Source organism: Cherax quadricarinatus, chromosome 87 (assembly GCF_038502225.1).
Source record: "Cherax quadricarinatus isolate ZL_2023a chromosome 87, ASM3850222v1, whole genome shotgun sequence".
In the NCBI taxonomy this organism is placed as follows: domain Eukaryota; kingdom Metazoa; phylum Arthropoda; class Malacostraca; order Decapoda; family Parastacidae; genus Cherax; species Cherax quadricarinatus.
This window is the reverse complement of record NC_091378.1, coordinates 17,681,383-17,753,471: the sequence shown is the minus strand read 5'-3', so window position 1 is coordinate 17,753,471 and position 72,089 is coordinate 17,681,383. Positions and strand designations below refer to the sequence as shown.

At 40.6% G+C, this 72,089-nt stretch overlaps 1 protein-coding gene across 1 annotated transcript; it reads left to right on the top strand.

Annotated features, from left to right (window-relative positions):
- Window positions 1-13,458: 13,458 nt before the first annotated feature.
- Window positions 13,459-40,525, top strand: LOC128705737 (uncharacterized protein ZK688.7-like). The gene is made up of 2 exons (XM_070103769.1): window positions 13,459-13,594; window positions 36,638-40,525. Exons 1-2 carry the CDS (start codon window positions 13,559-13,561, stop codon window positions 37,076-37,078), a joined length of 477 nt encoding a protein of 158 aa, XP_069959870.1. The 5' UTR covers window positions 13,459-13,558; the 3' UTR covers window positions 37,079-40,525.
- Window positions 40,526-72,089: the final 31,564 nt, after the last annotated feature.

Sequence of the window (72,089 nt, the reverse complement as noted above, 5' to 3'; positions counted from 1 at the left end):
TCCATTCACTCTTATCAAATACGCTCACGCATGCTCCTTTACCCTCTCCCTCCAACCTTTCCTAGGCCAACCCCTACCCCACCTTCCCTCCACTACAGATTTATACACTCTTGAAGTCATTCTATTTTGTTTCTCCCTCTCTACATGTCCAAACCACCCCAACAACCCCTCCTCAGCCCTCTGGATAATAGTTTTGGTAATCCCACACCACCTCCTAATTTCCAAATTACAGATTCTCTGCATTATATTCACACCACACATTGCCCTCAGACATGACATCTCCACTGCCTCCAGCCTTCTCCTTGTTGCAACATTCACCACCCATGCTTCACACCCATATAAGAGTGTTTGTATAGCTACTCTCATTCATTCCCCTCTTTGCTTCCATGGACAAAGTTCTTTGTCTCCACAGACTCCTCAGTGCACCACTCACCCTTTTCCCCTCATCAATTCCATGATTCACTTCATCCTTCATAGACCCATCTGCTGATGTCCACTCCTAAATATCTGAATATATTCACCTCCTCCATACTCTCTCCCTCCAATCTGATATCCAATGTTTCATCACCTAATTTTCTTTTGTTATCCTCATCACCTTACCCTTTCCCATATTAACTTTAAATTTTCTTCTTTTACATACCCTACCAAACTCATCCGCCAACCTCTGCAACTTCTCTTCAGAATCTCCCAAAAGCACAGTGTCATCAGCAAAGAACAACTGTGACAACTCCCACTTTGTGTTTGATTCTTTATCTTTTAACCCCACACCTCTTGCCAACACCCGCGCATTCACTTCTCTTGCAACCCCATCTATAAATATATTCAACAACTACGGTGGCATCACACATCCTTGTCTAAGGCCTACTTTTACTGGGAAATATTCTCCCTCTCTCCTACATACTCTAACCTGAGCCTCACTATCCTTGTAAAAACTCTTCACTGCTTTCAGTAACCTACCTCCTATACCATACAACTGCAACATTTGCCACATTGCTCCCCTCCCCCATCCACCCTTTCATTTGCCTTTTCCAAATCCATAAATGCCACAAAAACTTCTCTATCCTTATCTAAATACTGTTTACCCATATGTTTCACTATAAACACTTGGTCTACACACTCCCTACATTTCCTAAAGCCTCCTTGTTCATCTGCTATCCTATTCTCCATCTTACTTTTAATTCTTTATTCATATTCATTTATTTCTTTGCAAGTAGTACACTGAGGTTATATTTTTACAATGATGGGTTGCAGTGCAACGAGAGCCTCTATTATGCCTTGGCATCGTGGGCTGACTTAATTTAATGGATTACTGACTACTCATTACTAAAGAAATTATCACAGTTGTACAGCAGTTATATTAATTGGTGAATCTTATTGATACAAACCAAAGGATATATTCATGTATTCAAAAATGCTTTTTATTAAACATGATTCAGAAGTAGTTTATAGTTTACAGTATGAGACTGCTATAATTTGGTGAAGGGCAATACTGATTTTGGTAAGTATGTATACTTCTATGTGGTAGTTTGTCAATATATGAGCTTGGTTGTCTAGTTATGAAGTTTTAAGATTTAGGTAATTGGTAGATTTATTGGTAGTGTTAAATATTGAGTATTTAGTCTAGGGTGATTAAGTGGCTTTTGAGACGAGTCTTAAATTGATTTTCAGACCGGGTTACTTTGGTATTTTCTGGTAATGAATTCCAAATCTTGGGGCCCTTTATGTGCATAGTTTTTACACAGTGTGATATGGACACAAGGTACATCAAAAAGATATGTGTCTTGTGTTATGATCGTTTGTCCTGTTAAGGTTGATGAGGAAAAGTTTGAGTGGAGGGTTTATGTTTGCGTGTATTGTTCTATGTATGTAGTAGACACATGAATAAGTGTGGATGTTCTTAATAGTGAGCAGATTTAGACTTGAATATTGGTGGAGTATGCTGTCAGGAGTGGGAATTTGTTATCGTTCTGACTGCTGCCTTTTGCTGGGTTATTGGTGGTCTTAGGTGATTTAATGTTGTTGATCCCCATGAACAAATCCCATTTGTGAGATAAGGGTAGATGAGTGAATGATACAGTGCAAGGAGAGCCAACTGTGGAACATAGTATCATATCTTTGATAGTATGCCTACACTCTTGAAGATTTTCTTGGTTATTTGCTGTATGTGTGTCTGGAACTTGAGGCAGCTGTCAAGGTAGATTCCTAGGAATTTTCCCTCCATGAGTCTTGTGACAGGTGATCCATTTAGTGTTATGTTAAATGGAACATTTGCAGCTTTGTTTCCTAACTGAATGAAGTAGGTTCCGTCAGTATTCAGTGTAAGTTTATAGTAATCATCCAGGTAGATATTTTCTGCAATTCGGCATTGACTGTTGGCGAGTATGACTGGGTTTGGGTGAGAGAAGACGTATGTAGTGTCATCTGCAAATAATATGGGTTTTAGAAGCTGTGATGCATTTGGTAGGTCATTGATGTAGGTGAGAAAGAGGAATGGTCCAAGGACACTTCCCTGTGGGACTCCGACTGTGATTGGTTGTGTGGATGAGTTTGCACCATTTGTGTACACATATTGGCTTCTGTTGCTAAGGTATGACTTTAGGTAGTTGAGGGAGTGGCCTCTTATACCACAGTGTGTTAATTTAGTGTACAGCAGTTCATGGTCAACTGTATCAAAAGCTTTACATAAATCAATGAAAATTCCCAGCGGGACTCCTTTCTTTTCAAGAGCGGTATATATTAGTTCTATCATGTGTATGATAGCATCATTTGTGCTTTTATTATTCCTGAACCCAAACTGACGAGGGTTTAGTATGTTATGTGAGACGAGGTAGGAACAGATCTGTCTATGAATTAATTTTTCAAAGATTTTAGAGAGGAGTGGTTAAGTTAGATACTAGTCTACAGCTATTCAAGTCTACTTGGTCACCTCCTTTGTGTATCAGAGTGACGCTCGCTATTTTGAGAATTGTTGGGAAGGTGGAGGATTCACTGGATTTGTTAGTGTTGCAGTAATTGGTGACAATACTTGAGAAGCTTTTTTGTACATAAAAGTTGGCAAGTTGTTTGTCTCCTGCCTTGTTTTTAAGGGTGATGATGAGCGAGACTACTGTTGGGTTGGTTGGAGCGAGGAATAGTGTGTTCGGGTAGGTGCTCGTGAAGTAGTGAGATGGACGAGTGTTTGAGTTTGGGATTTTGCTTGCTAGGTTCTTTCTTATGGTGGAGAAGAAAACATTGAGCCTGTTGTTTCAGTTGGTGGGGGTAGGGGTTCGTCTGATTTTGTTAATTTAATTGTTTTGTTTTTGGATATCTTTTTAGTTCCAAGAATTTTGGATAGAGTTTTCCAGGTCTTTTTCATATCACCTTTGATGGTTTGTAGTCTGTTTTCATAATACAGTTTTTTAGACCTTCTTATGAGGCTGAAAAGAGTTGAAGAGTAGTGTTTTGACTGGTCTCTAGTTATTTGGCCCATTCTCTACTGTTTTTCATACTGGTGCTTTGTATTAATGGATTTAAGGATACTGGGTGTTAGCCAGGGACTATTCACTTTTTACCAGGTATACTCAAATTCAAATGTTTATTTCTCTGTATAGATTACAGTATGTGGTTTACATATTATAAAATTATAAAATAAAATATTTATTACAAAGATGGCCACTAGTATTCCTAGGCATTTCCGGCAGACTAATACTATTTCTTACTCTATATTGACACAGATCATGAATCATACTGATATTAAAGTGAGGTAGCTGTAGTGATTAACTAGATTTACAAAAGTTAGGTAGTTCAAAACATTTAAAAAATTAACAATTAGTTTATCAATTAATCGGAATGGTCTCATCTTGGCATGATACAGTTTCTATTAAAGCTCCTATAATGGTGTGTCTTAGACAAACTCAACAGACTTATTCCCCTATAATTTTTGCACTCTTTTATCCCCTTTGCCTTTATACAAAGGAACTATGCATGCTCTCTGCCAATCCTTAGGTACCTTGCCCTCTTCCGTACATTTATTAAATAATAGCACCAACCACTCCAAAACTATATCCCCACCTGCTTTTAACATTTCTATCTTTATTCCATCAATCCCTCTTTCATTCTACCCATTGCCTCACGAACTTCCCCCACACTCACAACTGGCTCTTCCTCACTCCTACAAGATGTTATTACTCCTTGTCCTATACACGAAATCACAGCTTCCCTATCTTCATCAACATTTAACAGTTCCTCAAAATATTCCCTCCATCTTCCAGATACCTCAAAGTCAACATTTAATAACTCTCCTCTCCTATTTTTAACTGTCAAATCCATTCATTCCCTAGGCTTTCTCAACTTATTAATCTCATTCCAAAACTTTTTGTTATTCTCAGCAAAATTTGTTGATAACATCTTAACCAACTCTATCATTTGCTTTTTTTTTACATTGCTTCACCACTCTCTTAACCTCTTCTTTTTCTCTCTCCAGATACTATTTCTTGTATTACTTCTACTTTGTGAAAACCTCTCATATGCTAATTTTTTTTCTCCCTTACTACTCTCTTTACATCATCATTCCACCAATTGCTCTTTGTCCCTCCCACACCCACTTTCTTGTAACCACAAACTTCTGCTGAACACTCAAACACAACATTCTTAAACCTACCCCATACATCTTTGACCCCATTGCCTATACTGTCACTAGCCCATCTATCCTCCAATAGTTTATATCTTACCCTAACTGCCTCTTTTAGTTTATAAACCTTCACCTCTCTTACTTGCTGCATCTGTTTTCTTCATATTCCATCTACCTTTTACTCTGTAGCTACAGCTAATATATCTGTGGCCCCTCTATAAACATGTACATCCTGAAGTCTACTCAGTCTTTTATCTACAAATACATACTCCAACAAACTACTGTCATTTCGCCCTACATCATATCTTGTATAATTATTTATCCTCTTTTTCTTAAAATACAATGGACCCTCGGTTATCAGCCATTCTGCTTATCGGCCGGTTTTTCGGCTCCCTGTTATCAGCAGTTATTTCGCTTATCGACTGGTATTCGTCAACCCACCGCCGCCAGCTGTGAGCGTGTCAGTCAGGCTTGATCTCTGGGTGAGTGAGGAAGCTTCTGCTCATGCATCCAAACATTTCGCTATAATTCATTGATTTTCATGGTTATCGATTAAGTGCAACTGGGAAATAAGTAATCATGGCCCCAAAGAAAGTTCCTAGTGAAGTTTCTTTGGTAAAGAAAGTGAGAAACACGATGGAATTTAAGAAAGAAGTTGTTGAAAAGAATGAGAATGGTGCTCGAGTGCTAGAACTTGCCAGGATGTATGGGGAAAACAAATCAACAATCAATTCTATCCTGGCAAAGAAAGAACAAATCACGGAAGCTGATGTGGCAAAAGGAGTAAATGTGCTAACTAAACAAAGGTCACCGATAATGGAAGATATGGAGAAGTTGCTGGTTTTGTGGATCACCGAAAAACAATTAGCGGGAGATAGTGGTGCAGAGTTGACGATTTGTGAGAAGGCAAGGCAGTTGCATAAGGATCTTGTAAAGAAAATGCCTGGAACAAGTGCTGCTGTTAGTGAACTTAGGGCCAGCAAAGGCTAGTTTGAGAGATTTAAGAAGTATAGTGGCATACACAGTGTGGTAAGGCATGGAAAGGCTGCGAGTTCTGACAAATGTACAGGCTTAATCTTTTGTTCTGTGCTAACGCTAGTGGGGATTTCAGAGTGAAGCCTTTACTGGTGTATCACTCTGAAAATCCCAGAGTTCAAGAAAAACAATGTCATCAAGAATAGATTGTGTAATGTGGAAAGCTAATAATGCATGGGTCACAAGGCACATTTTCAAAGAGCGGGTCAATGATGGGTTTGGCCCCAGTGTGAAAAAATACCCCCTGGAAAAGAAATTGCCACTTAAGTGCCTCCTAGTACTGAACAATGCTCCTGCTCATCCTCCAGACTTGAAAGACCAATTGTTAAGGGGATTCCATTTTTAACCCTTTGAGGGTTTTGGTCGTACTAGTATGTCTTACGCGTAGGGGTTTTTGACGTACTAGTACGCATAAATTCTAGCGGCCTCAAATCTCGCAGGAAAAGGCTGATAAGCCTAGATGTGAGAGAATGGGTCTGTGTGGTGGGGTGTGCGCAGTAGGAAAAAAAATCTGGGACCCAGTGGTGCATTGTGGGAATGCCATCATAGTACACAATGTCCACCGTGCCCTGTGGTAAGAAGTTCCTCACTCCTCGGCGAATTGGGACACTTTTGTTCCCCAGTGACAGTTCTAATACAGATGGAAGTGACAGTGAAGATGAGTTTCAAGGTTCTGGTGAGGTTTTGACCGAAACTAATGGACCATAATATGGGTAATAGTGAGGAAAACCCAGACAACCCACAGCCTTCCACCTCTGGTGCTGGGCCGTCTTGTTCACGTTCAGTTGTACCAAAATCAAAGAGGAAACTCCTATTTTCCAAAATCCCAGACTCAGATGTGAGCATTGGTGATAGTGATAGTGATTATGAACTACAAGCTCTTCAAACTTGTTCCAAGAATGGAGGAGGAGGAGGAGGAGGCAAGAGGAGGAGGAGGAGGAGGAGGAGGCGGCAAGAGGAGGAGGAGGAGGAGGAGGAGGAGGGAGGAGGAGGCAGGAGGAAGCAAGAGGAGGCAGGAGGAAGCAAGAGGAGGCAGGAGGAAGCAAGAGGCAGGAGGAAGCAAGATGAGGCAGGAGGAAGCAAGAGGCAGGAGGAAGCAAGAGGAGGCAGGAGGCAAGAGGAGGAGGCGGCAAGAGGAGGAGGCGGCAAGAGGAGGAGGCGGCAAGAGGAGGAGGAGGCAAGAGGAGGAGGAGGCAAGAGGAGGAGGAGGCAAGAGGAGGAGGAGGCAAGAGGAGGAGGAGGCAAGAGGAGGAGGAGGCAAGAGGAGGAGGAGGCAAGAGGAGGAGGAGGCAAGAGGAGGAGGAGGCAAGAGGAGGAGGAGGCAAGAGGAGGAGGAGGCAAGAGGAGGAGGAGGCAAGAGGAGGAGGAGGCAAGAGGAGGAGGAGGCAAGAGGAGGAGGAGGCAAGAGGAGGAGGAGGCAAAGAGGAGGAGGAGGCAAGATGAGGAGGAGGCAAGATGAGTAGGAGGCAATATGAGGAGGAGGCAAGAGGAGGAGGAGGCAAGAGGAGGAGGAGGCAAGAGGAGGAGGAGGCAAGAGGAGGAGGAGGCAAGAGGAGGAGGAGGCAAGAGGAGGAGGAGGCAAGAGGAGGAGGAGGCAAGAGGAGGAGGAGGCAAGAGGAGGAGGAGGCAAGAGGAGGAGGAGGCAAGAGGAGGAATACGTAATGATAACAATAATATATAATAATAATAATACATAATAATAATACATAATAATAATAATAGGTAATAATAATAATATGTAATAATAAATGTTCACCCATGACAGTAACAAGATAAGGGGAGATAACATCTGATAAGTGCTGACGTTTGATGAGGGTAAATGAGGGTGCAGCTGAGACCAAAAGATGAGATGAACATCGCCCTCCCTTTGTTTTTGCTGGTATACTAACATTTCTGTCTGTCTATTTGCCTGTCTGTCAAGCTCCCTGTCTATCCGGCTAGCTCTCTGTCTCAGAGAGCCACAAGACTGCGTCATCACTTTTACTCACATCTTCAAGCAGAGTATAGCACTTTGTCTGGATTTCTTGGGTTATCCTAGGTAATTTATACTATGTATACTTGTATTTATGTGTACCTGTGAGACAGAGATAAACAGACAGATAGAAAGAGATAGAATGAGGGAGAAAGATAATTAGATAGAATGGAGGAAGGGAAGCAGCATCCGACCCCATTGTTTTGACAGGCGGGAGGGGGAGTGAGTAATGAGACAATGTCATTTTGACAGCTGCCGACTCCTGGTAATTTACACTATGGAGGAGGAGGAGGAGAAGGAGAAGGAGGAAGAATAGGGGGAAGAGGAAGAAGAGGAGGAAGAGGAGGAGGAGGAAGAGGAATAAGAGGAAGAGGAGGAGGAAGAGGAATAGGAGGAAGATTAGAGGGAAGAGGAAGAGGAGGAGGAGGAGGAAGAGGAGGAGGAGGAGGAAGAGGAAGAGTAGGGGGAAGAGGAGGAAGAGGAGGAGGAGGAGGGTGGAACTGATTAGAAAAGATTAGATGAACATCGCCCTCCCATTGTTTCTGCTGGTACACTAACATTTCTGTCTGTCTATTTGTCTGTCTGTCAAGCTCCCTGTCTATCTGTCTATCCATCTAGCTCTCTGTCTCAGAGAGCCACAAGACTGTGTCATCACTTTTACTCACATCTTCAAGCAGAGTATAGCACTTTGTCTGGATTTCTTGGGTTATCCTAGGTAATTTATACTATGTATACTTGTATTTATGTGTACCTGTGAGACAGAGATAGACAGACAGATAGAAAGAGAAAGACAGATTGAGAGATAGAATGAGGGAGAAAGATAAAACACCATTGTGTATAACACCATGTTTCAGAGTTCCACAAGCTGCAGAACTAATAGGAATATGTTCAGTGACTGTATATTGGTATATATATTATAGAACAATAATAATAAACAATGTTTTGTATTGTTTGTTTTTGTAAACAAGTTTTGTAAACAATATATTGATAATTATGTTTGTGTGCTTATTGTGTTGTATACAACGAGTGTATATATGTACATTGCACCTTACTTTGGTCTCATAGGCCACATAAGTTATGTGAAAAAATAAAAGTGAAAAAAACAACAAACCTTCAAATACAAGTAAACTAAAGTTTACCGGGTGAGCGGCAGTCGCCGCTGTTGCCATACGCGGCTCATTTTCTGCAAACTTCATGCATCCATATCTCCGTAAGTATTGATGGTAATTTTTTTTTGTTTATCCTATAATGTTTAGAAAAAAAAACTATTTTTTCATAAGAAAAATAATTTTTTTTTTTTTTTGAAATTTGGCCGACCCTGAGAACGAGTTTCGGAGAGGGCCTGTCGACCCTCAAAGGGTTAACAGTGAAGTTCTTGCCTCCTAACACCACTCCTCTCATCCAGCCCATGGACTAGCAGGTCATTTCTAACTTCAAAAAACTCTACACAAAAGCAGTGTTTCAAAGGTGTTTTGAAATGACCTCAGACACTCATTTGACTCTTAAGATAATTCTGGAGGAATCACTTCAGTATCCTCCATTGCATAAGCCTTATAGGTAAGGTTTGGTAGGGAGAGACTTCCTGGACTTTGAACTTTGCTTGGAGAAAATTGTGGCCAGAATGTGTCCTCGACAAGGATTTTGAAGGGTTTGGGGCTGACCCTGAGGACCCTACACCTGTTGTGCAATCTATTATGGCACTGAGAAAGTCCATGGGGTTGGATAAGAGCTGGTGGAGGACCACAGGGAAGAGTTAACCCCTGAAGAGCTGCAAGACCTTCAACTGGAACAGCAACAGACTGCAGCTGAGGAAATTGCTTCAGAGGAGGAGGAAGAGGGAGGGGAGAAGGTACCTTCTTCAGCGATTAAGGACGTGTGCAAAGTGGAATGAGTTGCAAAGTTTTGTTGAAAAGTATCACCCTGACCAAGCTGAAACAAGCCATATCTGCAACATGTTCAGTGACAAAACTTTGTCCCACTTCAGGGGAATCGTAGAGATGCCAGAAACAGAGCACTCTGGACAGATATTTTGTGCAGCAGGGGTCCAGTGACTCAAGCTGGTCCTAGTGGCATTAAAAGACAAAGAAGGGAAGTAACCCCAGAGAGGGACTTGTCACCTGAAGTCCTTATGGAGGGGGATTCCCCTTCCAAACAATAACCCCCAACTCCCTCTCTCCTCCCTATCTTCCCTAAGCCAACAAGTGTCTTCAATAAAGGTATGTATTAGTGATTAATTGTTCATGTATTTATTTTATTTCTCATTGTTTTGTGTATGTAAAACTCAAACCTTCAAAAATTTATTTTTTGTTAATATTTTTGGGTGTCTGGAATGGATTAATTGTATTTACATTAATTTTTATGGGAAATATTTTGGTTTTTGGCCATTTTGGTTTTAGGCTGGCCTTCTGGAATGGATTACGGCCAATAACCGAGGGTCCATTGTATGTATTACCAATAACTAAACCCCTTTCTATACAAAGCTCAATCAAAGGGCTCCCATTATCATTTACACCTGGCACCCCAAACTTACCTACCACACCCTCTCTAAATGTTTCTCCTACTTTAGCATTTAGGTCCCCTACCACAATTACTCTTTCATTTAGTTCAAAAGTTCCTATACATTCGCTTAACATCTCCCAAAATCTCTCTCCTCTACATTCCTCTCTTCTCCACATGCATACACGCTTATTATGACCCACTTTTTGCATCCGACCCTTATTTTAATCCACGTAATCCTTGAATTTATACATTTACATTATCTCTTCTCCTTCTATAACTGATCCTTCAACATTATTGCTACCCCTTTCTTAGCTCTAACTCTCTGATACTCTTGACTTAATTCCATTTATTTCTCCCCACTGAAACTCGCCTACCCCCTTCACCTTTGTTTCGCTTAGGGCCAGGGCGTCTAACTTCTTTTCATTTATAACAGCAATAAATTCAGAAATATCTTCTATGTTTTTTAGTGAATGTTTTAATAAAGTTTTCTGTCGAAGAGAATGTATAAGATTTTTCCTTATTTTTCTTTTTTGTCTTCCAATGCATTTAATATTTGTTTAACTAAACATTTTTAGTTTTATTCCCAAGCAATGTAAATCTTATCAGTACAAAGCAAGTATTTTGGCTGTCATTTTTGTTATGAACTCATCATTAACAATGTTGATGTGGACAACTTGACCTGACAGTCAGGTGAAAATTGTATCCTTAGCCAATGGTACTTGTTAATGTTCCAGGGTGGCATTAGAAAGGCCATTGATGAAGAAAGCGATGCTTTCCTTCAGAACCCGTGTTAAGAGTCAGTCTAAGAAGTAATGTCAATAATGGTCATAAGTTGGTGCTTGTCATTAAGATAAGGTTGTATGTACAAGAAAGCATGTCTGCTGATTATGTATTTTCTTAACGAAGGATCAAGATATTGTAATCAACAGCATCAAATACTTTTCTTAGTTCCATAGAGTGTCCCACTGACTACTGATTATTCACAAAAGAGCAACAGACTGTCTTGCTTTTTTATAGCACCATTCTTACCTATAATCAAGTTATGAGTTAAATGCATATATGTATTAGCTTAGGATTAAGAATTGATTAGGAATTGATGAATGATCATATGTTAGAATATTGTAGACACATGGTAGTAATAATCTTTTGCCATCTCGAGTAGCTGTGTGACCTTATGGGTCAGCATGACCTCTGCCAAGTGGAGGAATATAGGGGATGATAGACTTCTTACCATCTACAGATGCAGACTATTTACTGCTCCCTAGACAAGTGGCATTTGTAATATTAGAAAGATGAGACCTATTTATCAATAAGGTCTCAAAACATTGAAGAGTTTATAAATGATACATACACAAATAACCCTCACATAGAACAGAGGAACTTAAGACGAGAGGAACTTGGTCCGACTTGGACCATTTACAAAGTCACACTAACGAAAAAGAAAGGAGGGAGTATATATAGGCCAGTAGGTGGTGGCAGTAGTGGTGGAGTCAGTCAAATACTAAGAAAAAGGAGCACTGCAAGGGAGCATGGGGCCCACAGAGGGTAGGAGCAAGAACACAGAGGGGGGGGGGAATAATGAAGGAACAAATACCCAAGGCAGAAGAAAGACAGCCCAAAGGAGAAAGAGGAAAGGGGAAGAGGGAGAAGAAGAAAAAGGGATCAGGTTGTCATGGGTGTTCTGAAGTTTGGAGCATTTAACAATGTAGTGGGAGAGGAAGGCATCTACAGAGACAAAGCCAGGACTAAGATTCATACAAGGCAAGTTCAATTCAATTCAATTCAAAGTTTATTCTCTATAAGGATTACAATGTTGAGTTTACAGAATTTGGTTATTGTGTGGTTTACATGTAGTAAAATAATAATTAGTGTACCACTAGAACACCTAGCATGGCTAGGCATTTCAGGCAGACTTAGATTAAATCTTAAATTTAAAATATTACAAAATTATGAGGTAAGTTGGTATTATGGCTAAGTGACTAAATACTAGTTTGTAAGTATAGCAATGTGAATGCTTTTGTTTTGGAACTATACATAGTTTCAGTATTGGAGTATCACAGGCCAACTTATGACTAGTTAAGATTCATTATTTTGAGATTGAGATTGATATTTCTGTTTATGGTCAAATGGGTGAGTGAGTGTAAGTGTGAACCACCAGGTGGTATTCGTATAATTAGTTGACAGGGTGTATCAGGGAGATAAGGTGTTTTCTGATGGTAGTTTTGAAGGTGATGAATGTGTCTGCAGTTTTAGAATTTTCAGGTAGGGTTTTCCAGATTTTAGGGCCTTTGACATACATTGAATTTTTGTAAAGGTTTAGTCGGACACAGGGAATGTCATAGAGATGTTTGTGTCTGGTGTTGTGCCTGTGGGTTCTGTCACAACTATCAAGAAAGCGTTTTAGGTCAAGGTTAATATTGGAATTTAAGGTCCTGTAGATGTAGACTGCACAGTAGTAAGTGTGGATGTACTGAACAGGGAGTAAGTTTAGATCTATGAAGAGTGGGGGGGGGGGGTGTTGCCAGGGATGGGATTTAGTGATTATTCTTACTGCGGCTTTTTGTTGGGTTATTATTGGCTTTAGGTGTGTTGCTGCAGTTGAACCCCAAGCACAGATAGCATAGGTGAGGTATGGATATATAAGTGAATGGTATAGTGTGAGAAGGGCAGTTTGCGGCACGTAGTATCGTATCTTGGGAGGATTCAACCAGATGGCAATTGTGAAAGTTGGAAGTAGGGTAGACAGTTTAAGCAGAAGACTAGTCAATAGGATGGCTGTGGTATCTTGATGTGTCAGCAAGCCTAACACTACTTTTGTGCTCCCTAAGTCTGTCAGAAAGAGATTGGCCAGTTTCTCCAAAATACTGAAGAGGACAGGAGAAACAAGAAATAGAGCAGACACCAGGAGCATCTATATAAGGATGAGAGGTATGAACAAGATTAGTGCGAAGAGTGTTAGTCTAGCAGAAAGTAAGTTTGATGTCTAAGGAACGGAGAGAGTTGTCGAGATCAGAAAGACCGGAAATGTAGGGAAGGCAAAGGGCAGGAAACTTCCCAGGAGTAGAGAGTTTGGGAGAGAAGAAAGTTGGTGAAGGTTTTGACCAGCCAAGAAGCAAGAGAATGAGAGAACCTCTAGAGGATATGATAGGACACACCAGAATATCAGGTTCATGGTCCAAGTTGGACCGAAACAACATCGTAAGCTCCTCTCTTCTATGTGCGGAATATTTATGTATAGTTCCAGTCACGGTATTGTGCCTTTTTTTGTTATTTATGAATGGTATATTGATTGAAATCTGACATGATGAGGGAGCTTGCTTATCCCTCTTTTTTTTCCCATCAGTTGGCTACATCACTCCAGGGCATCACCAGCATTTTGACCTTGGGTGTGTTCGGGTCTTGAAGCGGACATAAGTAATTGGGTGTCCTGTACTGATTTCACCATGTCACCATCAAACATTGAAGTGCTAACACTCCTGGTGGGTCTAGTAAAAGTTCTCTTCTTTGTTCATTAAGTAGTTTGCAATCCATAATTTTGCAGAAGACAGGATGGTATAGGGTAAGTAATAGTCCCAGATATAGTCAAAGTATCATTCCACCATATCGTGCATCCACCATCATTACCAATACAAACTTCTGTCAGTGACCAAGTTTACCATCAATTAAGCCTCGTCATTAATTAGGAACCACGTATTTATTTATTTATTAATTTGAACATGATAGAGAAGTACAAAAGAATACAGTTAAGTGCAGCATGCCACAGCCCCTTGTATGCAAAGCATTATGGGCAGGCTTAAAATTAACTTAAGATTAACTAAGCAATGATGTATTCAGTGGTAAAACATTATTGTAAACAGATAACAATTATGCACAAATGAGTATTACAAAGACAGGTCATATGGTTGCATGCATTGTTGTACATTCTGTAGATATTCTGTTAGGTAGTGTAAATAAAAAAATAACAAAGTTTGATTGGGTCTTAGGTTTAACATTTATGTGATACAATTATGAGAAACATTTAAAATATACAATTTATAAGATACAATTATTCAGTATTTATTTGGTTGTGGGTGAGTAAGTGATCTTTGAGAAGAGACTTGAATTTATAAACAGATAGTGTTTCTTTTGTATTTACAGGTATTGAATTCCAGATTTTAGAGCCTTTTATGTGCATTGAGTTTTTGCATAGCGCAAGATGGACACGAGGAACATCAAAGAGTGATCTGTGCCTTGTGTTATGGTCATGTGTTCTGTTGAGGTTGGTAAGGAGACATTTGAGGGGAGGGTTTATATCAAAGTTAGGTGTTCTATGTATGTAATAGGTGCAGTAATAAGTATGGATGTTTTGTATGGTAAGTAGGTTTAGAGTTTTGAATATTGGTGGAGTATGCTGCCTGTAGTGGGAATTTGTTATCATTCTGACTGCAGCCTTTTGTTGGGTAATTAGTGGTCTGAGATGGTTTATTGTTGTTAAGCCCCATGCACAAATTCCATAGTTTACATAATTTACATTAATGACCTTGATGAAGGGATTACTAGTGACATGAATAAGTTTGCTGATGATACAAAGATAGGCCGTATAATTCACTCTGAGAAGGATATCAATGAACTCCAGGACGATTTGAACAAATTAATGTTTTGGTCTGAAAAATGGCAGATGAAGTTTAATGTGGATAAGTGTAAGGTACTTGCCCTTGGTAATGAAAATAACCCTCGAAGCTATAATCTAGGGGAAGTAGAGCTTGGTCATACAGAATGTGAAAAAGACTTGGGAGTCATGGTGAGCAGAAATCTAAAGCCAAGACAGCAGTGCCTTAGTGTGCGCAACAAGGCCAACAGATTACTTGGATTTATCTCAAGAAGTATAAGTAACAGAAGTCCAAAAGTTATTTTACAGCTCTATACATCACTAGTGAGGCCTCATTCAGATTATGCTGCTCAGTTTTGGTCCCCTTACTACAGGATGGACATACTCATTAGAGAACATAGAGAAGAATGACTAAAATGATTTACTGTATGAGGAACCTCCCGTATGAAGATAGACTTAAAGCCTTAAATTTCCACTCTCTGGAGAGGCGTAGAATGAGGGGAGATATCATTGAAGTGTATAAATGGATGACGGACATAAACAAGGGAGACATTAATAAAGTACTGAGGGTGTCGAACCAGGTAAGAACCAGGAATAATGGATTTAAGTTGGATAAATTTAGATTTAGAAAGGACATAGGTAAGTACTGGTTTTCTAACAGAGTTGTAGATGCGTGGAACAGTCTTCCTAGTGGGGTGATAGAGGCTAGGACCTTGGGTAGCTTTAAGAAGAGACTGGACAAATATATGAGTGGGAGGGGCTGGGTTTGATTGGTGTCATGGGGTACGGGAGTTATTTCTTGGGTAGCTTTAGGTAGATGTCGTTTTGATAAGGACCTGCCTCGTATGGGCCAGTAGGCCTTCTGCAGTGTTCCTACATTCTTATGTTCTTAAGAGAGTGATATAGGGCCAGGAGGGCTGACTGTGGAACATAGTACCGTATCTTCGATAGTATGCCTACGGTCTTGGAAATTTTCTTGTAAATTTGTTGTATATGTGTATGAAATTTGAGTATTATCAAGGTGGATTCATAAGAATTTTCCCTCTGTGAGATTTGTGATAGGTGAACCGTTTATCATTATGTTAAGAGGGACATCTGTAGCTCTTTTACCAAACTAAATGAAGTAGGTTTTGTCAATGTTTAGTGTAAGTTTGTTAGTCCTCATCCAGGTAGATATTTTCTGTAATTTGCTATTTACAGTATTTGCTAGCAGGACTGGGCTTGGGCGAGAGAAGACGTATGTAGTGTCATCTGCAAATAGTGTGGGTTTGAGTAATTGCGAAGCATTTGGTAGGTCATTTATGTATATGAGAAAGAGAAGAGGGCCAAGGACACTTCCCTGTGGGACACCAACTGTAATTGGCTGTGAGGAAGAGTTTGCCCCATTTGTGTACACATATTGGCTTCTGTTGCTGAGGTATGACTTGAGGTAGTTGAGGGAGTGCCCTCTTATACCATAGTGTGACAATAAGATTTTAGAGAGAGGGTGTAAGTTGGAAATTGGCCTATAGTTGTTCAAGTCTGTTTGGTCTCCTCCTTTATGGATTGGGGTGACCCTTGCTATTTTGAGAACTGTAGGGAAGGTAGAGGATTCAATGGATTTGTTAAAGAGTGTTGCAATGATTGGTGATAGCACTTGATACTTTTTTGTATATAAAGGGTGGTAAGGTATTTAAATCTCCTGTCTTATTTTTTAGTGTGTTGATAATAAGGGAGACTTCGTATGGGTTAGTCGGAGCTAGGAACAGTGTGTTCGGGTAGTTGCCAGTGAGATAGTCATTGGGTGGGGTATCTGAGCTTGGGATTTTATTGGCAAAGTTTTTTCCTATAGTGGAGAAGAAATCATTGAGTCTGTTTGCTGTTTCAGTTGGTGGGAGTTGGGGTTCATCTGATTTTGTTAATTTAATTTCGCCATTTCGTGATATCTTCTTTGTTCCTAGAATTTCTGATAGGGTTTTCCGGGTCTTTTTTATATCACCTCGTAAGTTGGATAATCTGTTCTCGTAATACAATTTTTTTGCCCTTCTTATCAGGCTGGTTAGGATTGACGAGTAACGTTTTGTTTGGTCTCTGGTTATGTGACCCATTCTGTACTGTTTTTCATATAGGTGTTTTGTATTTATGGATTTGAGAATGCTGGGTGTTAGTCAGGGACTGTTCAGTCTCTTAGCTGTCATCTGTTTAGTTTTTTTAGGGCAGTGCTTGTTATAGAGGTATGTGAGGGAAAAGTTCAATAGATAGGAGTAGCAATATAGTAACAATAGTTTCATTACCGGCTACTAGTTAAGGTAGGGTAAGTCATGCTCCCATTTTTGCCGCCTCTTCTCCCCCCCACCCCTAAAGTGATAGTTTGATTGCCGGCTGCTTGTTAACGTAGGGTCAGTCTAGCTCCCGCTATCCCTTCCCCCCCCTCTCCCCCCCCCCCCTCGAAAGGTGACGTATGGGGCTCTGGTCAAACAGTAAATCACTCGACTCGCAGCTCCCAACACTACTGTAAGTACATGCCTGCCTTGTATTCTAGTGGATTTATTGGTTAAAAGCTTCACTTTTGACCAATAATAAACTTAGTCCTTTCAGTCTTGCTCTAGGTTGACTGTTGTAATAATCACCACGTCTTTTGAGTAATGTACACTGCCATGGAGAGTGATTATTTAAGCAGTGGGTAACCTGTCTTATCTTTTCAGCTTGGATGACAGTGAGGGTCACCTGTCAATCAACGAGAAGAACAGGAGAAGGACTAACGTCCAGAGACTTCTCCATTTTGGATCTAATTACCTGTGCACCTGTATGAAATTGCAGGATGTAACCCCACATCATTGCAGCGGTAAAGAACCTGCTTTCCTGTCATCGGGATACTACTCACGGCGTTAATCTGTGAAGAACTAGCCAGTGGTGGTCACCAACACCTGGGACCCCCCCCCCCCCATCATCAGCAACGGCTACAATTTCAACAAGCAGTGTCACCAACACCAGACACCAAAGTGTTAAACTAGTGTTGAATTCAGTTATTTATATTTTTCCTTTTTCATTTTCTTTAATGTAGGATTAATATTTCATATTTAAGTGTTTTATATTTTATATTTTCTACATAATAAAGTGTTTATGTTTGTCTGTTATTATTTCTTTTTCTATTCACTAATTTTCCTGAGGAGGAGCCAGCCTGGGTAATACTGTCTGAAGTTGTTACAGGGCTGAGTAAGCCTTCCCAAGTGGCGACCTTGCCAGGATCAACTCTACTGAATCAAGATTCAACTCCATCTCGAATCTACCATTGGAACCTCAACGCCGCATACCACAGACGGTTACCACCAGCCATGAGTAATCATTCTCTATGGTAGGACTACAGTACCGGTATTTGAAAGATTTGGTGATTGTTATAGTCTCAATTTATTGTAAGTCAAGTCAGGCAGGATATAATATTTAATTCTGCCACCTAATTGTGTGTAAGCTTGAAACACTTTGGAGGATTAGACTCTAGGGACCCGAGATTTTCCAGTGACAACTTGTTTCATTGAGCTCTTCATTATATCAAGGGAACTGTCATAGGACACTCTTGATTTGTTGGTGAGAAGATTGGATGGTCAAGGGACCCCATTCTACGTACTGTTTGCTCGGAGCCGGCATAGAACCCTTCGTTTTCGTTAATACATATTGTTTAATTGAAGCAGGGATCGAGCCCTCTGGTTAATTTACAGTTTGAGCGGAGCAGGAATTGAACCCTCCGTTTTCTTTAATACCCGTTTCATTTTCCCCTGATAGTTTAAGTTATTCTTGCAAGTATGGATGAATACTAGTTTTGGATGAATGCTGGAAGTAAGTTAGGAATAACAGGGAAAAATTTAGAATCATTCATTAGTGCTAAGATCCAGGAAAGACTTGAAAGAGAGAGAATTGAGAGAGAAGAAAGACAGCTAGAAAGGGAAAGAGAAGAGAATAAGGAGAGAGACAGAATCGAAAGAGAAGAGAAAAAGGAGAAAGAGAACCTTGAAAGACAGGAGAAAAAGGAGAGAGAGAGAATTGAGAGAGAAATCCGAGAAAGACAGAAAGAGAGCGAGAAGACCAAAAAGAGCGTGATAGACTTGATCGTGAAGAAAGAGCTAGAGAACGTGAGGAACAAGCTAAGATACGTGAAGAACAAGTCAAATTAAGAGAACTTGAGGAAAGAGAAAAGGATCGCGAGCTCGAAAAATCTCGCCTTGAATTAGAGAATAAAAAGTTAACTTTTACACAACAATTAGAGGAAGGAGTAATGGAACAACGTGCAGTCAGTGCACATATTCCAACACCTAATTTACCTCCCTTCACAGAGGGGGAAGACATAACTTCATACATTATTAGGTTTGAAAATACCGCTACCCTCTGTGAATGGCCTGCTGACACCTGGGCTACCAGGTTAGGAATGTTATTTTCTGGTACTGCTTTGAATATCTATGCAACTTTGTCGCAGGATATCACATGTAATTATAACCTACTAAAGAAGGCAATCCTTAAAGCATATCAAAAAACCACTAATTCTTACAGGAAAGATTTCAGGTATGCCACCTTACAGCCTGGCCAGAACTTTCAACAGTTACAGGTAACACTCTTTCGTTTGTTCGACTTTTGGATAGAGAGTTCAGGAATTGATCACAGTTATGAATCTCTTCGAGGCTTCATGGTTGCTGACCAGTTCCTGACAGCTCTTCCTCACCAGATACGAACATTCATTAGAGAACGTAACCTGATTAAAGCTGAGGAAGTTGCTGAGGCTGCTGACCTATATGCTGAGGCTCACAATTCCTATAAAGACCTAAAGGGATCGAACCCTAAGGGCAAGGGTTCATCAGACCTTAAGAAATCAAAGCCTCTAGTGGAAAGTAAAATGACTTCTTTTATTCCTGTTCGTCATTTGTGTGGTGTTAAGGGACATAAACGTCCAGATTGTCTTAAGAAGGTCCAAAAAGTTGGAAGATGTTTTAAAGACTGTAATGACCAAGCACCCTTCTGTTCAGGAACAGTTAATGGACTTAATGTATCTACCATTTTACGAGACACTGGATGCACATGTATAGTAATTTCTGATAAGCCGTTCCCTAATCTTAAAGAAACTCATTCCTCTGCTATACTTTCAGACTACTTGGGCCGTACAGACACTTTTCCTACCATCCGTTGTTACATTACCTGGAGACCTGGAGTTTACCCCGAGAGAGTTCCGGGGGTCAACGCCCCTGCGGCCCGGTCTGTGACCAGGCCTCCTGGTGGATCAGAGCCTGATCAACCAGGTTGTTGCTGCTGGCTGCACGCAAACCAACGTATGAGCCACAGCCCGGCTGATCAGGAACTGACTTTAGGTGCTTGTCCAGTGCCAGCTTGAAGACTGCCAGGGGTCTGTTGGTAATCCCCCTTATGTGTGCTGGGAGGCAGTTGAACAGTCTCGGGCCCCTGACACTTATTGTATGGTCTCTTAACGTGCTAGTGACACCCCTGCTTTTCATTGGGGGGATGCTGCATCATCTGCCAAGTCTTTTGCTTTCGTAGTGAGTGATTTTCGTGTGCAAGTTCGGTACTAGTCCCTCTAGGATTTTCCAGGTGTATATAATCATGTATCTCTCCCTCTTGCGTTCCAGGGAATACAGGTTTAGGAACCTCAAACGCTCCCAGTAATTGAGGTGTTTTATCTCCGTTATGCGCGCCGTGAAAGTTCTCTGTACATTTTCTAGGTCGGCAATTTCACCTGCCTTGAAAGGTGCTGTAAGTGTGCAGCAATATTCCAGCCTAGATAGAACAAGTGACCTGAAGAGTGTCATCATTAGGTCTAAATGGTTCACAGGTTGGTCTGAAGCCGTACTAGCTCCCATCACTTCTTGCTCCGTACTAATAGGTAATGTAAAAGGTGCCATTCTTCCTTCTGAGGTTGACCTTTCATCACCAAAGATGGATATAAGTGTTTCAGATCCTCTTCCTGTAGAGTCGGAGAAGCCCCTCGAAAGTTCAGATGAGACAATGTCTCGTGAGATTCATGTGGGATTAAAAACCAGTGATGCTACTCTAGAAAGCGAGGTAGTAGGATCACCGGTTCACTTGTTAGATGAAAGTGAAGATATCGCCTCCGATACCATAAATGTCTTGACTAGGGCTCAGACCTAAGCCCATGCTTCCCCTACTGTCCATCCTTTGATTTTCCCTGACTTTAAGCCTTTAGACATATCGAAGGACTCCTTTGTCAATTTACAATGTAATTGCCCTTCTCTTCAGAATTGCCATAATGCCGCTAAACAAAATCAAGTTATCCAAAGGAAAAACTTTTCATATAAATTTGAATATATAAAAGATATCTTGTACAAGTCAGTATTCAAATTAAATTCAGATGAGATAGACTATTCCATCTGGGAACAAAAAAGATATCACGAAATAGCGAAATAAAATTAGCAAAATCAGATGAACCCCAACTCCCACCAACAGAAACAGCAAACAGACTCAATGATTTCTTCTCCACTATAGGACAAAACCTTGCCAATAAAATCCCAAGCTCAGATACCCCACCAAATGACTACCTCACCGGCAACTACCCGAACACACTGTTCCTAGCTCCGACTAACCCATACGAAGTCTCCCTTATTATCAACGCACTAAAAAACAAGGCAGGAGATTTAAATACCTTACCACCCTTTATATACAAAAAAGTGTCACAAGTGCTATCACCAATCATTGCAACACTCTTTAACAAATCCATTGAATCCTCCACCTTCCCTACAGTACTCAAAATAGCAAGGGTCACCCCGATCCACAAAGGAGGAGACCAAACAGAGTTGAATAACTATAGGCCAATATCCAACTTACACCCTCTCTCAAAAATCTTCGAAAAATTAATTCATAAACGAATCTACTCCTACCTTATCTCCCAAAACATACTCAACCCCTGCCAATTTGGATTCAGGCCTAATAAAAATACTAATGATGCTATTATACACATGCTAGAACATATATACACTGCAATAGAGAAAAAAGAAGTCCCACTGGGGATCTTCATTGACTTACGTAAAGCTTTTGATACAGTTGACCATGACTTGCTCCACGTAAAATTATCACACTATGGTATAAGAGGGCACTCCCTCAACTACCTCAAGTCATACCTCAGCAACAGAAGCCAATATGTGTACGCAAATGGGGCAAACTCTTCTGCACAACCAATTACAGTTGGTGTCCCACAGGGAAGTGTCCTTGGCCCTCTTCTCTTTCTCCTATACATAAATGACCTACCAAATGCTTCTCAATTACTCAAACCCACACTATTTGCTGATGACACAACATACGTCTTCTCCCACCCGAGCCCAGTCACGCTAGCCAATACTGTAAATACCGAATTACAGAAAATATCTACCTGGATGAGTACTAACAAACTTACACTAAACATTGACAAAACCTACTTCATTCAGTTTGGTAACAGAGCTACAGATGTCCCTCTTAACATAATGATAAACGGATCACCTATCACAAAGCTAACAGAGGGAAAATTCTTAGGAATCCACCTTGATAATAGACTCAAATTTCATACACATATACAACAAATTTCTAAGAAAATTTCCAAGACTGTAGGCATACTATCGAAGATACGGTACTATGCTCCACAGTCAGCCCTCCTGGCCCTATATCACTCTCTTATTTACCCCTATCTCACCTATGGAATTTGTGCATGGGGCTCAACAACAAGTAACCATCTCAGACCACTAATTACCCAACAAAAGGCTGCAGTTAGAATGATAACAAATTCTCACTACAGGCAGCACACTCCACCAATATTCAATACACTCAACCTACTCACCATACAAAACATCCATACTTATTACTGCACCTATTACATACATAGAACACTCAACTCTGATATTAACCCTCCCCTCAAACATCTCCTTGCCAACCTCAACAGAACACATGACCATAACACAAGGCACAGATCACTCTTTGATATTCCTCGTGTCCATCTCACGCTATGCAAAAACTCAATGCACATAAAAGGCCCTAAAATCTGGAATTCATTACCTGTTAATATAAAAGAAACACTACCTGTTTATAAATTCAAGTCTCTTCTCAAAGATCACTTACTCACCCAAAACCAAATAAATACTGAATAACTGAACCTTATAAATTGTATATCTTAAATGTTTCTCACAATTATATCACATAAATGTTAAACCTAAAACCCAATCTAACTTTATTATTTTTTAAATTCACTACCTAACAGAATACTCCATTCTACTGAATTTACAACAATGCATGCAACCATATGACCTGTCTTTGTAATACTCACTTGTGCTTTATAGTAATCAGTTTACATTAATGTTTTTCACTGATTTCATCATTGCTTAGTTAATCTTAAGTTAATTTTAAGCCAGCCCGTAATGCTATGCATAGTATAAGTGGCTTTGGCATGCTGCTCTTATCTGTATTTTTTTTTGTACCTCTGTAAGTGTGCTCAAATTATAAATAAATAAATAAATAAATAAATAAATAAATGCAGAGAGACTGTTCTTAAAATGGCTCATGACCTTCCAGTGGCCGGACATTTCTCGCATCGTAAAAGCTTAAATAAAATTAGGGAAACCTATTTTTGGCCAAAAATGTCCTCAGATGTCACTACCTATTGTAGATCGTGTAAAGTTTGCCAACTGTCATCCTCCCGAGGTACCAGGCGAGTATCTATGGTCAAAATGCCAATCTTTACAGTACCTTTTGAAAGAGTAGCTATTGACATCGTTGGTCCTTTATCTCCACTTTCATCTGGGGGACATGGATATATATTAACATTAGTTGATTATGTTTCGAGTTTCCCTGAACCCGTTCCCTTAAAGACCATAACTACTACAGAGGTGGCTGAAGCCCTTTTGTCCATCTTCTCCAGAGTGGGCATCCCTAGAGAAATTTTGTCTGACCGTGGGACACAATTCACATCTGACTTAATGCAACATCTATACCAACTTCTGGGAGTGAAGCCTCTCTTCACCACACCCTATCATCCCAGCTGTAATGGGAGGATTGAGCGCCAGCATTCGATTCTCAAGTCCATTTTAAAGAAACTTTGCTCCCTTAAACCTAAGGAGTGGCATCGTTACCTACCATGTGCTTTGTTTGCCATGAGGGAAGTTCCCAGTGACTCTGGGGTTTTCACCTTTTGAACTTCTCTATGGTAGACAGGCCAGAGGCCCATTGTCCATCCTTCATGACTTGTGGACTAATGAGGAGGTAAATGCTGAGGTTCAGTCTTCTTACCAGTTTCTCCTTTACCTTAGATCCAAACTTGAGGAGACCTCTGACATAGTTTCGAAAAACCTAAGCTTGTCAATGGACCAGTACAAAACCTATTTTGATTCCAAAAGTCAGAGGAGAAGTTTCAAAGTAGGTGATGAAGTTCTTGTACTTTTGCCTATCAAGTCAAATAAATTATTAGTAGCATGGAAAAGTCCATATAAAGTATTAAAAATTTGTGGGAAAGTTGACTACTTCATAAAAGTCAAGGGGAAACCTAAGCTTTATCATATCAACATCCTTAAGAAATATTACCGAAGAAATTCGGTTAACTGCCTTAACAACTTTGACTTAGTTTTTCCACACAAACTTGTTAAGACAACTGAAGAATGTAAAGTGTGCGTAATTGACACCTCTAACTTAGACTATGATGAAGAACTACATGACTTGGTGACTCTTAACCACTCGGATGCAACCAACATTAATATTAATGAATCTTTGGATGACCATAAGAGACATGAACTACTTCAATGTGTGAGTAACTTTTCAGACGTCTTTACTGATATTCCAGGTGTTACCTCCACGGTAGTCCATAAGATTGACTTAATGACAGACAATCCTATCGAACGAAAATTATACCCAGTTCCAGTTCACCTTAGGGATGCATTTGACCAAGAGGTAGACAAATTATTAAAACTAAAGATCATTGAACCTTCAATATCTTCATATTGTTCACCAGCAGTCATGGTTAAGAAGGAGGATAATTCATATAGACTTGCTATTGGCTTCAGAAGCCTTAATGCTATAACTCGGTGGGATGCTGAGCCTATGCCCTTAATAGATAGTGATCTACACAAATTTTATGACTCTTCCTTCTTTTCAGAGATTGATATTGCGCAGGCATATCATCAAGTAATGTTAGATCCTTCTTCTAAGCAGTACACCGCTTTTCCTACACACCAAGGACTGATGCAATATAGAACTATGCCCTTCGGTTTGGTAACTGCCTATGCTACCTACGTGAGACTGATGAGAAAGGTCTTGGGTAATATGCCAAATGTTTCAGTTTGTTTTGATAACATTTACGTAATGACATCTACGTGGGGCAAACATATCCAAACATTAACATCAGTTTTGCGTAGGTTACGCTCACATGGCCTCACTGCCAAGCCGAAGAAATGCTTCCTTGGGTATAACAAGATTAGATATCTTGGACTGATACTTTCTAATAACTCTCTGCAGCCTCTCCCCAGTAAGATCAAAGCTTTATTAGAATTTAAATTCCCCAAAACCAAGAAGCTGATGCGTAGCTTTCTTGGTTCTGTAAATTTTTATGCACGGTTTATCCCGAACCTTACTGATCTTACAGGCATCTTATCAGACTTCCTTAAAAAGTCTGTGAAGGAACCTCTTGAACTTTCCGACGTAGCTCGGGAAAAGTTTAATGAGATTAAAAGTATCTTCTCGAAAGACCCTATACTTAAGATTCCAGATATTAATAAAACATTTTGTTTGAGAACTGATGCCTCCAATACTGGCTTAGGTGCGGTGTTACTACAATACCATGATGGTACTCCCTTCCCTGTATGCTTCCTAAGCTGGAAACTCCTTCCCGCAGAAACAAGATGCTCCAGAATAGAAAAGGAATGTTTAGCCCTTGTGTGGGGTATCTCCAAACTTAAATTTTATTTGCTGGGATAAGAATTCATTTTAGAAACGGACCACAAACCTTTGATATACCTAGAAACTTTTAAGGGAACCAACAGTCGCCTCTTGAGGTGGACATTGGCACTCCAGGCTTTTAAGTTCCATATTGTGTATATCAATGGTTCATCCAATTATTTCTCTGACTGGTTAAGTCGTGACAGTCAGTAGATTTGTTGCCTTAACCGACTTCCACATGTTAGAACTTTTTCCTCGCCTATTCTTCTTATACTCCTTGACTATAAGTCTTGGTATGGGGGAGTGTGAGGGAAAAGTTCAATAGATAGGAGTAGCAATATAGTAACAATAGTTTCATTACCAGCTATTTAAGGTAGGGTAAGTCATGCTCCCGCCTTTCTTCCCCCTCCCCGAAAGCGATAGTTTCATTGCCGGCTACTAGTTAAGGTAGGGTAAGTCACGCTCCCATTTTTCCCGCCTTTTCTCCCCCCCACCCCTATAGTGATAGTTTGATTGCCGGCTGCTTGTTAACGTAGGGTCAGTCTAGCTCCCGCTATCCCTTCCCCTCCCTCTTCCCCCCCCCTCGAAAGGTGACGTATGGGGCTCTGGTCAAACAGTAAATCACTCGACTCGCAGCTCCCAACACTACTGTAAGTACATGCCTGCCTTGTATTCTAGTGGATTTATTGGTTAAAAGCTTCACTTTTGACCAATAATAAACTTAGTCCTTTCAGTCTTGCTCTAGGTTGACTGTTGTAATAATCACCACGTCTTTTGAGTAATGTACACTGCCATGGAGAGTGATTATTTAAGCAGTGGGTAACCTGTCTATCTTTTCAGCTTGGATGACAGTGAGGGTCACCTGTCAATCAACGAGAAGAACAGGAGAAGGACTAATGTCCAGAGACTTCTCCATTTTGGATCTAATTACCTGTGCACCTGTATGAAATTGCAGGACGTAACCCCACATCATTGCAGCGGTAAAGAACCTGCTTTCCTGTCATCGGGATACTACTCACGGCGTTAATCTGTGAAGAACTAGCCAGTGGTGGTCACCAACACCTTGGACCCCCCCCCCCCCCATCATCAGCAACGGCTACGATTTCAACAAGCAGTGTCACCAACACCAGACACCAAAGTGTTAAATTAGCGTTGAATTCAGTTATCATTTATATTTTTCCTTTTTCATTTTCTTTAATGTAGGATTAATATTTCATATTTAAGTGTTTTATATTTTATATTTTCTACATAATAAAGTGTTTGTTTGTCTGTTATTATTTCTTTTTCTATTCACTAATTTTCCTGAGGAGGAGCCAGCCTGGGTAATACTGTCTGAAGTTGTTACAGGGCTCAGTAAGCCTTAAGCAATATACATGTACATACAAAATATTCATATGATATGATTTTCGACGATTTTTCAACATTAATGTATATTTTACATATTTTTAAAAAATCCAACCTCTTCAAGGGGGGCTCCTTGGCGTGGTGAAGAGGGTCTTGGTCTGAGGAATTAGCCCTGTCGGTCTTCTTCCTCAGACCGAACCTAATTACCCCCCATTCTCCCCTCCCCTATCCCATCCTCCCCATCCTCCCCTTTTTCCTTTCCTCCTCCTCCTCCTCACCCCTCCCTTTTGCCCTTCCTCTTTTTAGCCTTCGTGATTTCTCCCACAGGCGCGCTAGTTCCTAGGTAGGGGAAAGGACACCGGGGTCCATCCCATTCCGTTGAGGTTTCTTGGCGGTGGCGTAGTTTGCCGTGGAATCTGGATTGCCTAGGGATGTCCCGATCCCTCTCCGGTATCCCGGAGTAGCTTTGGGTGTCTTTTGGGCGACGGGTGTATCTCTGGAAGCCACCTTTCGGATTCCGGGGGTGGTGGCTGAAGGAGGTATGCTTTGTGGCGGATATCCGGCCGCCCTCTCTTTTGTCCACCGAGGTAGCTCGGCAGATGTGAGGTTGCTATCCCAGATTGCTGGTTTACTGGCATGAAGGGTAGGGTATGGCACGGGTTCCATGCTGCATCTGCGTTACTAGCGGTGTCGAGTCCTCTTGGGCGCGGAGGGAGATTTCTGGCCCTTTCATTCCTCCTAGGAACTATCCCTCCCCGGTCCCCCCTTTTTTTTTCTTTTTTTTATTTTTATTTTCTTTTCTTCTTTCTTTTTTTTTTTTTCTTAAAAACAAAAAGAAAGAAGTAACCTAACCATGGCAGCCCTAGTCCATGAACCTGGTACCCCCGGGCCCCTTCTTGATACCGCACCCCGTTCTGACCCCGCCTCGTCTTTGGACCACTCTTCAGACATTCCTCATGCCTCTGTACCTATTGCCGGTGCTGTTTCCTCACCCGCTTCAGGTACTGAGGCCTCGACTGACTCCTTCGATTTATCAGACCTTCGCTCTCCTCTGACTATGCTTCCGGCCTCTCCCTCTACGGTGCGGCAATTTTCAAATCGCCGACCCGTTCCACGTCGGACCAACTCTGGTCCCACGCCTAAACGTCAACGACAATTACCTGCTGATGATACTTCTCCACCTTCACCTTCTCGTTCTTCTCAGAAACGATCGACACGTCCTTCACTACCTTTCCACGCTCAGTTTCAGACTGAACAGTGGACTAAATTCTTCACTTTACGACCAACTTCCTCTACTGCCTATCTTTCTGACCATAGTATTGGCAAGGCACTCCTACGCCATGTTGGTAAAGATATTTCTTTTCATGCTCTTAAGAGCGGTACGCGCATCATTACCGTACAGAATGCTACCCAGGCTCGTGAGCTCTCTCGTCTTTCCCATATAGATACTGTTCCTGTCACCCTTGAAAAACATCATTCCCTCAATTCTTGTAGTGGTACCGTTATTCTGCCCCATACCATAGTTCAACAAAATTTCCAGACATGTGGCACCGACATTCTAGAACAGCTGGAACTCCAAGATCTCCCAATCCTCAAGGTAGACACTTACGTTCTTCCTGCCCGTGGGCGGAGACGATACCCTAGCAATGTGGCTCGTTTAACTTTTGACAGCCGAGAACTCCCATCCTCCGTTTATATAGCAGGACATCGGTTACAAGTTCGAAAGGTGATCCCTACACCACAACAGTGTAGAAATTGCTGGCGATTTGGCCATCCAGCGAAATATTGCAGATCTATCGCCGAATGCCCAGTCTGTGGTGCCGATGACCATTCTAATACGTCTTGCAATAGATCTCCCTCTTGCCTTAACTGTCATGAGGCTCACCCTTCGTACTCTCGCCGCTGTCAGGTCTATTTAAACGAGCGGGAAATCCGTTACCTCAAAGAGACAGAAGGTCTCCCTTATGCCATGGCAGTTTCTCATCTCCGCCTCCAAGGGAGACTCCCACGTGTTTCTTATTCCCGTGTTTCAAAACGTCCCCCCACTTCTGGTATCCCATCTTCTACACCCACCTCTGTGGTTACCTCTCCCATAATCACTCCTGTATCTAATCCTTTTGCTGTCCTCGGCTCAGACGTCCCTACTTCAACGCCTCAGTCTAATCTCGCTTCTTCGAGTTCTCTCTTACAAGCCTCCGTATCGACGAGACCTCGTACGACACCTCTTCCCAATCGTCCCTCTACTTCTCAAAAGTCAAAAAAAGGTCCGGTAACACCTCCTACCCATCTTCCACCTCCTCATTTTACCCTCCCTGTCTCTGTCCCTAGTTCTTCCCCTCTCACTGGCTCAGTTACAAGTGCAGAGGTTCACCCTCCTCCTCGTAATGTACCTTCCTCCCCTGTTCCCTCCCAAGTTCCTTCCTCTTCTGCCACCTCCCAGGTTCCTGTCTCTTCTGTCCCCTGCCACGCTTCTCCAGTTCCCTCCACCCTTTCGCCCCCCCCTACCTTGGTACAGTCCAATACAGTTCCAATCTTTACTCATCCTCCCCCTACCATTCCCAATATTGTCTCCCATACGACATCTCTGAATTCCGAAACACTTGAAGCAATCTCTGAATATATTGCAGAGACCAAACCATCAATGGACACTGATCCACCTTCCGCTCTTTCTCTCTCCTCTGCTCCATCTGCGCAACTCCTTTCTTCACAGCGCACCGTTCCTTCGCTGCTTGAACATTTTCCACTGCCTCCGCATGTGGACTTTTCTAACCCTTCTAGTCCGTAGGAACCCTTACCTGCGGATTTCAAGTATCTTTATCATTGCCAATCATGGCCTTTTTACAGTGGAATATACGCGGCCTCAGGGGTAATCGGGGTGAGCTTCAGATGTTACTCTCCCAGTTTGCCCCTGTTGGTGTTTGCTTACAGGAACCAAAATTACACTGCTGTTATTTCTCACATCTCAGGCTATAATTTATTGTATTCTTCAGATCCTTTTCCTGATGGGACCTTTAATGAAAGTGCCCTTCTTCTCCGCACTGATATTCCGTACCATCAGCTATTTATTCATACTTCGCTGCATTACACAGCAGCCCGTATCCACTTACATAGGTGGTATACGCTCTGTTCTTTATATCTCTCTCCTTCTCGGGCATTATCTATTCCGGATTTTGCCTTCCTTGTTTCGTCATTACCGCCACCGATTCTGTTACTTGGTGATTTTAATGCCCACCATTTCCTCTGGGGAGGGTCTCACTGTGATTCCCGTGGAATTCAGTTAGAGGCTTTTCTTGCCACCCACCCCCTCCATGTTTTAAATACAGGTACTCACACCCATTTTGATCCTCGGACTCATACTCTCTCTTGCATCGATCTCTCAGTTTGCTCTTCCTCCGCCGCATTAGACTTTACTTGGTCTGTTCTCCCGGACTTACATGACAGTGATCATTTCCCAATCATTCTTACTTCCCCTTCATATACGCCACCTCTTCGCACCCCACGCTGGCAATTTAATCGGGCAAATTGGAACCTTTACTCACACCTGACTGTTTTTAAAGAGGTTCCTTCTTCGTCCTCCATCGATGAGCTTTTACACCTCTTCTCGTCCTCCGTTTTCACCGCAGCTTCTCATTCTATACCCCAAACTTCGGGCAGGCATTCTCAGAAATGCGTGCCTTGGTGGTCTCCTGCTTGTGCTCGTGCAGTACGTTTGAAACGCGCTGCATGGGGCAGGTACCGGTACAATAGAACCACAGAGCGACTCCTTGATTTTAAACAGAAGCGTGCGATCGCTCGCCGTGTCATCCGTGACGCTAAACGCACTTGCTGGCGAGATTATGTCTCCACCATCACCTCTGCTTCCTCTATGAGTGCAGTCTGGAAAAAAGTACGAAAACTGAGTGGTAAATATTCTCCTGACCCGGCTCCTGTTCTGCGGGTTGCCGGTGTTGATATAGCAAACCCACTAGATGTTGCCAATGAAATTGGCAATCATCTGGTCCGTATTTCTCAGGGACTCCATCTATGCCCCTCATTTCTTTCCTCAAAGTCTGCCAGAGAGTTAGCACCCTTGGACTTTTCTTCTCTCAGAGAAGAACAGTATAATGTGCCTTTTACACTTCAAGAACTGGAGGCAACACTCTCAGCTTGTCGATCATCGGCAGCTGGGCCCGACGACATTCATATTCGTATGCTACAGCATTTACATCAGTCAGCCCTTGCAGTCCTATTACGCCTTTACAATCTTATTTGGTCACAAGGAGTTCTTCCACAGCTGTGGAAATCCGCCATTGTTCTCCCTTTCCGCAAACCAGGCACTACGGGACATGAAACCTCCCACTATCGTCCCATTGCTCTTACCAGTGCAGTTTGCAAAGTAATGGAACGTCTAGTAAATAGACGTTTAGTGTGGTATTTAGAGACACACAACAGTCTCTCCACTCGTCAATATGGCTTTCGTAAGGGACGTTCTACCATAGACCCCTTACTGCGCTTGGATACGTATGTTCGTAATGCCTTTGCGAATAACCACTCAGTTATTGCCATATTTTTTGACCTTGAGAAGGCATATGACACAACTTGGAGGTATAATATTTTAGCCCAAGCCCACTCCTTAGGCCTTCGAGGCAATCTACCATCCTTCCTTAAGAACTTTTTAACTGACAGGCATTTCCGTGTTCGGGTTAATAATGTGCTCTCCCCGGACTTTGTCCAAGCTGAAGGTGTCCCCCAGGGATGTGTTCTGAGCACAACACTTTTTCTCCTTGCTATTAATGATTTGGCCTCTAGTCTTCCATCAAATATTTGGTCATCACTCTATGTTGATGACTTCGCTATTGCCTGTGCAGGCGCTGACTGTCACCTCCTTACAGTTTCTCTCCAGCATGCAGTCGACCGTGTTTCCAATTGGGCCACCACACATGGGTTTAAATTTTCCAGCACTAAAACCCACCAAATCACTTTCACTAGACGCTCTGTCATCTCTGATCATCCTTTGTACCTCTATGGCTCACGTATCCCTGAACGTGATACAGTCAAGTTTCTGGGCCTCCTCTTTGATCGTAGGTTATCCTGGAAACCTCACATTACCTCTCTGAAGGCAACTTGTCACAGCCGGCTGAACCTTCTTAAAACCCTTGCTCATCTTTCGTGGGGAGCTGATCGTCGAACCCTCCTTCACCTACATTCCACCCTTATTTTATCGAAACTTGATTATGGTGACCAGATCTATTCAGCGGCATCTCCTGCCACTCTCTCTAGCCTTAACCCCATTCATCACCAAGGATTACGTTTATGCCTTGGTGCTTTTCGCTCTTCCCCTGTCGAAAGCCTCTATGCAGAAGCGAACGTTCCATCCTTATCCGATCGCCGTGATGCCCATTGCCTGCGCTACTATGTACGCTCTCATAATCTCCGCAATCCTTCCATTTATAGAATGGTCACTGATATTAGTAGACATTCTTTATTTGTTCGCCGCCCCTGCTTACTCCGTCCCTTCTCTCTTCGCCTTCATTCGCTCTTGTCTTCTCTTCAACTACCACCTTTCTATGTACATGTAGCATCTCACTTTTCCCTACCCCCCTGGGAAGTTCCAGCTGTTCGAGTCTGTTCTTTCTCCCTCCCTTGCTCGAAAGCCCAACTGTCTACGGTCGCTTCCCGCTCTCTTTTTCTTGACCACTTTCACTCTCATTCTCATGACATTGCTGTGTACACAGATGGCTCTAAGTCTTCTGACGGCGTAGGATTCGCAGCAGTGTTTCCGGACAGCGTCGTACAAGGGCATTTACTATCTTCAGCTAGTATTTTTACTGCTGAATTATATGCCATCCTTACAGCACTTATCCGTATTGCATCTATGCCTGTGTCATCATTTGTGGTTGTCTCAGACTCCCTTAGTGCTTTACAGGCTATACAAAAATTTGATACACCTCACCCCTTAGTCCTCCGTATCCAACTTTGGCTACGCCGCATCTTTACTAAGCATAAAGATAGTTTTTTGTTGGGTCCCTGGTCATGTTGACGTACAGGGCAATGAACAGGCAGACACTGCTGCGCGGTCAGCAGTACATGACCTACCAGTTTCCTATAGAGGTATTCCATGTACGGACTATTTTGCTGTAATATCTTCCCACCTTCACACCCGTTGGCAACAACGTTGGTCTACTATGCTCGGCAACAAACTTCAGTCTATTAAACCGAGTATAGGTTACTGGCCGTCTTCTTATCACCAGTGTCGAGGTTGGGAGACTACTACTCTCCCGTCTTCGCATTGGCCATACTCGTCTTACTCATGGATATCTCATGGAGAGGCGTCTTGCTCCTCTCTGTGAGAATTGCCAAGCTCCATTATCAGTCAGCCACATTCTGTTGGACTGCCCACTTTATCAACGAGCACGCAGAATTTACCTCTGTCGTCGTCTTCGCCCCGCTGCTCTCTCTTTACCTTCCCTTCTCGCTGATGGACCCACCTTTCATCCGGACTCTCTCATTGACTTTTTGACAACGACTGACTGACTTCACAAATTCTGATACTTTCAGCCCTTTCTACTTGTATCTCTTGCTACCCTCTACCCCCGTACTATCCCCTGCCCCGCTGTTTTCTGTAACCTGCTGATCATCCCCCCTCCCTTCTGCCATCCAATTCCCTTGCTTCCTTCCCTACCCTGCAGTGCTGTATAGCCCTTGTGGCTTAGCGCTTCTTTTTGATTATAATAATAATAATTTAAAAAATCCAAGTAAAAATCGATAAACATCAATATTAATTAAGAATATTAGGGGGCTGTAGGGCAATTTTCCGCGCGCGCTCACCCAAAAATTGAAAAAATATGGATATTGAGTTATATATACTGAAAAATAGCTCAACTCTTTGGCAACACAATGGTACCAGAATGAATGTTCTACGACGTTTCTACAAGAAATTAGTCATTTATATCAGGTATGGTGACAGCGATGTTGGTACCGAGTCTGCTCATGGCCCATACATTTTTTGGAGTTGTTTTCTTGTTTTTTATCGCCTTTTCTTGCATTATTCTTTCTAATATAATAACTGACTATTTGGCATCATAAAACAGTAGGTGGAGCTTATCGGCAGACTTAGTGATAGCTGGGAACCAGATGGGAACGCTCAGCAGTGTTCCTGCTCCCGAGGTGCCAGCCTGGAATTGCCCATTATTACGCTTATATCAGCTCGGCTTATTTGTCTATCAGAATTGATCTAATATGATATAATAAACACTCTAAATAACATACAAACATGTTATATACTCTAGACTGAATAAAATAGGCCATAATATGGCCCAGAGATTATCGGGAATATTTCGATATAAAAGTGTAACTGGTCACCCTGTCGTCTCTGAGTAAGAGAAAACGGTGTTTTGAAGAGGATAACTGCACTAGAACATCAGTTTACTAAGAAATACACCCAAACAAACGCGATTTTCGCGAAATTTTTTTTTTTTTTTTTGAGACGGGGGCCGGCCGGCGCTCTCGGCCGATATCTCGGAAGTAACTTATTCAACAATTGTTCAACTTTCTCCCTTTATTACTGAATTAAATGGAATATAATACTCACAAAAGTTGTAGAATAATGATTTCTCTTATATTCTGTGACCAAATTTTGGAAATATTCCAAATACTTTGGGAGTTATGTGGGAGTAAAGGGCAGATGTTTTTGCAATATTCCAGGAACTAACAAACTTTATTTTTTTTGTGAAATAAAGATACGTTCATTTAAAGACAAGTGGTCACAGAAAATAAGAATAAGCATTGTTCTCTCGGCACCAAGTGTCCAAACAACCTTACGTAGTCCCATATAGGATAAAAGTTTAACACTATGGCATTTTCAGTAAATCAGTCATTTCTCAGTTGTTTGAGGTATATTTTTGATAAATATTTTCAAGAAAGAGTGAAACGACTGTCTTGTGTACCAAAACTGGAGAAAATCGGACAGTAAACAACGGAGTTACAGATTTTGCCCTACAGCCCCCTTCACAAGGTATTGGGACTTTTTTAGAAAATTAATACATTCATCAATATCTGTATAGTTTTCTAGCTCAGTGTGCCAGTCAATGTTTGTCACTGCTGTTGTGAAGTTATTAATGGCTGCCTCATTGTGAAGTCTGAAGGTGACTTTAGTAGAGTCTTGGGGTAATTTACCAAGATTTGTTATGAGGAAGGTAGGGTAGTGGTCTGTAGTATTATCAGTGATTATGCCTGATTTTAAAGGGGATATGGTGTTGTATCAGTAGGGACATTCTCTTAGTACCTGTGTGCTTGTTTCAAGAGTCTCATATTGGAGATGCTGGCAGGTTCAGGTAATTAAATCAGTCGAGTATACCCACACAAAATCCTCCACTGTATTTATGGGTTGCACATTGAAAGTTTGGATATCAGATTGGAGGGAGAGTATGGAGGAGGTGAATGTATTTAGATATTTAGGAGTGGAAGTGTCAGCAGATGAGTCCATGATAGATGAGGTGAATCATAGAATTAACAAGGGGGAACATGGTGAGTGGTGCACTGAGGAGTCTGTGGAGACAAAGAACATTATCCATGGAAACAAAGAGGGAAATGCATGAGGGTATAGTTATACCAATGCTCTTATATGGGTGTGAAACATGGGTGGTAAATGTTACAACAAGGAGAAGGCTGGAGGAAGTGGAGATGTCATGTCTGAGGGCAATGTAGAGAATCTGTAGTTTGGAGATTAGGAGGTGCAGGATTACCAAAACTATTATCTAGAGGGCTGAGGAGGGGTTATCGAGGTGGTTCAAACGTGTAGAGAGGATGGAACGAAATAGAATGACTTCGAGGGTGTATAAATCTGTACTGGAGGGAAGGCAGGGTAGGGGTCTGCCTAGGAAAGGTTGGAGGGAGTGGGTAAAGGAGGTTTTGTGTGCCAGGGGCTTGGGCTTCCAGCAAGCATACATGAGCGTGTCAGATAGGAGCAGATGGAGACAAATGGTTTTTAGGACTTGACGTGCTGTTGGAGTGTAAACAAGGTAATATTTATGAAGGGATTCAGGAAAACCGGCAAACCGAACTTGAGTCCTGGAGATTTGAAGTACAGTGTCTGCACTCTGAAGGAGGGGTGCTAATCTTGCAATTTTATAACTGTAGTGTAAGCATGCCTCTGGTAAGACAGTGATGGAGTGAATGATGAAAGTTTTTCTTTTTTTCGGGCCACCTTGCCTTGGTGGGAAACGGCCGATGTGTTAATAAAAAAAATGTATGTATGCAACCCAATCCAGGAAAACTGGACACTTGCACAACCTAACAGTTGAAAGAATTTTCTCCGAGTTACTGTTTACATGTGTTGAAAATTGGAAGCCAAACGAATGCTGTCTCAGATTATGACTGAAATGCAAATGAAAGTCTGGCAAAAGGAAAAAAAGATTGTGCAATTGATGATGGCCAGTATTTCATTTGCCCGTTTTATGAAATATGGTAGAGTTATGAATGGCAAAGATTGGAAGGAAGTTCTTACCTGAGGGTTAGAAAAAATAGAGGTCAAACATAAGAAAAAATGTCGGGCAGCTACTGAAAGGCTTTCCTTCTATGATGCCTAAATTATTAAAAAAATGATAGGAAATCAAATAACAATCATATAAAAAGTAGCGACCATAAAACAGGATGATAATTTATGAAAGTATTATTTTAGTATTATTACCACAGATTTTATTTTTTAAAATTAATATTTTTTTATTTACAGGTGAGAAATGGATCAGGGAAACTTATTCGCTGTGTTTCCAGGGTGAGTAGGATAATAGGATTTGTCCTGGATGGGATACATTTTACAGCCTCGGCATACATTGACTACAAAAATGGCACCTCAAGAAATGTGGTTGAATCTATTGCAAGTTCTGCTGGAGGCTGGGCTGGTAGTTCAGTAGGAGCAAAGATTGGTGCAGCAGTTGGCACCATGATATGTCCTGGTGTAGGCACAATGATTGGAGGTATCATCGGGAGCATTGTAGGAAGCTTAGCAGGTTCACATGGAGCTAGTTGTCTAATAGATGTGATTGGTGATGCTTGTGACTATGATATTGTTGAGAAAAACTGTAAAAAGTGTGACACAAGATTTAAATGTCATAAATATCTTGGTGAAGGAGATAAATGCCCTAAATGTCACTCAGAAAAACAGGACCAATAATCAACATATGCATTAGGTATTTACAAATATTTTGATAAATATAATTTCTATAATTTTTAACTCTGAGAATTAAATTAATTAATCCATGTTAAGCGCTAAACCCAAGTGAGTCATTCAGTGCAAGACATGTTGGAGGCTCGATCCTCCGTCTGGTGAGCGCCAGACAGACGCGCTTCCTATTTGTACTCGCCTAGATGTTCACTTTAACTCTGAGAAAAAATATAATTAGTTTTGATTAGCACTCAATAAAATCTTGCTAGCATCCAGTATTTCTGGGATTATATGATGACTGGAAAATGGGCGATCTTTGTTTTTGATTTGCATAAAATTATCTGTTCAGTATGTCATAAAAACCATTTATCAAAACATGAGACTGGTGTTTTTTCAAAGGATTTTGTATAGTTTAGAGTTGTCTTCTTAAAAGAATATTGTCTCACTTTGTGTTTTTTCCTAGAGATTATTTACATTTTCAATTATTCTTTCATATTAAGTTTGAAGTGTTGAAGAGACATGGACTGTAATGTGGTTTATATTCTCTTCATTGTCCTGGGCATAAATGAATTTATGTAGGTCATCAACAACATGTAAACAATGTAGCTGTGTAGATATCATTATTGTTCTCTTAGAATACATATTCTACTGCTTTTCTGATTACTATATATAATTGTTATAATCATAACCATTATTTTTAAAGAGGTGGACTGGTAAGCCAATGGAAGGCCTCGGTCAGAGGACCAAAATCTCCAGCTGTGGGTCATCATATGACTAAGACCCACATCAGGAAACACTTGTCTTATTTCCTGAGAAACATTATACGTACCTTACTTTTACATTGGGTTCAAAATTTAAAAAATGTATTGAAGGTTGTTCACAAAGGTAATATAGCAGAGTGATGTAAATACAGTGGTATCTCGGGATACGAACAGCTCAAAACTCAAACAGTTATGTAAGTGTATTTATGTAAGTGCTTTTGTAAATGTATTTATGGGGGGTCTGAAATGGATTAATCCAATTTACATTATCCCTTACGGGAACAAATTCGTTTAGTATCGGCACTTGAACAGCCTTCCTGGAGTTTACCTGGAGTTTACCTGGAGAGAGTTTCGGGGGTCAACGCCCCCGCGGCCCGGTCTGTGACCAGGCCTCCTGGTGGATCAGCGCCTGATCAACCAGGCTGTTGCTGCTGGCTGCACGCAAACCAACGTACGAGCCACAGCCCGGCTGATCAGGAACTGCCTTTAGGTGCTTGTCCAGTGCCAGCTTGAAGACTGCCAGGGGTCTGTTGGTAATCCCCCTTATGTGTGCTGGGAGGCAGTTGAACAGTCTCGGTCCCCTGACACTTATTGTATGGTCTCTTAACGTGCTAGTGACACCCCTGCTTTTCATTGGGGGGATGGTGCATCGTCTGCCAAGTCTTTTGCTTTCGTAGTGAGTGATTTTCGTGTGCAAGTTCGGTACTAGTCCCTCTAGGATTTTCCAGGTGTATATAATCATGTATCTCTCCCTCCTGCGTTCCAGGGAATACAGGTTTAGAAACCTCAAGCGCTCCCAGTAATTGAGGTGTTTTATCTCCGTTATGCGCGCCGTGAAAGTTCTCTGTACATTTTCTAGGTCGGCAATTTCACCTGCCTTGAAAGGTGCTGTTAGAGTGCAGCAATATTCCAGCCTAGATAGAACAAGTGACCTGAAGAGTGTCATCATGGGCTTGGCCTCCCTAGTTTTGAAGGTTCTCATTATCCATCCTGTCATTTTTCTAGCAGATGCGATTGATACAATGTTATGGTCCTTGAAGGTGAGATCCTCCGACATAATCACTCCCAGGTCTTTGACGTTGGTGTTTCGCTCTATTTTGTGGCCAGAATTTGTTTTGTACTCTGATGAAGATTTAATTTCCTCATGTTTACCATATCTGAGTAATTGAAATTTCTCATCGTTGAACTTCATATTGTTTTCTGCAGCCCACTGAAAGATTTGGTTGATGTCCGCCTGGAGCCTTGCAGTGTCTGCAATGGAAGACACTGTCATGCAGATTCGGGTGTCATCTGCAAAGGAAGACACGGTGCTGTGACTGACATCCTTGTCTATGTCGGATATGAGGATGAGGAACAAGATGGGAGCTAGTACTGTGCCTTGTGGAACAGAGCTTTTCACCGTAGCTGCCTCGGACTTTACTCTGTTGACGACTACTCTCTGTGTTCTGTTAGTGAGGAAATTATAGATCCATCGACCAACTTTTCCTGTTATTCCTTTAGCGCGCATTTTGTGCGCTATTACGCCATGGTCACACTTGTCGAAGGCTTTTGCAAAGTCTGTATATATTACATCTGCATTCTTTTTGTCTTCTAGTGCATTTAGGACCTTGTCGTAGTGATCCATTAGTTGAGACAGACAGGAGCGACCTGTTCTAAACCCATGTTGCCCTGGGTTGTGTAACTGATGGGTTTCTAGATGGGTGGTGATCTTGCTTCTTAGGACCCTTTCAAAGATTTTTATGATATGGGATGTTAGTGCTATTGGTCTGTAGTTCTTTGCTGTTGCTTTACTGCCCCCTTTGTGGAGTGGGGCTATGTCTGTTGTTTTTAGTAACTGAGGGACGACCCCCGTGTCCATGCTCCCTCTCCATAGGATGGAAAAGGCTCGTGATAGGGGCTTCTTGCAGTTCTTGATGAACACAGAGTTCCATGAGTCTGGCCCTGGGGCAGAGTGCATGGGCATGTCATTTATCGCCTGTTCGAAGTCATTTGGCGTCAGGATAACATCGGATAGGCTTGTGTTAATCAAATTTTGTGGCTCTCTCATAAAAAATTCATTTTGATCTTCGACTCTCAGTCTGGTTAGCGGCTTGCTAAAAACTGAGTCATATTGGGACTTGAGTAGCTCACTCATTTCCTTGCTGTCATCTGTGTAGGACCCATCTTGTTTAAGTAGGGGCCCAATACTGGACGTTGTTCTCGATTTTGATTTGGCATAGGAGAAGAAATACTTTGGGTTTCTTTCGATTTCATTTATGGCTTTTAGTTCTTCCCGCGATTCCTGACTCCTAAAGGATTCTTTTAGCTTAAGTTCGATGCTTGCTATTTCTCTGACCAGTGTCTCCCTGCGCATTTCTGATATATTGACCTCTTTTAGCCGCTCTGTTATTCTTTTCCGTCGCCTGTAAAGGGAGCGCCTGTCTCTTTCTATTTTACATCTACTCCTCCTTTTTCTTAGAGGAATAAGCCTTGTGCATACATCGAGTGCCACCGAGTTAATCTGTTCTAGGCATAAGTTTGGGTCTGTGTTGCTTAGTATATCTTCCCAGCTTATATCGGTTAGGACTTGGAACGAATTAAGTTTGTATCCCGAGGTACCAGTGTATTCTTGTCTTCATGCAGTGTATCTCTTATTGTAAATTAAACTAATGAACTGAGTGTAGTAGCAACAAAATAATACATAAATTATCATCAATGGCTTATTTTTTTGCAACCCTTCCAGTTTTTAATTATATATTTTATGGTATAATATTTACAACATAAGATCATAAGATTAAGTGTTCTGTAGCAGACCTGAAGTCTTATACTGAATAGGCCCTATTTACACCCATATGTATACCTGTCAACTCTGTTAATAAGCTGTGTAATGCTACTACTTGAGTAGCGCTACTTGGAAGTTTGTCCCACTCACCCACATCTCTACTGCCTAAACATTGCTTTCTTATCTTCTTTCTAAATCCAAAGCCATAATATGTAAAGCCAGTGATGTAAGTCCAGTTTTGGTTACAGTATTTTCAACACTATTTATTTTCCTTTTACACAACCCACACATAGAAAGAAATTCACGGCAACATTTTGGTCCGACTTGAAACATTAACTAGCCACACACTAACACACAAAGCTAGTTAATGGTGTAAGTCGGTCCGAAACGTCGTCATAAGTTTCTCTCTCCTGTGTGCATTGTTCCAGTCACGGTATAATGCCATTATATTCTCCATATTACCCTTATGTAACCTGATCTACAATTTGAATGCCTCAATTTCATCCATCATAATGGTATGTCTTCTCCTCCCTTCTTAGAAAAGATTTCTGGTACAGGGGATCAACTTTATCATAAATTTGACACTGCCTTACCTTTGACGAGTTTTGAGAGAGTTACTGTCCTTGGAGTCCGGCTTGTCTGGTGCTTGCCTGGTCAACCAGGCTGTTGCTGCTGGAGGCTTGCTGCCCCACATATCCATCACAGCCTGGTTGATCTGGTACCTGGTGAAGATACTTGTCCAATTTCCTCTGGAAGGCTTCTACACTTGTTCCAGCAGTGTTTCTGATATCTTCTGGTAAGATGTTGAATAGTGTGGGGCCACGAATGCTGATACAGTGTTCCCTTGTGCCCACTGCACCCCTGCTCCTCAGTGGGCTTATTTGTCACTTCCTCCCCATATCTCTCGCTCCAGTATGTTAAGATCAAACATAGCCAGCAAATTCCCAAACTCTCTTGACCAAGACACTCATTGGTATCTACCCAAGCTCAGCAGTATATACCTATACAAAGTTAAATCAACAGATGTTATTTCAATAATTAATTTGTTGTGAATCAACACAGAAAGCTGATCATATGTTGTCACTAACTACTGCAGCATTGTACAGTTAATCAAAAGAAACCAAAACCATCTTAATTATACTCAAACTAGTATAGGTTACAACGATCTTCAAAAATAGCGACCCAAGAGAAATCAGTACTTAAAAGCAAGTTTCTAATTTATCATTCTGTTTTCTAGTATTTCAAAAAAAATGTGATTAAATAAATGAATGACATTACACTTCAGCTCTTCCAGTGTTACTTTAGACCAGGAAAAGAATTGTATAAATGGTTTTAAAAACCTACAAATAAATGACTGAGATGCTTGTTTTGTGCTTGTTTATATTGACTGAGGAAAGGTTTCACTAACCAGTAGCTTTATCAGTAATATTCAAAGAAAAATAGTGGAAGAAATGAAGATGGCTTTTGGAATAATAGGTGTCTCAGCCTAGAGATGAAGTGTTCAGTCGATCAACCGTGGACCAAACAAATCTCCAGACTGAGGGACTGATCACTTCAAACTCCATTTTCATATCTTCCTTCCTTTATCTCTGAATTGTACTGATGAAACCAATGGATGGTGAAACACTTCTATTACAAGGCTGCATAAGGCTGTTATTCAACTATAACAAAATGTATTATGACACTGTTATAAAATTCTTCAGTCATGATTATATCAAAGGTGCTATTGATAAGCTGATGAAAGGTGCTATCTGGAGAAAAAGAAATTAGAATGACTTATGCAGCAAGTAGCGCCACTAAACAGCAGCAGCAGGTTGGTATGGCAACCCCCAGAAATTTGAAATTATGATCGCTGAAATTAGTACCAGATTACTGATGGAACCACATTATTGATTTCTGGATTAGTGATGGCTGACCTGTACTACTATTACAATCATCTTGTCTACTATTACTACTACTAATGTTACTATCTTACCTCCTACTCCTACTTATCTCAACATAACATCAACCATGTACAGTGGACCCCCGGTTTACGATATTATTTCATTCCAGAAATATGTTCAGGTGCTAGTACTGACCGAATTTGTTCCCATAAGGAATATTGTGAATTAGATTAATCCATTTCAGACCCCCAAACATACACATACAAACGCACTTGCATAAATACACTTATATAATGGGTCGCACTGGGAGCTGATCGTAAACCAGGGGTCCACTGTACAGTGCTTTAGTATAGTTTAATATATCCTGTTCCTTTTATTTGTCTATTTGTCATAAGTGATTTTCATATTGTTCTAAATGTATGTTTTACTATATTAAAAGTGCATGTTACTTAGCCTTATAAGGCACTAATCAGGTGCTAAAGTGCTATATTTTAACTTTTATTTTTTTATATTCAATAGCTCCTTTATTTTTAGCTTTAAAATAATTATCTTAGTCCATTTACTATTCATATTTGTTAGTGGTTCTTATTTTTTGATAATTGCAACAGCTCATTTCTCTACATGCCTCTCATGAATGCAAATATCAATCCTGATAGCAACCTCTTATTGAACTGCACAAATAATATTAACAGTAATTGCCATTACTACACTGCTAGTCAGGCTAAAACTCTCCTCAGTGCCGGCAAGAACATTACGGCTTTTAGCTATAATGTTCGATCATTGAGTAAACACTGTGATGACCTCTTTGCATTACTGAAGTCTCTAAATGCTTCTATAACTTATATTTTTCTTACTGAAACCAGGCTCAAGCAAGATTTGACAGACATATTTACCATGCCTGGTTACAATGCTATATATATATAACTGCAGGCCTGACCAACTAGGAGGAGGCACTGTCATCTACTACTATGAACTGAAATGCAAGTAATTTACTTGCACAAGGGACGACAATGGTGAATATATAATAGCTAAATTCACATCAAAAAAATTAAAAAACCTATAACAGTTGGAGCAGTCTACAGATTACCACACACAAATACTTACACTTTTAGTGGTAACCTTAAAAACATGATAACTGAGTCAGAGTTGAATATACACCACCTGATACAAGACACTTCAACATAAACCTTATTCAGGCAACTGATCCTCCAGTAACTGATTTTACAAACACTATGAACAACTTCTTGCTGCTACCTTCTATAACTAAGCCAACAAGAATCTCCAAGGCAAGTGCTCATTATTTGATCATATATGGACCAACACGGTATCTCCATTACAAGCAGGTATAATCAAAGACAACACTACAGACCACTACCCCACCTTTCTCATAACCAACTTATGTAAACTGCCTCAAGACTTGAGAAAGATCTCATTTTGCCTGCATGATGAGCCATTGGTAAATAATTTAATGTTAGCACTAGGTGACATTGACTGGTGGAGAGAGCTAGCTGACATCAATAATACTGACAAAGATTTCAAAACTTTTTTACATAAAACCCAAAACCTCTACAATATGCAATGTCAGATCAAAATGAAGCAGATCACAGCAAAGAGACTAAACAGCCCATTGCTAACAAATAGTATTCTCAAATCCACTGAAAAAATGCACCAACTTGAAAAACTGTTCAGAGTAGGCCTGATTACTAAAGAACTGGCTAGACGATAAACATCAATACTCACAAAACTAATACAAAAATCAAAACAAATGTATTATGAAAAGATTTATTGAAAGAAAAGGTGATATGAAAAGGACCTGGCAAACCCTCTCCAAAATTTGGGCTCTAGAAAACTGTGCTGTATAATCCTCCGGGTTTAGCGCTTCCCCCTTGATTATAATAATAATCTAGAAAACTGTCTAGAAACAGAGAGATAAAACTTAACTAAACCAGATGAACCTCACATACAACCTATAGACACACCAACAAATTTAATAATATCAAGTTTATTTTAGCATGATACATGTTTGTACAAAGGAGTGTATCAATTTGGAAAATATGCCAAAAGCCCCTTTATGTGTAGAGCATTTTGGGCATACTTAAGATTAATAATGCAATAACAGTGAAGTAATTTTACATATTGTCTTTAGGTGAGTTACAATGAATACGAGAAAACTGAATATTCAACTACAGTGGACCCTCGACTAACGGCGACATTAAGTAACGGCAACTTCGTCTTATGGAGCTTTTTGCCATAAAAAAGTCTTAACCAACGGCTAAAAACTCTACCAACGACGTTTGTCCAGAACACTCCACGACTCGGTGTACCATTGTTTACAAGCTGTTGCGGTTGGTTTCCATGTGTGCCTCCCATATATTTTCAATTATTCCACTGTTTTTAGCGCTTGTAACCGCTAAATATGCCACAATGGGCCCCAAGAAAGCTTCTAGTGCCTGTGTTAAAAAGCGTGAGAATTACGATGGAAATGAAGATCATTGAAAGGTATACGAGAATGGAGTCCATATGGCTGAGTTGGAAAGGCGACAAAAAATAACATTCAACCATCAGTACTATCTTGGTGAACAGACAGGCAATCAAGGAAGCTGTTGTTGCGAAAGGTTCAAGTATGTTTTCAAAATAGAGACTGCAAATAATTTAAGAGGTAGAGAGACTGTTATTGGTATGGATAAATGAAAAACGATTATCAGGTGATAGTGTTTCTCAGTCTATAATTTGTGAAAAGGCAAGGAAGTTGCATGATGATTTCAAAATAGTGCTGCTGCTGATGAATTTAGGGCCAGCAAAGGCTGGTTTGAGAGATTTAAGATTCCTAGTGTCATACACAGTGTGGTAAGGCATGGTGAGGCAGCCAGTTCAGACAAAAATGCAGCTGAAAAATATGTGAAGAACTTTAAGGAATACATAGACACTAGAAACTTAAAACCTGAACAAGTGTTTAATTGTGACAAAACAGGCCTGTTTTGGAAGAAAATGCCGAACAGGACCTACATTACTCAGGAGGAAAAGGCACTCCCATTACATAAGCCTATGAAAGACAGGCTGACATTAATGTTGTGTTGTAATGCTAGTGATGATTGCAAAGTGAAGCCTTTATTGGTGTATCACTCTGATACTCCCAGAGTGTTCAAGAAAAACAATATCGTCAAGGGTAATTTGTGTGTGCTGTGGAGGTCAAACAGTAAGGCATGGGTCACTAGGGAATTTTTCTTGGACTGGTTTTATGGTGTGTTTGGCCCCACTGTGAAAAATTACCTCCAGGAAAAGAAATTGTCACTCAAGTGCCTCCTGGTAATGGACAATGCTCCTGCTCATCCTCACAACTTGCAAGAGGAAATTGCAGGGGAGTTTGGTTTCCTTAAGGTGATGTTTTAGCCTCTTAATACAACTCTTCTCCTCCGGCCCATGGACCAGCAGGTCATTTCAAACTTCAAAAAACTCTACACAAAAGCAGTGTTTCAAAAGTGCTTTGAAGTGACCTCAGACACTCAACTGACCCTAAGAGAGTTTTGGAAAGATCACTTCAATATCCTCAGTTGTGTAAACCTTATAGGAAACTGTGGCCAGAATGTGTAGAACAGAGGGATTTTTGAAGGGTTTGGGGCTAACCCTCAGGAGGCTATGCCAGTAGTGGAAGCTATTGTGTCAGTGGAGTTGGAGGTTTGTGACGAGGATGTGGAAGAGTTGGTGCAGAAGGACGAGGATGAACTAACCACTGCAGACCTGCAAGAGCTTCAGGTGCAACAGCAACAGATCACATCTCAGGAATATTCTTCAGAGCAGGATGAAGAGACACAGAGGAAGATGACTTCGTCAAAGACTAGGGAAATGTGTTCAATGTTTACAAAGGTGCAAGCATTTATCAATGAATTTTATCCTGTCACAGAAGTTGCAAGCCGCATTGGCAACATGTACAATGACACTCTTGTGTCCCATTTTAGGGAAATCCTAAGGGCACATGAGAAACAGAGCTCTCTGGACAGTTATTTTGTGTGACAGGGGTCCAGTGACTCTCAAACTGGTCCTAGTGGCATTAAAAACCAAGAAGAGAGGCAACCCCACCAAAGGACTTGGTACCTGAAGTCTTTATGGAAGGGGATTCTTCATCCAAGCAATAAACAATCCTGAATCTCCCCTGTTGTTGGCACATCACTCATCAACAACTCCACAATAAAGGCAAGTGGCATTTAATTACTGTTTATTTAGCATGTCCCATTCGTTTTCGTGTCAGGAAATGTGTATTTCATGTAAAAAAAAAAAAAAAAAAAAAAAAAATCAGACTTTGGGGTCTAAGGAACGGATTAATTCTATTTCCATTATTTCTTATGGGGAAAATTAATTCAACCAACGACAAATTCGACTAATGGCAAGCTCTCTGGAATGAATTAATGCCATTGGTTGAGGGTCCACTGTAGTTTGTGGTGCCCCGTGGCCTGGTGGCTAAAGCTCTTGCTTCACATGGCGAGAGTCTGCGTTTGATTCCCAGTGCGGGTAGAAACATTGGGCGTGTTTCTTTACACAAGTTGTCTATGTTCACCCATCAGTAAAATGGGTACCTGGGAGTTAGTTGACTGGTGTGAGTCGCATCGTGGGATGATGACCTAATTTGTGGAAAATGCTCTGTATAGTAGTGTGTCACTGATGTCAGCTAGGCCTGTATACCATGTACATATACTTGTAGTAAGTATATTATTATTATTATTATTATTATTATTATTATTATTATTATTATGGCTTTAGTAAGTTCAATAGAGAATAATTACAGTTTTGCTATAGTTCATAAAATATACAGTATTAAAATTTAGCATAATTTGAAACAAAGAAGTTGAAAGAATTTTAAGTTTGAAGTAATGAGTAAATGGTTGACCAATCATCACGCACAACACACAATAATGAAATTGAAACAATTTTAAGTTTGAAGTAAATGATCAAATAGTTGAGTAGTCTTAAATTATTTAAGAGTTTTCTTGAGTAGCTTTTCAGTAACGGGTAGGTATTAAGTAAAGTGTTCGTCTGGTTAATTTTGGGTGATGAGGTAATTTCTAAGCAAGAATTCCAGATCATTGGGCCCTTCATGTGCATAGTATTTTTGCATAGGAAGAGGCGGACATGAGAGATATCGAAGAGTGAATTGTGCCTTGTATTATGGCTGTGTGTTCTGTTGTAGTTATCAAGGAGGAGTCTGAGAGGAGGGTTAATATTTGTGTATAATGTTCTGTGTGTGTAGTAGGCACAATAATAAGTGTGGACGTTTTGAATATTAAGCAAGTTAAGGCTTTTGAAAAACGGGTGAGTATGCTGTCTAGTGCAGGAGTTGGTAATCAATCACACTGCAGCTTTTTGTTGGGTTATTAATGGCTTATGGTGATTTGCTGTGGTTGAACCCAATGCACAAATACCATAGGCGAGGTAAGGATAAATGAGAGAGTGATACAAAGCTAGAAGAGCTGATTGGGGTACATAGTACCGCATCTTTGAAAGAATGCCTACTGTTTTTGGAGACTTTCTTGGATATTTGCTGGAATCTGAGACTGCAGTCAAGGTGGAGACCTAGAAATCTGCCCTCTGTGTCTCTTGAAATGGGTGAACCCTTTATCGATATGTTTAGCTGCACATTTGAAGCTCTGTTTCTAAATAGCATGCAGTAGGTTTTATCTGTATTGAGAGTAAGTTTAATGGTACTCATCCAAGTATGTAGATATTTTTAGTAGTTCTTCATTTACAGTGTCTGTTCGTATGGTTGGGTTTGGACGAGAGAAAACACAAGGTCATTGATGTAAATGAGAAAGAGAAGTGGGCCAAGGACACTACCCTTACCCTGTGGGACTCCAACAAGAACAGGTTGTGTGGTGGAGTTAGCTCCATTTGTGTATACATACTGGCTTCTATTGTTAAGATAAGATTTAGGTAATCAAGAGTGTGTCCTCTGACCCCATAATGTTCGAGTTTTAGGTGGAATAGGTCATGGTCAACTGTATCAAAAGCTTTTCAAAGGTCTATGAAAAGTCCCAGGGAAATTTCAGTGCTGAATATATTAATTTAACCCTTTCAGGGTCCAAGGCCAAAATCTGAAGGGGTGCCCCAGTGTTCAAGAAATTTTGAAGAAAAAAAAAATTGTTTCTTACAGAATTAAAGATAATTTTTTTGTGAAGGCAATAACACACAAAAAAAATTCTGACCAGTACTTACCGAGATACAGCGGCGGGAAGTTGACCCAAAATGACCGGGTGGCGGCAATATCAGCGACTTCCGCAAAATCGCATTTTTTTATTTTATGTTTTTTATACTTTTTTCTTTTTTCTAATTATTTTCTTTTTCTAGTAACATTTGTGGCCTGTGAGATGAATATAATGTATATTGTATAAGAGTACACTCGTATTCAACACAATAACTGCACTAATAAGTTTATCATTATATTGCTTACAAAACTTGTTTACAAGTTTATTGTAGATGAATGGTTCAGAGAACCGACATGTTGTTGAATTAGACACATGTGCAACTCTTGGGTATCTTTATTGAGGAAACGTTTCACCACACAGTGGCTTCATCAGTCCACACAAAGGAGAAACTTGAAGAACAGGAGGAGAATGAGGTAATCAGTCCCTCAGCCTTGAGTTGATGTGGTCAGTCCTGTTCTTCAAGTTTCTCCTTTGTATGGACTGATGAAGCCACTGTGTGGCAAAACGTTTCCTCAATAAAGATACTCAAGAGTTGCACATGTGTCTAATTCAACAAGTTTATTGTAAATAAAGTGATGAAAATATTAGTGCAGTTATTGTGTTGAATACGACTGTACAATATAGTACTATATGGTACAATGGTGCCATAGGGTGCAATGGTACCATGTGGTACAATGGTACCATATGTTAAAATATGGTACAATGGCACCATAGACTCTTTTCAAAAGCCACTTAATAACCCTAGACTAAATGCTAAATATTCAATACACACATACTCACCTATGTACTCCCACATCATAACTTCAACAATCACTTGGAACCTCTTATCCATTGTTGACAGGAATATAATTGAACCATTGTTTTTCACAATAAGCATTTTAGACTATATGAATATATCCTTTGTCTTATACAAATTTAATTCACTTATAATTAATAACCTACTGTTCAACTATGAAATAACTGCTGTCCTACTGTACAACTATGATAAAATCCTTAGTATTAAGTAGTCTGTAAGCCAATAATGTTAAGTTGGCCCATAATGCCTAGGCATAATAGAGGCTCACTTTGCATTGCAACCCACTATTGTAAATATAAAATCTCAATATACTGTTTGCAAAGACATAAAATAAATAAATATGATACAATGGTACCATATAGTAGAATATGGTACAATGGCACCATATGGTGCAATGGTACCTTATCATTCCATATGGTGCAATGATACCATATGGTTCATTGTACCATATGGTACTGTTGTATTCAACACAATAATATTTTCATCATTATTTCATTTACAATAATTGTTCACAACAAAAATATGCAAAAATGTTGTATATTCGTAATGTTCTATTATATACAGTGGTCCCCCACTTTTTGTAGTTCCCGGCAATCGTAAAATTCGCCAATCATAGAGGTATTTTCGTATAAACATGGACTCGCTTTTCATAGGTTGACTCGCGAGTCGTAGTTCGTCCGGGACGCGTACCCACGGCGTGAGCCAGGGCGGCAGCCAGTCTGGCATTGTTTACCAGTGAGCGAAGGTCCCCTCACGTGCTTCAGCGAAATATTTCATAATATTCCATTTATTTTAGTGCTTGCAAGTACTAAATAAGCTACCATGGCTCCAAAGAAAGCTCCTAGTGCCAAGCCTGTGGTAAAGAAGGTGAGAAATACGATTGAACTTAAGAAAACCATCATTGAACAATATGAAAGTGGTACAAGTGTGGCCGAACTGTCCAGGATGTATAAGAAACCCTACACAACCTTATGTTCCATAGTGGCCAAGAAAAATGAAATAAAAGATGCTGTTGTTGCAAAGGGAGTAACTATGCTGACAAAAATGAGATCACCAGTACTGGAAGAGGTTGAGAAGTTATTATTGGTGTGGATAAATGAGAAACAATTAGCAGGAGATACTCTTATGACTTCGTTTATTTGTGAAAAGGCTAGGCAGTTGCATGAAGATTTGGTAAAGAAATTGCCTGCAAATAGTGGTGAAGTGAGTGAATTTAAGGCCAGCAAGGGCTGGTTTGAGAGATTTAAGAACCGTACTGGCATACACAGTGTGGTAAGGCTTGGTGAGGCTGCCAGTTCGGACCACAAGGCGGCTGAAAAATATGTGCATGAATTCCAGGAGTACATAGAGGCTGAAGGACTGAAACCTGAACAAGTGTTCAATTGTGATGAAACAGGCCTCTTTTGGAAGAAAATGCCAAAGAGGACCTTCATTACACAAGAGGAAAAGGCAATGCCAGGACACAAGCCTATAAAAGACAGGCTGATGCTAATGTTCTGTGCTAATGCTAGTGTACCATTCTGAAAATCCCAGAGTGTTCACGAAAAACAATGTTATGAAGAGTAAACTGTGTGTGTTTTGGAAATCTAATAGTAAGGCATGGGTCATGAGGGAAATTTTCGTCGAGTGGTTCAATGAAGTGTTTGGCCCTAGTGTGAAGGAGTATCTCCTGGAAAAGAAATTGGATCTCAAGTGCCTGCTAGTAATGGACAATGCACCTGCTCATCCTCCAAACTTGGATGACCTAATTTTCGAGGAGTTTGGGTTCATCACAGTAAGGTTCTTGCCCCCAAATACCACTCCTCTCCTCCAACCCATGGACCAGCAGGTTATTGCAAACTTTAAAAAAGTCTACACAAAAGCAATGTTTCACAGGTGCTTGACCGTGACCAGACACTCACTTGACCCTAAGGGAATTTTGGAGAGAACACTTCAGCATCCTCCACTGCATAACCCTTATAGGTATGGCTTGGGAGGGAGTGACTACCAGGACTTTGAACTCTGCCTGGAGAAAATTGTGGCCAGATTGTGTCGACATGAGGGATTTTGAAGAATTTGGGACTGACCCTAATGAGCCTATGTCTGTTGTAAAATCAATTGTGGCACTGGGGAGTTCCATGGGGTTGGATGTGAGTTTGGAGGATGTGGAAGAATTGGTGGAAAACCACAATGAAGAGCTCACCACTGAGGAGCTGCAAGAACTTCAGCAGGAAGAGCAACACATCGCAGCTCAGAATCTTGCTGCAGAGGAGGAGGAAGAGAGATGGAAGAAGGTGCCTTCTTCAGAAATTAGAGAGATTTTTACTATGTGGGGTAAGATGGAAAGCTTTATGGAGAAACATCACCCTAACAAGGTTGTTGCAAGCCAGGTTGGCAACATGTACAGTGACAAAGTCTTGGGCCATTTTAGGGAAGTGTTAAAGAGATGCCAGAAACAGAGCTCTCTCCACAGTTATTTTGTGAGACAGGACTCCAGTGACTCTCAAGGTGGTCCTAGTGGCATTAAGAAACAGAGAAGAGAAGCAACCCCAGAAAAGCAAATGGTACCTGAGGTGTTGATGGAAGGGGATTCCCCTTCCAAACTGTAAACAATCCACTCTGTCCTCCTCCAGTCTCCCATACACTAAGAAGAATCTCCAATAAAGGTAAGTGTTATGCTGTTAATGTTTCATTCATCATTTCCCATTGTATTGTTTATGTGCTACATGCATATTTCATGTTAAAAAATTTTTTGTTTTAATACTTCTGGGTGTCAGGAACGGATTAATTGTATTTACATTATTTCTTATGGGGAAAATTGATTCGTAAATCGTAAATTTCGTTTATAGTAATGGCTCCAGGAACGGATTAATTACGAACAACGAGGGACCACTGTATTTACAAATGTACAGCCACTCGACATGTTCCTTGAGGTGGATGACAAAGAGCTTTGTCTTGGAAACTGCCGAGTCACTAGCTAGCTTGCGTCGCCACTCACTCAGTCTTGGCTGGTGTCTCGTGGCATCAACACCTCCTATTGACTATATGGTACATGGTATCATATGTTACAGGGTACCATATGGTACACTGTACTATATGGTATAAGATACCATACAGTACAGGATACCATATGGTGCAGGGTACCATATAGTGCAGGGTACCATATGGTGCAAGGTACCTTATGGCACAAGGTACCATATGGCACAGGATACCATACAGTACAGGACACCATATGGTGCAGGGTACCATATGATACAGGACACCATATGGTACAGGACACCATATGGTACAGACACAGGGATCCCTATGGAAATAAGTCACCTTGACTTTTTTGGGTTATCCTAGGATTTTATACATATGCTGCTATGTATGATAATCTATGTAACTGTATTTGTGTACACCTGAATAAACTTACTCAAGCACATGTGGCATTGTAAGTTTATTTAGGTATACACAAATAAAGTTACATCGATTATCATACTTAGCAGCATATGTTTGGAGAACCTAGGATAATCCAAAAAAAAGTCAGACAGATTCATTTCCATTAGGGTCCCTGTACCATATGGTACCATTGTACCATATGGTACCATTGTACCATATGGTACAATGGTACCATATGGTTCAAAACCATAGAATTCCTCTTCAGATCCACTTCCATAAGTCTTAGAACTGTAAGTTGTGAAGAAGAGAGTCAGAATTTGCCCGGAGAGTGAGTGGGGAGTGAGAGCTTCCTTGCCGCCAGGCATGGTGAACAAAGCTACTTTGGTGGCATTCCCACAATGCCATGCGGGCATCCAGATTTTTTCTAGAGTGCGCGCACTGGCCACCCAGACCCATTCTCTCAGATGTAGGCCTACCAGCCTTCTCGCGCTAAATTTGAAACCGCTAGAATTTTGGCATAAATCTATGGTTTGAACCCTCAACATAAAGTCGTAGATCTACGGCACAGACCCTGAAAGGGTTAAGCATATGTATAATTGCATCGTTAGTACTTTTTTTTAGTCTAAATCCAAACTGACAGGGGCTAAGTATGTTGTGGGATACTAAGCAGGGGAACACTTTTTTGTAAATTAATTTTTCAAAGATTTTAGATAGTAGGGGCAAGTTTGATATAGGCCTATAATTGTTCAATTCAGTTGGATCACCTCCTTTGAGGATCGGGGTGACTCTTCCTGTCTTGAGTATGTATGGGAAGGTGGAAGACTCGATGGATTTGTTAAAAAGAGTTGCAGTAATTAGTGACAATACACCTAGGTGTGACAGAGGCTCTCTCTGCAATTAGTATTTCAAAATATGTATTTTATTATTTTATATTTTTTTTATTATCACACTGGCCGATTCCCACCAAGGCAGGGTGGCCCGAAAAAGAAAAACTTTCACCATCATTCACTCCATCACTGTCTTGCCAGAAGGGTGCTTTACACTACAGTTTTTAAACTGCAACATTAACACCCCTCCTTCAGAGTGCAGGCACTGTACTTCCCATCTCCAGGACTCAAGTCCGGCCTGCCGGTTTCCCTGAATCCCTTCATAAATGTTACTTTGCTCACACTCCAACAGCACGTCAAGTATTAAAAACCATTTGTCTCCATTCACTCCTATCAAACACGCTCACGCATGCCTGCTGGAAGTCCAAGCCCCTCGCACACAAAACCTCCTTTACCCCCTCCCTCCAACCCTTCCTAGGCCGACCCCTACCCCGCCTTCCTTCCACTACAGACTGATACACTCTTGAAGTTATTCTGTTTCGCTCCATTCTCTCTACATGTCCGAACCACCTCAACAACCCTTCCTCAGCCCTCTGGACAACAGTTTTGGTAATCCCGCACCTCCTCCTAACTTCCAAACTACGAATTCTCTGCATTATATTCACACCACACATTGCCCTCAGACATGACATCTCCACTGCCTCCAGCCTTCTCCTCGCTGCAACATTCATCACCCATGCTTCACACCCATATAAGAGCGTTGGTAAAACTATACTCTCATACATTCCCCTCTTTGCCTCCAAGGACAAAGTTCTCTGTCTCCACAGACTCCTAAGTGCACCACTCACTCTTTTTCCCTCATCAATTCTATGATTCACCTCATCTTTCATAGACCCATCCGCTGACACGTCCACTCCCAAATATCTGAATACGTTCACCTCCTCCATACTCTCTCCCTCCAATCTGATATTCAATCTTTCATCACCTAATCTTTTTGTTATCCTCATAACCTTACTCTTTCCTGTATTCACCTTTAATTTTCTTCTTTTGCACACCCTACCAAATTCATCCACCAATCTCTGCAGCTTCTCTTCAGAATCTCCCAAGAGCACAGTGTCATCAGCAAAGAGCAGCTGTGACAACTCCCACCCTGTGTGTGATTCTTTATCTTTTAACTCCACGCCTCTTGCCAAGACCCTCGCATTTACTTCTCTTACAACCCCATCTATAAATATATTAAACAACCACGGTGACATCACACATCCTTGTCTAAGGCCTACTTTTACTGGGAAAAAATTTCCCTCTTTTCTACATACTCTAACTTGAGCCTCACTATCCTCGTAAAAACTCTTCACTGCTTTCAGTAACCTACCTCCTACACCATACACTTGCAACATCTGCCACATTGCCCCCCTATCCACCCTGTCATACGCCTTTTCCAAATCCATAAATGCCACAAAGACCTCTTTAGCCTTATCTAAATACTGTTCACTTATATGTTTCACTGTAAACACCTGGTCCACACACCCCCTACCTTTCCTAAAGCCTCCTTGTTCATCTGCTATCCTATTCTCCGTCTTACTCTTAATTCTTTCAATTATAACTCTACCATACACTTTACCAGGTACACTCAACAGACTTATCCCCCTATAATTTTTGCACTCTCTTTTATCCCCTTTGCCTTTATACAAAGGAACTATGCATGCTCTCTGCCAATCCCTAGGTACCTTACCCTCTTCCATACATTTATTAAATAATTGCACCAACCACTCCAAAACTATATCCCCCACCTGCTTTTAACATTTCTATCTTTATCCCATCAATCCCGGCTGCCTTACCCCCTTTCATTTTACCTACTGCCTCACGAACTTCCCCCACACTCACAACTGGCTCTTCCTCACTCCTACAAGATGTTATTCCTCCTTGCCCTATACACGAAATCACAGCTTCCCTATCTTCATCAACATTTAACAATTCCTCAAAATATTCCCTCCATCTTCCCAATACCTCTATCTCTCCATTTAATAACTCTCCTCTCCTATTTTTAACTGACAAATCCATTTGTTCTCTAGGCTTCCTTAACTTGTTAATCTCGCTCCAAAACTTTTTCTTATTTTCAACAAAATTTGTTGATAACAGCTCACCCACTCTCTCATTTGCTCTCTTTTTACATTGCTTCACCACTCTCTTAACCTCTCTCTTTTTCTCCATATACTCTTCCCTCCTTGCATCACTTCTACTTTGTAAAAACTTCTCATATGCTAACTTTTTCTCCCTTACTACTCTCTTTACATCATCATTCCACCAATCGCTCCTCTTCCCTCCTGCACCCACTTTCCTGTAACCACAAACTTCTGCTGAACACTCTAACACTACATTTTTAAACCTACCCCATTCCTCTTCGACCCCATTGCCTATGCTCTCATTAGCCCATCTATCCTCCAATAGCTGTTTATATCTTACCCTAACTGCCTCCTCTTTTAGTTTATAAACCTTCACCTCTCTCTTCCCTGATGCTTCTATTCTCCTTGTATCCCATCTACCTTTTACTCTCAGTGTAGCTACAACTAGAAAGTGATCTGATATATCTGTGGCCCCTCGATAAACATGTACATCCTGAAGTCTACTCAACAGTCTTTTATCTACCAATACATAATCCAACAAACTACTGTCATTTCGCCCTACATCATATCGTGTATACTTATTTATCCTCTTTTTCTTAAAATATGTATTACCTATAACTAAACCCCTTTCTATACAAAGTTCAATCAAAGGGCTCCCATTATCATTTACACCTGGCACCCCAAACTTACCTACCACACCCTCTCTAAAAGTTTCTCCTACTTTAGCATTCAGGTCCCCTACCACAATTACTCTCTCACTTGGTTCAAAGGCTCCTATACATTCACTTAACATCTCCCAAAATCTCTCTCTCTCCTCTGCATTCCTCTCTTCTCCAGGTGCATACACGCTTATTATGACCCACTTCTCGCATCCAACCTTTACTTTAATCCACATAATTCTCGAATTTACACATTCATATTCTCTTTTCTCCTTCCATAACTGATCATTTAACATTACTGCTACCCCTTCCTTTGCTCTAACTCTCTCAGATACTCCAGATTTAATCCCATTTATTTCCCCCCACTGAAACTCTCCTACCCCCTTCAGCTTTGTTTCGCTTAGAGCCAGGACATCCAACTTCTTTTCATTCATAACATCAGCAATCATCTGTTTCTTGTCATCCGCACTACATCCACGCACATTTAAACAACCCAGTTTTATAAAGTTTTTCTTCTTCTCTTTTTTAGTAAATGTATACAGGAGAAGGGGTTACTAGCCCATTGCTCCCGGCATTTTAGTCGCCTCATACGACACGCATGGCTTACGGAGGAAAGATTCTTTTCCACTTCCCCATGGACAATAGAAGAAATAAAAAAGAACAAGAGCTATTTAGAATAAGGAGAAAAACCTAGATGTATGTATATATATATATATGCATGTGCGTGTCTGTGAAGTGTGACCAAAGTGTAAGTAGGAGTAGCAAGATATCCCTGTTATCTAGCGTGTTTATTGTAATCTTTATAGAAAATAAACTTGATCGATTGATTGTTCTTTAGTGTTTTGATGATTAAGATTTCAGTAGGGTTTGTTGGGGATAGAAATAGAGTATGTATTTGGGTAGTTACCAGTGAGGTAGTCTTTTGATTGAATGTTTGAGTTTGGATTTTACTTGCTAGCTTTGTTCCTACAGTCAAGAAAAAGACATTAAGTTTGTTGGTAGTATTGGTGTTTGTGGCATGCAAAGAGTACGTAACCTTTATTCGGCGCATGTACACACCCTCATTTACAGGCTATCTCCCCCAACCAGCAAACCAGGTTGCTAAGAGTTGATGATGGGGCCCCGTCGTTCAACTAGTGACCAGGTTCTAGCCAATAAGATGGTTTTGGCAATCGCAGAGGTTATGTGGGTACCGCTCTCCTGTCTGCCCTTGTCATTCCCATTCTAGAGCTGGTTGAAGCATGGTCTGCTATCTTGTGGCTTCTATTTCTGCCTTGCTTACCGTGGAGTGCACTATACTTATCACTGTACATAGTGTACATATTGCTGTTCTAAATTGGTGAAGGATAATATAAGTCTACACTTTTTCTACTGTGTTTATTTTGCTCCCATTACACCCGGGGTAACAGGCCATTTGGAAGCCTGGGTTGTAATAGTGCTGAAGGAGAGGGTCTTCTGGTTTAGTTAAGTTAATCATTCTGTTTTGAGACAGCTTTTTTAGATCCTAGAATTTCAGATAAGGTTTTCCAGGTCCTTTTCATATCACCACTTAAGTCATAAAATCTGTTTTCGTAACATCTTGACCTCCTTATTAGATTAGTTAGTAATGACAAGTAACATTTTGCCAGATCCTTTGTTATTAGACCCATTCTGTACTGTTTTTCATATACAGGTCCTCCATCACAAATCCGGCACCATTGGGACCTGCAGTGTGCCGGATTACTGAGTTTGCCGGATTACAGAGTGGTTATGTTAGAATACACTTAATAAAATTAACCAACTTGACTTACACAAAGTTCATTGTACATCGGCAAAAATCAAACATTTCCACTACTTTGAGCTCAATTTCAAGGTACTTTTCTTCATGAAAGCAATCAAAATCATGTCTATTTCTGTAACATATCTTCCATTCTATCAAACGAGACCAAAAAAGCAAGAATACAACCATAAAAACCATACAAAAATATACCGCAAAGAGGCGGCTAATGGCTGACAAGTGAATTCCCTTATTTATCGCCCGTCTTTTTTATTTTTGGTGTATGTTAAGAAGCATCTTTCCATCATACATTGCCCAAGTTTCAATAAGACAGCCCAACAAACAACTGAGAGAAAAAAATATTTACCAAAAATCATATATGGCAAGCCCAAGCCAGGTATTGGAAATAAGTCACTTTGACTGACTTTCATGGGTTATCCCAGGTTCTCTATACATACACTGCTATGTATGATGATCTATGTAACTGTATTTGTGTATACCTGAATAAACTTACTTATTTACTTACGTCTAGTCTGTCAACTGAGTACAATTATTATTATAATCAAGGGGGAAGCACTAAACCCGTAGGATTCTACAGTGCCTGGAGGGGGGGAATGTGGAAGGCATTCAGGCTTAATTTGGGGAACTGGAGCACAGATCCAATTCCCTAAATCAAGAGCCCCTCACCAACATCAAGGAACCTTCCATGAGAGGGATTGAGTGACAGAACCCACAGGCACAACACCAGACACAGACATCTCTATGACATTCCCCGTGTCCGACTAAACCTTTACAAAAATTCAATGCATGTCAAAGGCCCTAAAATCTGGAACACCCTACCTGAAAATTCCAAAACTGCAGACACATTCATCACCTTCAAAACTACCATCAGAAAACATCTTATCTCCCTGATACACCCTGTCAACTAATAATACGAATACCACCTGGTGGTTCACACTTACACTCACTCACCCATTTGACCATAAACAGAAATATCAATCTCAATCTCAAAATAATGAATCTTAACTAGTCATAAGTTGGCCTGTGATACTCCAATACTGAAACTATGTTTTTTTTTTTTTTTTTTTTTTATTATCACACCGGCCGATTCCCACCAAGGCAGGGTGGCCCGAAAAAGAAAAACTTTCACCATCATTCACTCCATCACTGTCTTGCCAGAAGGGTGCTTTACACTACAGTTTTTAAACTGCAACATTAACACCCCTCCTTCAGAGTGCAGGCACTGTACTTCCCATCTCCAGAACTCAAGTCCGGCCTGCCGGTTTCCCTGAATCCCTTCATAAATGTTACTTTGCTCACACTCCAACAGCACGTCAAGTATTAAAAACCATTTGTCTCCATTCACTCCTATCAAACACGCTCACGCATGCCTGCTGGAAGTCCAAGCCCCTCGCACACAAAACCTCCTTTACCCCCTCCCTCCAACCCTTCCTAGGCCGACCCCTACCCCGCCTTCCTTCCACTACAGACTGATACACTCTTGAAGTCATTCTGTTTCGCTCCATTCTCTCTACATGTCCGAACCACCTCAACAACCCTTCCTCAGCCCTCTGGACAACAGTTTTGGTAATCCCGCACCTCCTCCTAACTTCCAAACTACTAATTCTCTGCATTATATTCACACCACACATTGCCCTCAGACATGACATCTCCACTGCCTCCAGCCTTCTCCTCGCTGCAACATTCATCACCCACGCTTCACACCCATATAAGAGCGTTGGTAAAACTATACTCTCATACATTCCCCTCTTTGCCTCCAAGGACAAAGTTCTTTGTCTCCACAGACTCCTAAGTGCACCACTCACTCTTTTTCCCTCATCAATTCTATGATTCACCTCATCTTTCATAGACCCATCCGCTGACACGTCCACTCCCAAATATCTGAATACGTTCACCTCCTCCATACTCTCTCCCTCCAATCTGATATTCAATCTTTCATCACCTAATCTTTTTATCCTCATAACCTTACTCTTTCCTGTATTCACCTTTAATTTTCTTCTTTTGCACACCCTACCAAATTCATCCACCAATCTCTGCAACTTCTCTTCAGAATCTCCCAAGAGCACAGTGTCATCAGCAAAGAGCAGCTGTATAGTGCCAAAACAAAAGCATTCACATTGCTAAACTCACAACTAGTATTTAGTCACTTAGCCATAATACCAACTTATCTATGTGGCCCGGTGGCCTGGTGGCTAAAGCTCCCGCTTCACACACGGAGGGCCCGGGTTCGAATCCCGGCGGGTGGAAATTCCGGCACGTTTCCTTACACCTATTGTCCTGTTCACCTAGCAGCAAATAGGTACCTGGGTGTTAGTCGACTGGTGTGGGTCGCATCCTGGGGGACAAGATTAAGGACCCCAATGGAAATAAGTTACAGTCCTCGATGACGCACTGACTTTCTTGGGTTATCCTGGGTGGCTAACCCTCCGGGGTTAAAAATCTGAACGAAATCTTATCTTATCTTATCTCATAATTCTGTAACATTTTAAACCTAAGATTTAATATAAGTCTGCCCGAAATGCCTAGCCATGCTAGGCGTTCTAGTGGTACACTCTGTAATTATTATTTTACTACATGTAAACCACACAATAACCAAATTCTGTAAACTCAGCATTGTAATACTTATAGAGAATAAAGTTTGAATTGAATTTGAATTGAATTGAACTGAATTGAATTGAATGAAATCGCCCATTCACTTATTTCAACTACCCAATATAGTGGTCAGAAATTAGCAATTTGGCCAATTTCACACAAATTTCATTAGATGCCAATTTCAAAATAGGGTCCAGAATAAACAATGCAGACATTCCTAGCACTAAAATAACATTTTCTCTGTTCATTAGTCACAGCTCCAGGCCCCTCTTATATTACTCTTGCTTTCCATTTGGAATTTTTATTCACAAAAAAATAGAAGATTTACTGTTATGCAGACTGCTGCATTATTGTAATAACTGTATAAATAGTATTGTCAAACCATTCTTGACTCCGTATTGGAATTTGGACTGGCAGGCGGACAGATATTGGACGGTGACGTCATTTGTTTACTCTTGAGCTTCGCTAAAGAAGAGAACATTTTCGCTGTGAGTGCAATTTCAAGGTACTTTTCATCATGAAAACAATCAAAATCATATCTATTTCTGTAATATATCTTTCGTTCTATCAAATGAGACCGAGAAAATGAGAATATAACCATAACAACCATACAAAAATATACCGCTAAGCGGCCGCTAATGGCAGAGAAGTGAACTACGCTATTTATGGTCTGATTTCTTTAATTTTTGGTGTATGTTAAGAAGTATCGTTCCATCATATATTGCCCAAGTTTCAATAAGATAACCCAACAAACAACTGAGAAAATAGCAACAACAGCAATAATAATAATAATATCTTTATTTACTACACGTACATGTACAAGGTATACAGGCCTAGCTGACATCAGCGACATACTACTATAAAGAAAGCCGCTTGTTATGTAGAGTATTTCAAGCAACTTAGGTCAGTGTCCCAGGATAACACCCACACCAGTCGACTAACACCCAGGTATCCATTTACTGATGGGCGAACATAGACAACAGGTGTAAAGAAACACACCTAATGTTTTTACCCTGGCTGGGAATTGAATATTTACCAAAAATCATATATGGCTAACCCAAGCCAGGTACTAGAAGTAAGCCACGTTGTCTGACTTTTTTGGGTTATCTTAGGTTCTCTACACATATGCTGCTATGTGTGATAATCTATAGAGAGAAAATAACTTTTGCTTAAGGTTTATGGTACAGTACGAGTGTATATCACAATTAGCCCTGTGCTACACTTGGTTTCTCTAATATAAGCCCCCAAGACAAGGATAGGAGAATGGTATTTGTATACCATATCCTCTTCGTACCTCCGTCGAACTGCTCGGTATTATGCCAAATATTATTCATTCTGGAGTATTTAACATGTTTTATGCTATTTATATTGTTTATTATGTCATATTAGATCAACTGTGATAGGCAATAAGCTATAGTGTTTATATTAGCGTAATAATAAAGAATATTTTCCTGCATCACGAGACTGAGCTCAAGGCAACCGACAGTGGCTTCAAAGCCACCTTATCTTTAATGGACAATGTACTGTGTAGGTGCTTTACACAACGAGAAGCATTTCTTTTATTCATTGGAACCATGGCTAGGGCTAAAAGTAAGCAGGTTATAACAAATGGAGAAAAAGAAATTAGAGTGGCTTATGCAGCAAGTAGCGCCACCAAACAGTACCAGCAGGTTGGTGTGGCGACCCTGGAAATTTGAAATTATGCTAGCCAAAATTAGTGCCGAATAACTGAAGGAACTGAATAACTGATTGCTGGATTTGTGATGGCGGACCTTTAGATATTTTTAATAAATAGATTTAAGGATCCTGTTTGTAAGCCAGGGGCTGTTTAGTCTCTTTGCTGTGATCTGCTTAATTTTTACTGGGTAATGCCTATTATAGAGGTTTTGGGTCTTTTGTAAAAAATTATTAACACATCAATATCAAGGTGCTATTCTCAGGTGCTAAAGTAGAATAAGTTCACAATTTTGCCATTATATTCCAAAGCTCATTTATTTGATTACCACTTTATTGTTCACCACAACTTACATTAGTCCCTTTTATATTATTATTTTATACTATAATTCTAACTTTAAAGAATTACCTTTATAGTACTACCTACTATCATATTGCCAAGCTCCATTATTTGATTATCACTTTATTTGTATTAGTCCCTTTTATATTGTCTCCTTTATTTTAGCTTAAAAAAAAAAAAAAAAAAAAAAAAAAACTACCTTAGCTCATTATTTTACATTTGTTAAATAATTCAGGTGCTATTTTTTAGCTTAAGACTATTTACTTTGTTTTATACTTAATTCTAACTATAGATTCACTACAAATCTTATGATTACAAGCATTGATCCTGATACCAACCTCTTATTTAATGACTTAAATGAATCAAACAGTTACTGTAATTACTACACTGCAGAACAATCAAAGGCACTTCTCAGTGCCAACAACAACATAACTATCTTTAACTACAATATCAGATCTTTAAGCAAGCATTACGATGACCTCATAGCATTACTAAATTCCTTACATGCCAATATGTCCATCATTACACTAACTGAAACCTGGCTAAAGCCTGATAGTACAGATGTCTATGCCATTCCTGGTTACACAGCCATACACAACTGTAGGCCAGTCCAACAAGGGGGTGGCACAGCCATATACTACTCAGACCAACTAGAATGTATCACTAATACTTGCACAAGGGATGAACATGGGGAATATATAATAGCCAAATTCAAATCCAAATACCTACAAAAACCTCTCACATTGATAAACATTTACAGAGTTCCACAGTCAAACATTAGCCAATTTAGTCAAAACCTAGGAAGTATGATAACTGATGCACGCATGAACAAAGATCACTTACTACTCTCAGGTGACTTCAATATAAATCTCCTGCAAGACCAGGACCCACACGTTACTGAATTCACAAACACAATGAGTAACTGTATGTTGCTACCAACAGTAACAAAACCTACAAGAGTTACAGAGACTAGTGTTTCCCTACTTGACCACATGTGGACCAACACCATATCCCCTTTAAAATCAGGCATAATTACAGATAATACCACAGACCACTACCCTACTTTTCTCATAACAACTCTCGGTAAATTACCCCAAGACACTACTAAAGTCACCTTCAGACTTCACAATGAGGCAGCCATTAATAACTTCACAAGAGCAGTAGCAAACATTGACTGGCACACTGAGCTAGAAATCTATACAGATATTGACGAATGTATTAATAATTTTCTAAAAAAGACCCAATACCTCTATAACAAGCACTGCCCTAAAAAAACTAAACAGATGACAGCTAAGAGACTGAACAGTCCCTGGTTAACACCCAGCATTCTCAAATCCATAAATACAAAACACCAATATGAAAAACAGTACAGAATGGGTCACATAACCAGAGACCAAACAAAACGTTACTCGTCAATCCTAACCAGCCTGATAAGAAGGGCAAAAAAAATGTATTATGAGAACAGATTATCCAACTTACGAGGTGATATAAAAAAGACCTGGAAAACCCTATCAGAAATTCTAGGAACAAAAAAGATATCACGAAATAGCGAAATAAAATTAGCAAAATCAGATGAACCCCAACTCCCACCAACAGAAACAGCAAACAGACTCAATGACTTCTTCTCCACTATAGGACAAAACCTTGCCAATAAAATCCCAAGCTCAGATACCCCACCAAATGACTACCTCACTGGCAACTTCCCGAACACACTGTTCCTAGCTCCGACTAACCCATACGAAGTCTCCCTTATTATCAACACGCTAAAAAAACAAGGCAGGAGATTTAAATACCTTACCACCCTTTATATACAAAAAAGTGTCACAAGTGCTATCACCAATCATTGCAACACTCTTTAACAAATCCATTGAATCCTCCACCTTCCCTACAGTACTCAAAATAGCAAGGGTCACCCCGATCCACAAAGGAGGAGACCAAACAGAGTTGAATAACTATAGGCCAATATCCAACTTACACCCTCTCTCAAAAATCTTCGAAAAATTAATTCATAAACGAATCTACTCCTACCTTATCTCCCAAAACATACTCAACCCCTGCCAATTTGGATTCAGGCCAAATAAAAATGCTAATGATGCTATTATACACATGCTAGAACATATTTTTATTTATTTTATTATCACACCGGCCGATTCCCACCAAGGCAGGGTGGCCCGAAAAAGAAAAACTTTCACCATCATTCACTCCATCACTGTCTTGCCAGAAGGGTGCTTTACACTACAGTTTTTAAACTGCAACATTAACACCCCTCCTTCAGAGTGCAGGCACTGTACTTCCCATCTCCAGGACTCAAGTCCGGCCTGCCGGTTTCCCTGAATCCCTTCATAAATGTTACTTTGCTCACACTCCAACAGCACGTCAAGTATTAAAAACCATTTGTCTCCATTCACTCCTATCAAACACGCTCACGCATGCCTGCTGGAAGTCCAAGCCCCTCGCACACAAAACCTCCTTTACCCCCTCCCTCCAACCCTTCCTAGGCCGACCCCTACCCCGCCTTCCTTCCACTACAGACTGATACACTCTTGAAGTCATTCTGTTTCGCTCCATTCTCTCTACATGTCCGAACCACCTCAACAACCCTTCCTCAGCCCTCTGGACAACAGTTTTGGTAATCCCGCACCTCCTCCTAACTTCCAAACTACGAATTCTCTGCATTATATTCACACCACACATTGCCCTCAGACATGACATCTCCACTGCCTCCAGCCTTCTCCTCGCTGCAACATTCATCACCCACGCTTCACACCCATATAAGAGCGTTGGTAAAACTATACTCTCATACATTCCCCTCTTTGCCTCCAAGGACAAAGTTCTTTGTCTCCACAGACTCCTAAGTGCACCACTCACTCTTTTTCCCTCATCAATTCTATGATTCACCTCATCTTTCATAGACCCATCCGCTGACACGTCCACTCCCAAATATCTGAATACGTTCACCTCCTCCATACTCTCTCCCTCCAATCTGATATTCAATCTTTCATCACCTAATCTTTTTGTTATCCTCATAACCTTACTCTTTCCTGTATTCACCTTTAATTTTCTTCTTTTGCACACCCTACCAAATTCATCCACCAATCTCTGCAACTTCTCTTCAGAATCTCCCAAGAGCACAGTGTCATCAGCAAAGAGCAGCTGTGACAACTCCCACTTTGTGTGTGATTCTTTATCTTTTAACTCCACGCCTCTTGCCAAGACCCTCGCATTTACTTCTCTTACAACCCCATCTATAAATATATTAAACAACCACGGTGACATCACACATCCTTGTCTAAGGCCTACTTTTACTGGGAAAAAATTCCCCTCTTTCCTACATACTCTAACTTGAGCCTCACTATCCTCGTAAAAACTCTTCACTGCTTTCAGTAACCTACCTCCTACACCATACACTTGCAACATCTGCCACATTGCCCCCCTATCCACCCTGTCATACGCCTTTTCCAAATCCATAAATGCCACAAAGACCTCTTTAGCCTTATCTAAATACTGTTCACTTATATGTTTCACTGTAAACACCTGGTCCACACACCCCCTACCTTTCCTAAAGCCTCCTTGTTCATCTGCTATCCTATTCTCCGTCTTACTCTTAATTCTTTCAATTATAACTCTACCATACACTTTACCAGGTACACTCAACAGACTTATCCCCCTATAATTTTTGCACTCTCTTTTATCCCCTTTGCCTTTATACAAAGGAACTATGCATGCTCTCTGCCAATCCCTAGGTACCTTACCCTCTTCCATACATTTATTAAATAATTGCACCAACCACTCCAAAACTATATCCCCACCTGCTTTTAACATTTCTATCTTTATCCCATCAATCCCGGCTGCCTTACCCCCTTTCATTTTACCTACTGCCTCACGAACTTCCCCCACACTCACAACTGACTCTTCCTCACTCCTACAAGATGTTATTCCTCCTTGCCCTATACACGAAATCACAGCTTCCCTATCTTCATCAACATTTAACAATTCCTCAAAATATTCCTTCCATCTTCCCAATACCTCTAACTCTCCATTTAATAACTCTCCTCTCCTATTTTTAACTGACAAATCCATTTGTTCTCTAGGCTTTCTTAACTTGTTAATCTCACTCCAAAACTTTTTCTTATTTTCAACAAAATTTGTTGATAACATCTCACCCACTCTCTCATTTGCTCTCTTTTTACATTGCTTCACCACTCTCTTAACTTCTCTCTTTTTCTCCATATACTCTTCCCTCCTTGCATCACTTCTACTTTGTAAAAACTTCTCATATGCTAACTTTTTCTCCCTTACTACTCTCTTTACATCATCATTCCACCAATCGCTCCTCTTCCCTCCTGCACCCACTTTCCTGTAACCACAAACTTCTGCTGAACACTCTAACACTACATTTTTAAACCTACCCCATACCTCTTCGACCCCATTGCCTATGCTCTCATTAGCCCATCTATCCTCCAATAGCTGTTTATATCTTACCCTAACTGCCTCCTCTTTTAGTTTATAAACCTTTACCTCTCTCTTCCCTGATGCTTCTATTCTCCTTGTATCCCATCTACCTTTTACTCTCAGTGTAGCTACAACTAGAAAGTGATCTGATATATCTGTGGCCCCTCTATAAACATGTACTAGAACATATATACACTGCAATAGAGAAAAAAGAAGTCCCACTGGGGATCTTCATTGACTTACGTAAAGCTTTTGATACAGTTAACCATGACTTGCTCCACGTAAAATTGTCACACTATGGTATAAGAGGGCACTCCCTCAACTACCTCAAGTCATACCTCAGCAACAGAAGCCAATATGTGTATGCAAATGGGGCAAACTCTTCTGCACAACCAATTACAGTTGGTGTCCCACAGGGAAGTGTCCTTGGCCCTCTTCTCTTTCTCCTATACATAAATGACCTACCAAATGCTTCGCAATTACTCAAACCCACACTATTTGCAGATGACACTACATACGTCTTCTCCCACCCGAGCCCGGTCACGCTAGCCAATACTGTAAATACCGAATTACAGAAAATATCTACCTGGATGAGGACTAACAAACTTACACTAAACATTGACAAAACCTACTTCATTCAGTTTGGTAACAGAGCTACAGATGTCCCTCTTAACATAATGATAAACGGATCACCTATCACAAAGCTAACAGAGGGAAAATTCTTAGGAATCCACCTTGATAATAGACTCAAATTTCATACACATATACAACAAATTTCTAAGAAAATTTCCAAGACTGTAGGCATACTATCGAAGATACGGTACTATGCTCCACAGTCAGCCCTCCTGGCCCTATATCACTCTCTTATTTACCCCTATCTCACCTATGGAATTTGTGCATGGGGCTCAACAACAAGTAACCATCTCAGACCACTAATTACCCAACAAAAGGCTGCAGTTAGAATGATAACAAATTCTCACTATAGGCAGCACACTCCACCAATATTCAATACACTAAACCTACTCACCATACAAAACATTCATACTTATTACTGCACCTATTACATACATAGAACACTTAACTCTGATATTAACCCTCCCCTCAAACATCTCCTTGCCAACCTCAACAGAACACATGACCATAACACAAGCCACAGATCACTCTTTGATGTTCCTCGTGTCCATCTCACACTATGCAAAAACTCAATGCACATAAAAGGCCCTAAAATCTGGAACTCATTACCTGTAAATATAAAAGAAACACTACCTGTTTATAAATTCAAGTCTCTTCTCAAAGATCACTTACTCACCCAAAACCAAATAAATACTGAATAACTGAACCTTATAAATTGTATATCTTAAATGTTTCTCACAATTATATCACATAAATGTTAAACCTAAAACCCAATCTAACTTTATTATTTTTTAAATACACTACCTAACAGAATACTCCATTCTACTGAATGTACAACAATGCATACAACCATATGACCTGTCTTTGTAATACTCACTTGTGCTTTATAGTAATCTGTTTACATTAAAGTTTTATCACTGATGTCATCATTGCTTAGTTCATCTTAAGTTAATTTTAAGCCGGCCCGTAATGCTATGCATAGTATAAGTGGCTTTGGCATGCTGCTCTTATCTGTATTTTTTGTACCTCTGTATGTGTGCTCAAATTTTTAAATAAATAAATAAATAAATAAAAGGTTGACTGCAAGCTCATTCTGCCAATCAATGTTACTTAACCCGTAAATAAATAAAGAGCACATTTTTTTTAAGTGTTATAGGATAAAAAAAAATTAGGGTCTGTACTTACAGAGATATGAGGCTGAGAAGTTGGCACTGGATGCTCACGTGACAGCAACATCGAGTCCTGATGCTTGCAGAAGTGTTGCCGATATACCTTTTTTTCTATTTTTCATATTTTATATAATTTTTATGTTCTGATACTTGCAATTTATAGTAGTTCTTGTCATTTCATAACCAATCTTTGTTCTGACACTAGTATTAGGTACTGAAATTGTACTTAAATATCACACACACACTGACAGGTGGACATTTACACCGGCCTTGGCCATATATACAAAGTATTTATAGGTCCCGGCAATGTTTTGGATATGTGGAAGCATATAATAATAATAATAATAATAATAATAAACCATACCCCCGGCCGGGATTGAACCCGCGGTCATAGTCTCAAAACTCCAGCATGAAAAACAAGCCTCAGTCCACCCCTGACAGTGAAGTGATAAGATGATATAACATTAGATAAGTGACATTTGATGAGCATACGTGAGGGTGCAGTGATAAGACTTGATAAGATTAGAGGTGACATTTGATGAGCATCAGCCCTCACTTTGTTTATGCTGGTAAACAAACATGTCTGTCTATTTGTCTGTCTGTCAAGCTCCCTGTTTATCTGTCTATCCATCTAGCTCTCTGTCTCATAAAGAGTCGCAAGACTGCACCATCATGTTTACTTATATCTTCAAGTAGAGTATAGCAAAAGCTCCAGGCGGACATCAACCAAATCTTTCAGTGGGCTGCAGAAAACAATATGAAGTTCAACGATGAGAAATTTCAATTACTCAGATATGGTAAACATGAGGAAATTAAATCTTCATCAGAGTACAAAACAAATTCTGGCCACAAAATAGAGCGAAACACCAACGTCAAAGACCTGGGAGTGATCATGTCGGAGGATCTCGCCTTCAAGGACCATAACATTGTATCAATCGAATCTGCTAGAAAAATGACAGGATGGATAATGAGAACCTTCAAAACTAGGGAGGCCAAGCCCATGATGACACTCTTCAGGTCACTTGTTCTATCTAGGCTGGAATATTGCTGCACACTAACAGCACCTTTCAAGGCAGGTGAAATTGCCGACCTAGAAAGTGTACAGAGAACTTTCACGGCACGCATAACGGAGATAAAACACCTCAATTATTGGGAGCGCTTGAGGTTCCTAAACCTGTATTCCCTGGAACGCAGGAGGGAGAGATACATGATTATATACACCTGGAAAATCCTAGAGGGACTAGTACCGAACTTGCACACGAAAATCACTCACTACGAAAGCAAAAGACTTGGCAGACGATGCACCATCCCCCCAATGAAAAGCAGGGGTGTCACTAGCACGTTAAGAGACCATACAATAAGTGTCAGGGGCCCGAGACTGTTCAACTGCCTCCCAGCACACATAAGGGGGATTACCAACAGACCCCTGGCAGTCTTCAAGCTGGCACTGGACAAGCACCTAAAGTCAGTTCCGGATCAGCCGGGCTGTGGCTCGTACGTTGGTTTGCGTGCAGCCAGCAGCAACAGCCTGGTTTATCAGGCTCTGATCCACCAGGAGGCCTGGTCGCAGACCGGGCCACGGGGGCGTTGACCCCCGGAACTCTCTCCAGGTAAACTCCAGGATAGCACTTTGTCTAGATTTTTTGGGTTATCCTAGGTAATTTACACTAGGTATATTTGTATTTATGTGTACCTGTGAGACAGATAGACAGAGATAGATAGATAAACAGAGAGACAGAGATAGACATAGACACAGACAAACAAGTGGAGCCAGGCTGCCGCAGCCTGTCAGCCATGCAGCTGGCCACCCAGGTGGCCAGCCAGCCAGCCAATCAGCCAGTCAGCCAGCCTACTGACATTCCAGAATTGTTTCTCTTTACTTAGGGCATAGGTTATAAGACATTCTGAAAGGGTGTTGCGCAAATGTTGCACATGGGTTATTATCGAGGTTTTTTGATATTTCCTCGACCACTTATGGCCACACCCACCTCAAAGCCACTAAATTGGGGTCAACATCACTTTCCTCTTAAATTGGGAGAGTTAATACTACATGAAATCAGTGAATCCCAGGTGTTTGCCGCACTGTTTGCTCTAGCTGGCGCTCATTTAAATTGGTGCTCCCACAAGGTACTAAGTGGTCCCAGATTTTTTTAATACAGTGCACACTGAGTATTATGACCCATTTTATGCTGACAAGGCATCCCAGGCCAATCCTGCCATATTTGAAGGCAGGAAAAATAAAACGTTTATATACGTTTTGGGCACTTGCGGTAAGAACATATATATACATTTGGACCATTTACAGGTTAATGCTGAAATAAAATTATTAACTGATGACTCATCATGTAGTCAGCAGGTGATCTTACTTGTGTCCTGGGGCAGTTTACATAAGTTGGTTATAAGAAAGGTGGGATAGAGGTCAGTGGTGTTATCTACTTTTAAGGGGGATATAATGTTTGTCCAGATAGGGTCAAGTAAAGAGGCATTTGTCTGAGATTCTTGGAGGCTTTGTTATAATTGGTAGCAGTAAGCAGTTGCTCATAGTGTTTGTGAATTCAGTTACTTGTGGGTCGTGGTCATGGATAAGGTTTATGCTGAAGTCACCTGTATCAGGTGGTGTTTATTCATCTCTGTGTCAGTTATCATGTTTCTTGGGTTTTCACTAAATGAATAAATATTGGAGTGAGGTACTCTGTAGATTGCTCCAACTGTCCATGGTTTTTTATGGTTTTTAGATTTAAATTTAGCGAATGTACATTCACCATATTTACTGTCGTCTCTACTATACGATCAAAGCTAGCAAGCAAAATTCCTAGCTCAACTATTCAGCCGAAAGACTACCTCACTGGCAACTACCCAAATACTCTATATCTAGCACCAACTAATTCTACTGAAGTCTCACTCGTAATTAAATTGTTAAAAAACAAAGCAGGAGATCTAGATAACTTGCTACCATTCATATATAAAAAGCTTCTCATGTGCTGTCACCCATTATTGCAACACTCTTTAACAAATCTGT

What these genes read in the sequence shown, in the direction of transcription:
- LOC128705737 (XM_070103769.1), top strand. Translation starts at nt 13,559, where the DNA reads ATGTCACCATCAAACATTGAAGTGCTAACACTCCTG. An exon ending in TTGAAGTGCTAACACTCCTG is followed by an intron (nt 13,595 to 36,637) that starts GTGGGTCTAGTA and finishes TTTTATTTACAG; the next exon opens with GTGAGAAATGGATCAGGGAA.